Below are 72,089 nucleotides of genomic sequence, written 5' to 3'. Positions count from 1 at the left end.
GGCGCAGGGGCCCAATGGACGTAGTCCACTAAGCCTAAGCAAGCCTATTAATATAACCTTTTCACCATTCCATTAAAAGTTGCTAAGTCACATTTTATAACTTGAATCAAAATAATACTAAACATTGCCATCTCATAGTGGCATACCAATCAAAGAGTACATATATTATCTAAACATAATTTAATAATTTACATCGGTTTGTCTATAAACAACAAAAGAGTACTCGACTTCCAGTAGAGAGACTCGGACGAATGTATAGCTACTAAATGCCGAGACACCTACCAAGGGTCGAATATACAAAGACACTTCGACCTAGTTACCAGCTACCTCGTGATCTGAAACATGAAGTTGAAAACAGTGAGTATAAACCCAGTGAGTGAACAAGAAAGGAACAAGCATACCATAAGGAATGTTTAATGAAATCATGGTGCATTCATTTTTCAAAACAATGCAATTTGTTTTAGTTCTTTTTAAAGCCCCTCATGTAAACCCCACATGAGTAAATCATTTTATGAAAAGGGTCCATGCTCAACAAAGGATTTAGAGAGTGAAAACTTTAATAGCATTCATGTAAATCAAGTAAAATAAACGACGGGTCCTCGCTGCAGCGAAAAGGCATTCTCGCTCATTTTAAACTTAATTCATTTATTTCATAATGTTGGAAGTCCATGCTCAACTATGGTACCAAAGAAATGGAAAATAGGGTAGCAACCGGACCAAATGAGGAGCAAAACAGAAAGTTTTTCGCTACAGCAAGATTCAATCTCACAGCAGCAAAATTTTTGGTCTCAAAACAGAAAGTTTCTCACTGTAGCAAGAAGCTACAGCAACATTCTTGCTGCAGCGAGATTTAGACCAGCACCACCCCTTTAAACCCAAGAGTTTCTCGCTGCAGTGAGAAACAGGGCACCAGCAAAAAAAATTCCATTCCCTTCAAGAAAAAGCCATCCTGCTGTGTTAACAAAACAACATGAAACACATATAAATTCCCAAAATTCAACTAGTCAAATTCTCACATTTTGCAATACAACCATATACCATATATGTATATATATATATATATATATATATATATATATATATATATATATCAATCATCATGCACACCCTCCCATCATCATCAGCTCATATGCATCAGCTTATGTGCACTCCCACTCGCACATAACCGAGTCAACATCAGCTTATAGGCACTCCCACTCGCACATAGTCAGGTCAGCATCAGCTTATGCACACTTCTACTTGCACATAGCCGGGTCAATATCATTACACAACATTATATATATATATATATATATATATATATATATATATATCAACATAATGTAGTAATACAACAATCCATAACAGCCACATGTCACACATAGAGACAATTTATCAAAGGCTTGTTCCCAAGGCACCCGTTTTAAGAAAGATTGACTAAATCATTCACATTCCCAAAACTATTTTTTAAATGCAAGTTCACTCACCGGTATCTTGTTGAACCTTTTGTCTACTCTACTTCTCTAATTGTCCAAATGGGGCGATGGGGCTTCGTTGGAACCTATTATCACATTAGCATCACCATTAATTCAAGCCACACACTTATAAATTCTAAAAGCTTTTTCTTAGCTAGCTTCAATTGCCATTTAAATGGCTATCTATTGTCACTACCCTTATCACTCTAAAATGAATGAACAACCCCAACTACCAATTCACCCCCAAATCTAAACACTAATCATTCTCAACACTAAAATCAACTTTAGTTTACTACTCACCTTAATAGCTTTGTAACCTTGAAATTCTTTCCAACAATTCCCAAGCTATTATAGGGGCTTTCTTTTTTTTTCTCTCTCTAAACACCTAACTAGTGAGAGAAAGTATGAAAGTGCGATTTTTCAAGGGTTTTAAAGTGAGAAAGTGAAAGAGCACAAGGGTTCTAGTCAAAAGGGCACAAAGATATGAAAATTAGAGCTAGAGAGAGAAAGTTATGAAAGTTCATACCAAGCTTCCATGGAAGATGGAAGCAATGTGAGATGGAAGAAGAAAAAGGAGAACAGCTGCTGGAGAATGTAGAAGCTGCTGGAAGGAAGAGATATTTATAGCCTATGCTTATCCACTATACTTAAATTACCAAAATGCCCCTCCACAAATTTGCTTGTTCTCCTCTAACCCTTTATGCAATCTTTTTACTCCTTTGACACTGGGACAAGGTCCATAATGGTCTAGAAATGCTCAGGCTCATGAAAACTTAAAAATTTTAACCCGAGATGAAAAATGACCATTTTGCTGCTACCGTGAAAATCATCAAAATTTTTATTTCCTTGTTATTTTACCCATATTTTCATTATTCATTTATGCCTTAGGCCTACTTAGGCCTTAATATTGTTTAAAACTTACTTTTAGGGACTTACTAAGGAAATGATGAATTTACCCCTAATTAGGGATATCGCATGTACTTCTATCTATGAGTCTATAGAGGTCAAGGTCTCACAAGACAGTGTTCCATTAACTGGTTCAAGCCAATCTCTAAACGATTTAGCCTTCTCTAACTTGCACTATCTAGCAGCTCTGTTCCCTGTGTTAATCGGTTAAAAGAGATTTAACTAATTAAGAACTCTTTGTTTTCTAAGTTCTCTACTCGGTAAACTTTCTTTAATTGGTTAACCCTCCCTTTAACTGATTCAAGCTGATCTCCTTTCATTTTTAATTGGTTAAAATATGCTTTAACCAATAAAAAATTCTTTGAACTGAATTGCTTCATTTTGGCTACCTTTAATGGTCATCTTCAATTTGGTTTTGGATTTTGGCGCTTTAGGGTACTTAAGGTTTTGTGCTTTAACCGATTAACCTAATTCCTTAACCGATTAGCATGCCTCTGTTTTTAGCTTTTAGTACCTTCTTAATTAGTTAAGCCTGGTGCTAACTGATTAAGGTTTTTCTATCTTGCTTTTATATAGCACCCGATTATGCCTTAACTGGTTAAGGCTTCACGTTAATCAGTTAATAATGTTCAGTCTTCACTAATCATTTTCTTTGTTATTTCTTTAACTGATTAACCCATCTTCAAATTTAGTAAGCATTTGTCTTGCCTTTAATTAATAAATTTGTTAAAGAGATTAAACTATATCTTACATACTTAAATAGTGAAGTTAGATATTAATGAATAAAGAATGTTTTGTTATCATAAAAAACATATGGAGTCAACAAGGTCGAGTGGGCTTGTTTGCTAGACCCTTGTACCGATCATGGCCCGAGATACATCATGAACGTAATTCACCAAATGAATGTTAAAATGACATTCTTAAATGGTGAATTAGATGTAGAGGTGTATATGGAACAGCCTGAAAGGCTTGTCTTTCTTGGTCAAGAAAGGAAAGTGTGTAATCTTGTAGAGTCTTTTATATGGATTAAAACAAGTGCCTAAACAATGGCATCAAAATTTGATGAGGTTGTGCTATTTAATAGCTATAAAATCAAGCAATTTGAAAAATGTGTCTGTAGTAAGTTCCATAATGATAAAGGTGTCATTATTTGTCTATATATAGATAACATGTTAGTATTTGGCACCAATTTGGAACAAGTGGAAGACACGAAAAGGTTTTTGTCATAGAATTTTGACATGAAGGATATGGATGTGGCAGATATTATTCTTCGTATAAGAATAATGAAATACAATGATGGCATAACATTGTCTTAATCTCATTACATTCAAAAGATTGTAATGAAGTATATGGTAAGTTAGATTGTACGTCAGTGCCTATGCCTTTTGATTCTAGTCTAAGACTAGTAGCCAACAAAGACAAGCAAAGAGAAAAAATTGAATATGCAAGGGTGATTGGATGCATAATGTATGCCATAGTGTGTACAAGGCTGGACATTGTTTTTTTGGCTGGGATGTGTTGGTGTAAAAGTCTCAATAAACAATATACCAAGAAGGGGTGAATTGGTATTTAAAAAAATTCTTTTAAAAAAACTAAGTATAAAAATCAAAACTTTTGCAACAAAAATTTCTTCTTGTGTCAACAACAAAGTGTATGATTTTCCTAAACAAGTTTTCAGTAATGAATTGAAAAAGACAAGTAACAAATCAAGGTAAAATATTTTTCATAAGTTAAATGCAACCAAAGCATAAATAACGAACTAAGGCAAAATATTTTCCTACGCTAAATGCAAGCAATAAATAACAATGTGGAAAGATTAAAGGCAAGACACATGATTTTTATAGTGGTTTGACTTTCTCTAGTGCCTACATCTACTCCCTTGCAACACCAAGGAATTTCAAATATACTAAGGGAAATGAGCTTTTTATGAGATCAAGCGAAACCCTCATTATAGTTTTTTACGAGATCAAGTGAAACCCTCACAAGATCAAGCGAAACCTTAACAATGCTTTTTATGGGATCAAGTGAAACCTTTACAAGCTTTTTAACAAGATAAATTGAAACCCACCAACAATGGTTTTTACGAGCTCATCCACAAGCCCTCACAAATAACTTTTGAAGGTTAAGCTAGAACATTTGCAATAGAGTACAAAATTTAGCAAGAAAATGCCTCTACAAAGGTTGGGTGCTAGGAATTTAGGCTTAAGTGTGTGAAAAGAAGAAATATCACTTTAAATGAAGCCAATGTATAACTTTTCAAAGCTTGGTGGAAGACTAATGTAACAACCCTGATTTTTTTGATATGGCCTAAATGTGATGTTGGCCAAGTGATTTGATGAGCAAACTTTAAAACCTGATGTATATGCTTGTGGAGCATGCATATGAGCTATTATGGTCTATGGAGAAAGACTTTGAATTTTAGTGTATATTGAGGATTCTAATAATACGATGAAATAGCTAAGCCAATTGATGAGCAAAATTGAACTTTGGTAAATATGACTATAGTTATAGGTGTATGACTATGAATATTGGTATAAGGGAGAGTTTTCAATGGAATTGTGCATATGTTTGGCACTTTGACACCTAAATACAACATTAAGGAAAATATCAATAAAGAATGATGAATTAAACCTATAGCTTGAGGATTTGATTTAATTTTATGTATATTTGAGAATATATGTATGAGGATTTGAATTATATGAGTTATTTGAGGTATGAGATTAACAGGGAATGAATTTGGGGTGTTAACCTGGATTTTTGGAAGTTTTGGAATACTTAAAACTGCCTATAAGGGAAACTGTATCGATACATCCCCTCATGTATCGATACATTCTTGCAGGAAGAACAATATGACTTGTTTTGGGGGAATTCTATTAATACATTTAAGGAGGTATCAATATATTTGGTAAAAGATGAACATGTATCGATACATTGTCCTGATGTATTGATACATTTGAAGTAGAGAGCACTACGACCATTCTGCTTGAAATGTATCGATACATTACCTTACTATGTTGCTACATTTATTCGAAATTATGGCAGATGTATCGATACATTGCCAAATGTATCGATACATCGTAGAGGAAAGGCAAAAATAAAAAGGGGGTTTTGGGCATTCTGCCTATTTTAAAACAAAACCAGTTCTCTTTTTTTCTCTCTATACCCCATAAGAAACCCTAAGCCCCCAAATGACATTTGGAGCCTATTTAAGCTAGATTCGAGCTTTAGAAATGATCCAGAGGTAAGATTACGCGTTTTTACCAAGTGATTTTCAATTTAATCAGTTAATAACCTCAGATCCAAATATTTTCAGATTTGGTCAAACTTTCACCCTTTGAGTTTATTAGAGATTTGGAGCCTAGATTTGGGCAACCCAATTTCTAAGGTAAGGATTTAGCTCATTTGTTGGAAGAATGAGCATGTACATTGAATTTGGGTATTTTTTGAAAGGTTGGATACTTTTTAAAGCTAAGAAATAAACATTTTTGTGATGTTTTGATTTGTTCAAGAGGAGAATGGAGACTATTGATTTGTTTGTAAACTGGAGGACAGTTTAAGGCTAAAACTTGAGCTTGATTGTGGGCATGCCTCTAATTGTCAAGGGGAGTGGGATTTAATTAAATGCATGTGATGCATCTTGCATAATATATGTACTGCCATGATACTTAAAAGTTGTGTGTATGCCTAGATGAGAATGCCTAGGCTAGAGAATTGATACATACATATATATATATATATATATATGTGTGTGTGTGTGTGTGTGTGTGTGTGTGTGTGTGTATACGTTTACCTAGAGGTGTGTGTCATGACCTAGTACTCCCCTCAAGCCTGTGACAACCATCGCGACGTCCCGGTAGACATTCGTTACCCGAAGTGCCAACCGGAACCCCTCAAGGCTTTAGTACCATTTTTTTTTCATCTCCCCTATGAGTAATCATCGCCAAACCTCGTTTTTAAAGAATTTTAAGCTTTTTCCCTTTCAAAACCGTGGAAAAATAATTTTTGCCTCACAAGGGCGTTTTCGCCATTTTTCCTCAAAATTTTTCGAACCTAACTAAAAATGTAGTAGATGAGTAGAAAACACATATTTCATGATTTAAAATAAATTTGGGTGTCTAAAACATTTATTAAAAATGATATTACAACTATTTGAATAAAATAAAAATATTCAATAAAATATTCTAATTTCTTGTAAAACAATATTTATAGAGTCATTGATAAATAATTTTTGTAATGTAAAAGCTAAATAAATTCATATGTACTACAATACAGATAATCGGGATATGAAATTTACTTTACAGTGACTCGTGGGCCCACAAGGAACAAAAGTGCACAAAGGCAGTAAGCCTACAGTTTTTAGAGCAGTAAAGCCGACTATAATCCTTGACGATATCTGCTAACCACAGGCTACCTCGAGCCTGAAATGGTTGAAAAGGAAGGTGGTGAGATTATAAAATCCCAGTGAGTAAATAGATACCATCTAAACCATCTAAAGTCGAGTAAATGGAGACAGATAAAACAATTTAACATACTGGAATTCATCACCTTTCAACTTGTTTCAACCAAATAAAATCAATTCATATAAATCGAGTAATTAACATGGCTTATGAATTTATTAAAACTTTGGCTCGTGCCAAAAATCATTTTTATACCCAGTTATCAAGGATCCCTTGATTGAGGGCTATCCCAACCGAGTCCACCAAGGCTGATAAAAAGTCATGTACTCATAAATCATGTTTTTATTTTGAAAACATAGTCGTTCCTTGGGGTTGGCTGAGTTCCCCTCACGTGGTGGTTGGGCGTGAAGTGAACTCTAAAGTTTGACCTCGGGAGTTACCCTACGCGCCTCTCCAATCGAGGTACATATATATGACCAAGTTCCGTGCCCCTCTAATAGGTTGGTCCACAGAACTAGCCCACTGCAGCAAGCTAAACCCACCATACAATAAAAATTCAACAGCATGATATGGCAATTTTATCATTATCCAGCCTATCAAGGCAAACAACAGTTTATACATTTCAACACAAATACTAATTCAGCCATTCATGCCAATATTGTCATAAGCCAATCAATTAGAACCATAAATTCACACTACATCAAATGGTCTCCAATTACTCTATTTTCAAAGCCTTCATTCAATTTCAGGACCATTTATGAAATCATTTTATTTAAACACATTTTGTTTATAAAACCTAAAAATTTACCATTTAAACTCATTTTTCATAAAATCACAAATCGGATAAAAACCACTCTAGATAATTAAGATGATAGTAAGGTTACTTACAGCACTAGAAGTTCGATATACTCTTATTCCCGATCTTCAGGCACAATCTCTTTACCCTTATTAGAGGGCTCACCACCTATACATCATACGTGACACGAATTTCAATAAATTGTGTCAATTTATCATAAACGATTTCATGCTCTATAAATCTATATGAATGCACGAAATGTGATACAAAATGTCAGAATAACCGTTTAAATACGCTATTCGACCTAATTCGCACTATTCTCTGTGTAATTGGCTAAAATCTCCAATTTAACTTCAAATTGATTTCTTTCACTTTCTACACTCCAATTATACTTAAAATACCTCAATGACTGTGAATACGATTCAATTTATTAGTCCAAACCATAAATCGCACATGTCTATACATTAGGTAAAAATTCAGATTTTCATGTCAAAATTTTCCATTAAATTTCTAGCCTCACCAATTATTAAATACCACCAAAATATCATGAAATATCATCAATTTCAGCCTCAATATCCTCCTTAGAAAATTCGGCCTTTTGTGGGTTTGTGAAGAACAAAGTGATTGCTTGCTAGATTTTCATACTTTCCATTACCAAACAACCAAAAACACTTAATTAGCTTGAAATCTAGCAAAATCAATGCTCAAAACCTCTCCTCTCAAATTCGGACAATGTGGGTTCATCATGCAAACTTGAGTTCTAAGCATGAAAAATGAAAAAGAAAGCATGGGTAGTGTAAATCACAAGATAAAATCACAAAATCTTACCTTTATTAGCTTAATCCATTGAAATCCCACACTTTTTCTACAATTTTCCCACCTTGGGTTTGTGTTCTTTCCTTTCCTCTTCACTTCATGCTTTGGCCAGCCATATGGGTGAGACTAAGAGAGTTTTAAATAGATTTTACAGGGAAATTCTAGAATAATCCAAGCTTGACACATGGCATGTTTCCATTGGTCCATGTGTAATACTTATCCATTAAGCAATATCTCTCCACCACATAAAATGTTTCAATTATCCACTATGTAAAATGTTAATGGCTGAAATCCATGGGCATGACAAGTGTTAGGTGGTGTAAAATTCCAAAATTCTAACTCTGCCCCCGTAAACTTGTAAAATTACTGCTTTGCCTCTAGGACTCCAAAAATGTCAGAATTTAAATTTTTCACCTCTCAAACTCAAATCATACTCCAATGAGTCAAATGTGATCAAAATATTTTCTAAAAATTCCCATTTTATCCTCGAGTGACAAAATTACCATTTTACCCCTAGAACATGAAAATTCCAAATTGACTCCAATTCAGCCTTCGAACTCCAAATCATCATTTTAAGTCATTCTGGGGTTTTTAAATTCTCAATTTCATCTTAAGATCTCTATTTAGACTAGTTCGAGGCTTAATTCAACTTAATAATACCATTTGGTACAATATCGACTTTTGACGATTTTTCGAGACTTTCCAAGTATGCAAGCATATTGTCAATCACCTGAAGGACATGGCAAGTACTTTATAAAGTCAGGCTTGACAGTGTGTGCCTAAACTAGAGAAAAAATATGATTATGTGCCTAGATGAGGATGCCTCGGCTAATTTGTTACCTAAAATAGGAAATTTATGTTTGTGTGATTTGTGGTGAGCCACATGATGGCATTGTGTTGGAACCCATGCTATGTAGAACCTAGAGCAAAAGGCCTACACATGGTGTGATATGAATTTTGTATTAAAGACTGTGCCAAATTATGATGAATAAACTGCCCAATTAGGTATATGGGCATGATATGTATTTGGGTTAATGGCACAATGATCAAAGTGATGTTAAGTATGTGAGGCTGAAGAGCCATGATTACTTATGGATATGATTTGTGCATTAATGCCCACGTATTTGTGGTTGATTTGAGGATATGCATAAGGCTGTTAAGCCATGATTGATATGATCAAATATGATGAATACCACGTGTGGTTAAGGGCATGAAGGCTTATAGATTGATTATGTTTCATTTGATGATGCCTTAGATAATTGAAGGAACTTAGAATTATACTAAGCTTAAAGATGATTGAAGCTTGTTGATTTGAATATGATTTGATGTGGATATGTGGAATGTCATAAGCATGATGGCCTGATTTGTGGATACGTGTTCTGTTCGAGGCATGAATTCTGAACGTCGATTTGATTTGAGGTTGAGTGGAGTCCCACGTCCTATGACTATGTGTATGCTTCCAAGGATGGTCTTAAGTAGGGACGGTGGCACTAATCTCTCCTGTGATTTTCGCCTACAGTGCTTTAATGCCAATCATTGGGAGATTACTCCGATTGATGATATGATTCTCCATCAACTACTCTGGTGCTGTGCGTGATCTGTCCTTCTTTTGTTGCTTTGGCACTTGCGTGATCTGTTCTCCCCTTGTTACTTCAACATGCACATGATATGTTTCTCTACCAAGCACCTTTGCCCTGTGCATGATTTGTTTCTCCGTTGGTTGGCCACTGTACGTGATTTGATGATGTCCAAGGCAAGATCTCATTTGACTATGATGATATGCATCGAGTATGGCTTGCTCTAGTTTGAAATATGAATATCTCGTGGCTAACTGTGAATGATATTTGATGAAAAGCTTGAGATAAGCAACTTATATGTAAATGAGATTCGAGGTTAGGCTCGGCAACTAAGGTGTGCTTATGAACCCTAGTTTGATGATAACAGAGTTAAAGCTAAGCCTTGAATTGATATGATTTGTTGTGAGGACATAAGACTTGGAAATTTATGGATATGACACACCGTTGAGATGTGATCTAGTAGGACTTCACATGATGAGTTGTGCATGTAGGATATTAAGATGATCCTGGCACCTTTGAATTGGAAATGTTTGAATATGAAAGTTTTAAGGCTTGATAGGCTTAAATATATTTTATATGTAAAATATTATGCTATGATAGCATCCTTTTACTAAGTATTAGATGACTCATCCCTCTGTTTTACCATGTGCAAATAAGAGAAGCTATGGGGTTACATGGCAAGTGTCGTCGATTGGATGGACACATAATTGGCATCTCGTAGGTTTCCATCCCAACGTGTCACTCCACTGAGTCTGTGTGGGCCTTCCACTTTCCCAGTTTGGTTAGTTGTTAATATGTCAGGCAGGATCTGCCATTTGAATTGTATAATGGTTGTTATGAACAAACCTGATTTCATGGCCAATGTATGGCCTTTGAATATCTGTATGGATTATGAGCCATAAATATTTGACTATTAATTCCCTTGGCTATGTGTTATGTGATTTGAATTTTAAGGCTTGCTTGGATTTTGTGGGTTTTGTTTGCCTAGCTCGTGCGCTAGTCACGGATCCTTGAGTTTGGCTCGTGACAACTAAAATGAAGGTAGAGCATGAGGATAAGCTTTTAGAGATCTCTCCAGGGTTTGAAACTTTATCTCAAGTTTTCTTTTGCTTCCAACTAGTTCAAAGGCAGCCATTTATAGCTGGTGTGAAGTTCAGAGCTGTTAAACACAAATTTGAATCAAATCTGAGTGTTGCTGGAGCTTAAAGGTCGACTACAATGCTCTTATGGTTGACATGTTCTTCAAATTTCTCAAATTAGGGCTCCTTAATCGACTATAGCCATTTTGTATTTGATCTAGCCCTCGAGAACGTGTTTTTTGCAAGTTTGGGTTATGGTAGTCAACTACCCCTTTGCTATAGTCAACTCTGGCTATGTAAAGTCCTATTTCTCATGCTTTGGACTTGTCAAGGTTGACTATACTCAAGCTAGGGTTGACTATGTTTGTTCAATTCTTCATGTTCTTGAGCGTTTTGGAACAAGGTTGACTATAGGCATTCCAGGGTCAACTATTGCTTTATACTTTTCAATTTTTGCTCTTTTTCTAGCTTTGGATCGACTTGAGCATCTATAGGGTCGACTCTTGACTTGTGTCCTAAGGTTGCCTTAGCTTTTTGGTGCCTCTCTTTAACTATTTATCGCTTTCCTTGTTTCTACAATCAAATAATTATTCAAGGCATGTTTTCACTTTGTTTTCTTAACTGAATATGCATCGTTTGAAAGCTTTTATAATATTTTCTAATGATGCATGGCTTTTCAAACAATTATGTGACCTTAGCAGACTAAAAACATATTTGAGACAATTTCAAATGCTTGACATTAAGTTCAAGATAACATATAATTTTTTTGTCAAATCAAAACATGATGTAACTCAAGGTTAACAATCTCCCACTTTTTGATATGACAACAACATGAGCATATGGCATTTGAAATTTCTTGAAACCTCCCCCTAGCTTAATTAGTCTTTATGCCCTTATTGAAAACATTTAATTGTAAGTGAGAAGGATATGAGAAATGAATATGATCTTTTAAAATTCCCCCCCTCTCAATTTATGCATGAGGTTCAAAAACACTTTCAAGAGAAATTTAGCTAATATAAGAGCATTTTAATGTGCTCATTAACCTTATCCCCCTTTTTATTATAAATAAGGTTATTATGGAAAATCATTGAACATTCAATTAAGATTTGATTGGATAAAGGTTTCTACCGCTTGCTCTGGTCTTGCGGGCTTTACCTGCCAAGCTCATGTGTCGATCACGATTCCTCGAGTTGGGTTGTGACAAAGGTATTATGGAATATATCAATATATCATAAACAAATCAAGATATATCTTCATTTCATATATTTTCAAGTAAGTCAATAAAAAGTTTATCATTAATCAATCAAGAATGCCACACATAAATATACATTTATAAACATGGTGTAGGCATTTTATCATTTAAGTTCAAGTTGGATATGCATAATTAAGTATATAACATTCATAAGTCTTTATATAATGTAAACAAGATTTAGTGATGTGCGTGCAACTTTATATACCAGTATGTTCACATATTCATTTGAACAAATAATCAATTAACACATTAAGTGTACAACCAATTATGCAAATATATTTACAATTATATACACAACCAATTATATCAAGGACTATGGCAATCATTATTCAAGCACAAATGTGAGACATTATTAAGTACAAGTTTAATATGGTGTTTAATAGATATTACCAATAGAGATGAACACCACTTGTTGAGATTTTTCCAAGATCATTGTTGAAGATTTCAAGTGCTCGATCATCATAGGACAATGTCGATGATCAACTCCCCCTTAAGCATCCATTAGATTCCTTTCAAGAAAGAAGAAAGAGTTAAGTGGTTAATCACATCCAAGCATAGTGTTACCTCCCTTAGATGGATCATGAGGTAAATATGGGGACAATTAATAATCATACGATAAAAAAGTATTTAAATAGAATGTTCAACGTGTCAATCTCATACTCATATATTCAAGGAACTAGTAAACCATAAGTATTTAAATAAATATTCAATAAATGCTTCAAATACTCATAATTTCAAGAAGTTTATGCACATTAGCTCAAATGTATGCCCAAGATATCATTTTGCATTAAGCATCTTTTTCAATTTACATCATGCCTTGTCCAAGCACTATCAATCAAACATTTTAAACAAATTCTCATATATATATATATATATATATATATATAAGAATAACAAATTAAAAGAGGATTTTCTCAACAAAGGCATATCATCGAACATTATGAGATTATCATCATTAAGCTCTTTTTGGTGATATCTTTTCCACAAAGTTTTTAAGCAAGCATTTCAATGAGTGTTCTCTTATATATGTATAAGACTCAATTCAAGGAGAAGTTTTCTCATCAAGATAATATCAGTATTAATGAAGCATTGCCAAGACATTTAGTGTAACGACTACTCCTCGATCGTTACCGGCGTTCGAGTCTTGCGGGAGAACCTGTCAAGTCCTGAACAAGCCTGAATCGAAACTTAGTTATTACTACGTATTCATGCTATCCATCTATGAGATTACTTGAACCATATAACTCTTTATAACAAGAATTGAACATAAATTGTAATAAGCCATCCTAATCTTTATTCACCATACTCATAAAAATACATTAAGTCTATAGTACCAACTGCACATTTACATTGACACTAATTACAAATATGTCATGCTATAAATGACTCGACCTCTAGCAGCGGAGTGACTCAGAATGAAGTGCTATGAGATGCCTTTACCTATCCGCAGTAGATGATTTACGCCGATGAACACACGCTAGGCTAATCACTATCTGCAAAAGGGAGATAAGGGGGTGAGTCTCACAAACTTAGTGATCATTGGCTCCGTGAGCAGGGTGTAGATGTGAAACAAGCATAAAGCAGATAAATTTGAATAGTAAAACTAGAATAAAAAATTATAATCTTGTAAAATCGATCATAAATAGGGTATTTGTGCCTTGTGAAAATAATGCCGTAAATCATAATGCTATACTTTTTCTTTTGTAAACAAGGCTAGAGACAAGGCGTAGTAAAACAAATTTCAATCATCGAAATCACCTATTTCGTTCAAAAATACGATAGTTGCATAAAAGCACGCACGCTCCGAAAATGTGTGGCATGTAAAAATCAATGTGTACAACCACATAAATCATCTGAAAATCACTTATAAAACGCTGAAAGCTATTAATCAAATAGAGAAAGAGCTGCGAAAATTATTAACTCTCCACCATGCAAAAGAGTATGAGTCTAAAAACTCTCAAGGCTCTCAAGTAAGTAATCATAACAACCAACACATGGACCTACTTTCATGTAATAACATCCAGGAGCTCCGCTCCACCGGATTTCCACAGCCATGGTATTCTCGACGATGTTGGCCGACATCGGAGAAATCAAGTGGTTGCAACCACATATATCAACTAGTGGCCTAGCCACACATATCAACCGTGGTCTTGTGTGAAACCTCGACCTTCAGAAACGTGTAGCGGAGGTAACCACAATGACATAGGTTAGGGGTAGTTCTGTCATTTCCTTGGTGAGCTCCTAGAAGTGATTTTTTCTAATATTATTAAGGTCTAAGTATACCTAAGGAATAAATGAATGATGCATATAATAATGAAATAAACGAAGAAAATAGAAATAATGATAATTTTTGTGGTAGGGGTAAAATGGTCATTTTGGGTCTCGAGTCTAAATTTTTAAGTTTTCATGAACTTGAGTACCTTTAATCTATTGTGGACCCTTTTCTTAGTGTCAAAAGAGTAAAAAGTTTGAGCCAAAGGGAAGAAAGCAAAGTCAACTATGCAATGGCATTTTTGTAAATAAATGGAACTTTAGTCCACTATAGGGAATGCATACGTGTTTGAATGAATCATTTGAAAATTTTAGTTATTTTTTTGCTTTAAAATGTACCTGGGGAACAAGCCCTTGATAAAATGTTCATATATTGTGAAATGTACAATGTGATTAGTTCATGTGTTCCTACATTATGTTGATGTGTATGTTATGCATTGAATGGTACTATTGTGTGATAATTATAACCGTGCATGTACAGTGTGGGAGTGCACATGACAGTGCTGGTAGTGTGCAGTGTGGGAGTGCACACGCCTATGATTTATGCCATGTGCGGTGTGGGAGAGCACATGATGCTGATGATGATATTGTAATGTGCGGTGTGGGAGTGCACATGAGCTAGGGGAGAGTTTGGGTGATGCCGGTAGTTATATATATGTTTATGGGAAATATATTGTGATTGCATTGAATATTGAATGTTAAAATTTGACAAATGCTTTCCAATTGATTTTCACTACAGCAAAAACGAATTTTCATTGTGATAAGAATTCTTTTAATTTCATTGCCCTGTTTCTCGCTACAGTGAAATTTCATTCTCGCTACAGCGAGAAACTCTCAAGTGCTAGGGGCTTGACTAGGCTAGATTTTTGCTGCAGAGAAAATGCATTCTCGCTGCAGTGAGAAACTCTCAAGTGGTTGGGTAAAATGCTTGCTCGGGTTTTCGCTACAGCGAAATTCATTCTCATTGCACGAGAAACTCTTAGATGGTTAGTTTAAAATTTTGCCTAAATTTTCCTGCAGCGATAATGCCTTTTCCCTGCAGCAAGATTCACTCTGCCATGCTTGCCTTGCTTGGACTCTACCATAGTTTTCACTCTTTAACTTCATTGTTGATCATGGATCTTTCAATACTAAGGCATTAAATAATCAAGGGTTGAATTAAGGGGTTTTTAACAAGAAATTAAGCTAAATTGCATTGTTTTCAACATAAGTGCATCATGTTTTCTAAAACTTTTCGTATTGATGCTTGTTCCCTTCTTATGTTCACTCACTAGGTTTATACTAACTCTTTTCAACTTTATGTTTTTAGATTCGGAGGCAGTTGGGACCTAGGTTAAGGTGTCCACATATATCAGTTCTTTTGGTAGGTACCATGGCATTCAGTAGCTATACCTTCACCCAAGGTCACTCCGTTGGAAGTCAATGAGTCTTTTTGCCTTTATATACATACACGTGATGTAAATCCCTAAAATACATGTCATAAACAATATATGTTTATTTTGGTTTACTTTGCCACTATGAGTTGGCAATGGATGACATTATTTTGGATGATATAAATGTAAGTAGTTGGTTGCCATGTTATATTGTTGAAATAATTATACTTAAAAATTACAAAATATGGCATTTAAAGTGATGGATAGAATTATGAACAAGATCATATAAAAAAAAAAAGGCTTGCTTGGGCTTAGTAAGCTATGCCCATTGGGCCCATGCACCGATCATGGCCCGAAAATTGGGTTGTGACACCTTGCCACGTATATATCATAGACCATAGCCCCAGCCATGTCTAACAGCCCGTCGATGACTCAAAGGTTCTCTAGCTAGAGCTCACTTGTGCACAAGGGTCACACTATCCCGATGTGACATTCGGCCTACTCTTAACGCTCTCGGTTTGTCAAAACCATTTTCAAAACCAAATCAAGTTTTTCAAGACTTTTGCTTAAAATTATTTGTAAACAAGGTTAGATAACCTTTCAAATTGCATTTCACATTAAATGCATGGTGTAAACATTTGTATAAAAAATCAGACTAAAACCAGCTCTCAAAAGTTTGCATTTAAACCATATGATAAGTACATTTAACTATTCATATCACACAAAGATAGAAGGCATGGATTTTTTATGCAAAACAGTGCAAAAAGGCTTGTTTCTCGATTTCTAAAACTCTTTACATATGTGTGTATATATATATATATTCTACACAAACGATTTCTAAATCATTTGCATCCACATTTTTCTATGGTTTCTACTAGCTCATGCTTTCCACAATAGCAATATAAATCATTGTAGATCCATTTTAAAATTGCCTATCAAGGCTAACAGCTCATGCTATCCACAATTGCACTTAAGAAAATCGGCAATGTTTATTGACGTAAATCGATATATGGTATGGAGATTTTGAAATAGACACCCTCTACTCACCTCACAATGGTGGATATTACTTCGCCACTAATCTGGTTACATTTCCTCCCTTAGTTAATCACCACGGTATTCCTTTTCCACTTGCACACTTCCTAGCAATAAACCAAGCTTAATATACTTAGTGTTTATCATTCCCATATTTCTTTCTCATTCAAACATCAATCATCATTTTAATAACTTACATCATGCTAAAACCACCATTCTTTCTCGCTTAACCTTTGCATATTCATATGCATCTTGACACATTTTTACTAAAGGTATTCATATCTTTTATTTGCATAATTCTTCATACTATATGTACCGACAACTTCTTTACGACATTAAGTTCCCATTTCAACCTTTTCAATCAACTTTCATCCAAATTCATCTTATATTTTCACAACATAAACCACATATATGGCAGCAGCAATCATTCTCAATCTCACTCAATTATTTCCAAGTTTACATGCCTAATTGTCTATCTAACTTTCAATGTTTTATTTCTCAATCCTCCATCCACATTATTCCTTTTTCATTTCTTTCAAACAACATAACAAGCAAACTTAACATGTCCATCTAGCTCATGCATTTTAGATTCTTTTAACAACCATTATTCCTCACAATGCACCTTTCAAAATTCCAACCACACAACAATAGCCATTTCTCAAGATTTCTCAACGATACTCTAAGCATTATTTATTTTTACCTCTAAGGTTGCTTGATCTGCACATGCACTCCAATGTTCCTCCAAAACTTTAATCATCAAGCTGCCAACATGATTCACAAGTTATTTTCTCAAAAGTTTTACCAACCGTAGGCCTTAAAACACAATACCAAGCTTACCTTGTCTCTTTCACTTTGAATCCATCATGCATCCACAGTTTTGATAGCTTGCATGTCACTAAATCTTCTCCAATCAAGCCAATCTTTGCTACCACAAGACATTTCTATAGTTACCAACCCATTTTCAAAGATTATTCAAACTAAAACCACAATCCTTACCTTATTTCTCTTGTATCTTGAAACCAAGTTTTACACCTCCATCAACACTCCACGACTTCTCTCTTGAGTATTGAAGACTCCTTGGTTGATAGAATAGCACAAAGCTACAAGATGAGGGAGGAAACCTCACAGTTTCTCTTGATCTTGTGCAAAAGCTGAGCCTTTCCCTACTTTCTCTCTTTTCTTTCTCTTTTTCTTCCTTTTGGGTGGAACCTCTCAAAACTTTTTTTCCTCTCTTTTCTTCTCTAAATGGCCAGCCCTCAAGTCTCACCAAAGCCCTTTTCACATTTCTTTTTCACTCTTGCGAGAATGAACTTTCGTTGCAGCGACGTTGGGATTAAGTTATAGCCGAACGAGGGTTTCTCAATTGGTCGAGGGTTTCTCACTAAACCTCCTCATTTTAAACTTAACTCATTTAGTCCTTAATGTTGGAAGTCCATGCTCAGATATGGTAGCAAAGAAATGAAAAATAAGGCAGCAATTGGACAAGATAGGAGACAAAAACAGAAAGTTTTTCACTACAGCGAAATTGTAACCCAGAAACAGAATGTTTCTCGCTGCAGAGAGATTTCTGCAGCGAAATTTAGCTGATGAAACAGAGAGTTTCTTGCTGGAGCGAGATTTTTTTTCACTGCAGCGAGAAGCTACAGTGACTATCTCGCTGCAGCGAGATTCATTCTCTCTACAACGAGAACCAGTTCTGGTGAAGGCTCTCAAACCTGAGAGTTTCTCGTTGCAGCGAGATATAGGGCACTAATGTAAAATTTCCCTTTCTCTCAAAGAAAACCACCCTACTGAAATGTTCAAAACCAATAAGAAATACATAACAACTTCATAAAGTTTAACATAACGAATTTCACATACATTACATCCATATACATAACTCATAAATTTCTTATAACACACATGTTTACGTATGTATACATATATACGTATACCCATCATCATCATGCACACCATCCCATCATCATCATTACCAGCTCATGTGCACTCCCTACTCGCACATGGTTGGGTCATCACCGGGTTATGCGCACTCCCTACTCGCACATAACCAGGTCATCCTCTGCTTATGCGCATTCCCTACTCACACATAGCCGAGTCAATGTCATTACACAACAATATATTCATATATATATATCAACACAATGTGGTAGTGCATGAATCAACAATAGTCACATGTCACAACATAAACCATTTCTCAAGAGCTTGTTCCCAAGGCACTCATTTTTAAGAAAAGTTGTATAAAATCATTCAAACACTTTATACAATATAGTTACATTCCCAAAATAGTTTTGATAGGTAGTCCACTCACCGATTTATTATTAAGCCTTTAGTTAACTCTATTTCCCTTAATGATCCAATTGGAAGGATGGGACTTCATTAGAACCTAGGTTCACATTAGCATAAGCAATAGGTCAATTCACATACTATGAACCATCAAAGCTATCTCTTAGCTAGCTTTCAATTGCCACATTAAATGGCTATCTATGTTCACTATCTTAATCACTAAAAAGTAATGAACATACTCAACAATAAAATAGCTCATACTCCCAATTACTAGCTATTATTCATAGCTAAAAACCAAGCTTAATTCATCACTTACCCTAGGGTTCCTTTGTAGTTGAATTCTCTTCCAATAGCCTCCACACAAATGGGCTAATTCTCTCTTTCTCTCTCTAGAATGCCCAACTAGTGAGAGAAAGTATGGAAATAAGATTTTTCAAGGGTTTTAAGGAGAGAGAGTAGAAGAATACAAGGGTTCTAGTCAAAAGGGCTCAAAGGTATGAAAACTAGAGCTAGAGAGAGAAAATCATGCAAGCTCTATATCAAGCTTCCATGGAGGTTTTAAAGAAACTTGAGAGGGAAGAAGGAAGAAGAAGACAAGCTACTGGAAAATGGGAGAAGAAGCTGCTGGAAGAAAGATATTTATAGGCCAAACTTATCCATTCCCTTAAAATTACGAAAATGCCCTTGACTAGTTAGCTTGTTCTCATGCAACCCTTTGTGCAATCTTTTTACTCTTTAACACTAAGACCAAGTCCATAATGGTCTAGACATGTTCAGGTTTGTGAAACTTTTAAAAGTTTTTACTCGGGTGCATAATGACCATTTTGCCCCTATTGTGAAAATTTTTATCATTTCTAGTTTTCGCCGTGTTTTCATCATTACAAATCATTTATGCAGTCTTATGCCTATTTAGACCTTAAAATATCATCAAACTTTCTTTTAAGAGCTTATTAGAGAAAATGACGAAACTACCCGTAGCTCGTATTATTACATCTGTGCTTAGTTACAAGCCTATAGAGGTTGGGGTCTCACAAACAATACCGGTGACTGAACTGCATTTCAAAATCATTTTGGGAATGTGACTGTTTTGTACAAAGCATTTGAATGATTTTATACAACTTTTTCTTAAAACAAGTGCCTTGGGAACAAGCTTTTGCTAAATGGTTTTATGTTGTGATATGTGGTTGTTATGGATTCATGCACTATTGCATTATGATGATATATATATATATATATATATATATATATATATATATGTTGTGCATGATAGTTAATATTGTGTATGATGATTATAATCGTGTGTGTGCATGATGTGGGGGGATGCAGATGCCGATGATGATGGTGGTGTCGGAGATGGATGATGATAGTGCCCGTGTGCACGATGTGGGGGGATGTACACGATGGCACTGATTGTGCACGATGTGGGGGGATGCACATGAGTCGGGTGTGATTATGATGATATTGATGTTTATCTATGTATTTATGCATATCTATGCTTATGAAATGAAAGTTCATGAATATGATATATGATGAAATGCATGTGAATTTTGGCATGATGAATCTTGAGAAATTCTCATTCTCTTGCAAATTGATCTTTATTACAGCACCAAATGGGTTTTTAGTGCAAAGGAGGTCCCTTTTTCACTTAGGTGCCCTGCTTCTCACTGCAGCAAGAAACATTCTGTTTTGGCAGTAGAAAACTTGCTGCAGCGAAAATAAATCTTGCTGCAGCGAGAAACTCGAGGGTTCTAATGCAGTGCCTTTAATTTGATGAAGATTTTGACCATATTCCCGTCCGAACTGGGAAAAGTGGTAAACATAAAAGTGGTAGCCCTTCCTCTTAGATTTATAATGGTCTAAAAATCAGGTCAATTGGACTTCTGTAACGGGAGATATACTACAAAAACTGAAACACATGCAAACTGATACTGTTTCTCGCTGCAGCGAGAATGAACTTTGCTGCAGCGAGAAACATTCTGTCCTACATGATACCCCATTCGATTTTTGGCATATTTTTCACCCATTTAACTTCATGGATTGATTATAGGTTTGTAAATCACTATGAGGGTATTAATCAAGGTTTGAAATGAGGGGTTTTTAGTAAGAAATTAAATCAAGTGCATTGTTTTTGAAACAAATGCATTATAATTTCCAATTCTTCCTATTGATTGCTTATTCCCTTCTTATGTTCACTCACTGAGTTTTATACTCACATTTTTAAAATTCATGTTTTCAGATTTAGAGGCAATTGGGATCTAGATTGAGTTGCGCACATATGCTCGCTTTCTTGGTAGGTACTATGGCATTTCAGTAGCCGCATATTCATTGTGGTCACTCCGCTGGAAGTCAAGAGTCATTTTGTTTTATGAGTACGTTCATGTGATGTAAAATACTAAGATACATGTTCTAGACGAAATATGTATATTTTAACTGTTAATGCCATCATGAGTTGAAATGTTAACATCATTTTGGGTTTATATTAATAAAATTCTTGATTGCTATAGCCCATTATTAAAGTGATTATAAGTTGGAATTATGAAAGGTGACTTGAGAATAGTTGATGATGTTAAGCAAGATTACATAATAGGCTTGCTTGGGCTTGGTGGGCTATGCCCATTGGGCCTATGCGTCGTTCATGGCCCGGGAATTTGGGCTATGATAGTATGCTTGTTCCCTTCTTGTTCACTCACTGGGTTTATACTCACCGTTTTCAACTTCATGTTTTCAGATCAAGAGGCAACTGGTAACTAGGTCGAAGTGTCTTCGTATATTCGACTCTTGGTAGGTGTCTCGGCATTCAGTAGCTGTACATTGGTCTGAGTCTCTCCGCTGGAAGTTGAGTATTCTTTTGTTGTGTATAGACAAACCTAATGTAAATTATTAAGATACATGTTGTAGACAATGTATATACACTTGTTTAGTTTGCCAGTATGAGGTGGCAATGTTTAATATTATTTTGATCCTAAGTTATAAAATGTGACTTAGCAGTTTATGATGAAATGATGAACATGTCAGATTAATAAGCTTGCTTGGGCTTAGTGGACTACGTCCGTTGGGCACATGCGCCGGTCATGGCCCAAAATTTGGGTCATGACAATGTCCTCCTCATTTCACTCTTTCTCTCAATGCTTTTCTTTTTTTTTCCTCAACTATAGATTTAAGGGCTATTCTCTTTCATTTGACCTTTTCTTTCTTAGGTTCTTCTCTCTCATTCCTATGTCTAAGAGTCATTTCATAAGTGAAAAGGGAACCTATATGCTCTTCTAACATAATATTATTTAGGTTTCTAGCTTATTCTATAGTTGTGACTTTAGGTTTCCAAGATTTTGGTAAGCTATAAAGAATTTTCTTTACAAGTTGTGCATTTGGGAAATCCTTTCTTAAGGCTTTTAATCCTTCTACAATATTAGTGAACTTTCAAACATGTCATTAATTGACTCACTCTCCTTTACCCTAAAAAGCTCATAATCATGTGTCAGCAATCCAATCATGAATTCCTTGACTTGGTTGGTGCCCTTATAAGTGGTTTACAAAGAGTCCCAAATTTTTTTTATAATTTCACACATAGACACTTTATTAAACTCACTAGCTACCAAGGCATAAAGAAAAGTACTATAAGCCTGGCAATTTATTTTAATTAATTTCTTATCTTTATCATCCTAATCTTTCTTAGACTTAATGACCACTTTGCCACCTACCTCCTTATATAGAACATGTGGACCATTTAAAATAACATTCCAAACATCTAGGTCCATAGATTGTATAAACATTTCCATATGTTTCTTTTAATAAGGATAGTTTGTATAAAAAGTGGTGACCTTTGGATTGATTGCTCTTCACCAAGTACTGTTGCCATCACTTCTATTTTTGTCAATTTGAGCTTCTACAATAAATCTCTCAAAGGTAATTATACCTACAAAATTTAAGCCAAGCTTCTGATACCAATTGTTAATGTAAAAGTCTCAATAAACAATATATTAAGAAAGGGTCAAATAGGAATTTAAAAAAATTCTTTTTTAAAAAAACAAAGTATAAAATTCAAAACTTTTGCAACAAAAATTTTCTTCTTGTGTCAAAAACAAAGTGTATGATTTTCCTAAGCAAATTTTCAATAATGAATTGAAAAGAACAAGTAACAAATTAAGGTAAAATATTTTTCGCAAGTTAAATGCAACCATAGCATAAATAATGAATTAAGGAAAAATATTTTCCTAAGCTAAATGCAAGCAATAAATAACAATGTGAAAAGATTAAAGGTAAGACAAGATTTTTATAGTGGTTCAGTTTTCTCTAATGCCTACATCCACTCCCTTGGAACATCAAGGAATTTCAAATCCACTAAGGGAAATGAGCATTTTACGAGATCAAGTGAAACTCTCACAATAGCTTTGAATGGGATCAAGCGAAACCCTCACAATGCTTTTTACGGGATCTAGCAAAACCTTTACAAGTTTTTTCACGAGATGAAGCGAAACTCGCCAACAATGGTTTTTACGGGCTTAACCACAAACCCTCACAAATAGCTTTTCAAAATTAAGATAAAACCTTTACAATATAGTACAAAGTTTAGCAAGAAAATACCTCTATAAAGGTTAGGTGCTAGGAGTTAAGCTTGAGTGTGTGAAGAGAAGAAATATCAGCTTAAATGATGCAAGTGTATAACGTTTCAAAGCTTGATGAAAGACTAAAATAAAGCTAAAGAGTGAGGATAAGCTTCTAGAGGTCTCTCTAAGGTTTGAAACTTTATCTTAGGTCTTCTTTTACTTCTAAATGACTCAAAGGCTACTATTTATAGCTGATGTAAAGTTTGGAGTAGTTAGACACAAGTTTGAATCAAATCTGACCATTGCTGGAGCTTGAGAGTCGACTACAACGCTCTTAAGGTTGACTATGTTCTTTTAATTTCTCAAATTAGGGCTCAATAGTCGAGTATAACCTTTTTCTATTTGATCCAACTCTTAAGAGTGTGTTTTTTGCAAGTTTGGACTGTGGTAGTTGACTACCCTTTTGCTATAGTTGACTATGACTATGTAAAGTCCTTTTTCTCACATTTTTGACTTGTTAAGGAGCTAGGGTCAACTATGTCTGTTCAATTCTTCATTTTTTTGAGCTTTTTAGAATAGGGCTGACTATTGGCACTCTAAGGTCAACTATGGCTTTATATTCTTCAAGTTTTGCACTTTTTCTACCTTTGGATCAACTTGAGCTTCTCTAAAGTTGACTCTTGACTTGTAGCTTGAGGTTTCTTAAGCTTTTTGGTGCCCCTCTTCACTTATTTCTTCCTTGCCTTGTTCTTACAATCAAATAATAATTCAAGGAATGTTTGCACTTTATTTCTTATCATGATAATATTTTCTAATGATGCATGGCTTTTCAAACAATTATATGACCTTAGGTGACTAAAAATATATTTGAGACAATTTCAAATTCTTGACTTTAAGTTCAAGATAACATATAATTTTTGTCAAATCAAAAAATGATGTAACTCAAGGCTAACAAGATGCTAAGTCGATTTACTCGTAATCCAAGAAAAATGCATAGGTATGATGTTCATGTTGGTCCCGATAATATGTGCTAGAGAGGGGTGAATAGCATAATTTGGCTCTTAACAATATTGGAAACTAATTTCCAGAACTTAAGAAAATAAAAATAGAGTACAAGATGCATAGCAATTTAGAGTGGTTCGGTCCAAGACCTACGTCCACTACCTTGATTATCCAACCAAGGATTTTCCCAACAAATCCACTAAGAACTGGTGAAATTCACAAGCTTTCACCAAGCTTTACAATGGCTTTTCAAGGCTCAGCCAAAACCTTTTACACTAGTTTTTCACGGGCTAAACTAAAACCCAAAGTGGTTTTTCCAATGCTCAACCATAACCTACAACAATCAAGTTATCCCAAGCTTGAACAACCCCTTAGATTGACTTCCTCACTCAAAGAATACAAAAAGAGTAGTAAAAGAAAGTACCTATGATCACTGGTTGATCTTATTGGTACAAGATTGAGTGCAAAAAACAAATGCAAAGAGTAGGCGTTTAAGTACAGACGAGTGCAATGAAGATTTTCTGGTTTTTCAACTCTCTATAGCTCAAATCTCATTCAAGGCTTCTAAAACTAGTTTCTAATTGTTGGAAGACCCTTTTATACTTGGAGATGCAACTCTGATGGTAGTTTGGCAGTTTTAGGTCCATTGGAAATAGTTGGGGATGAGTTCTAGCCGTTAATCTGTCTTGTAGTGCTCTAGTTCAATTTGCAAACAGAAAGCTCTTAGTCGACTGACTTGGTTGACTAAGTTGGTTTTGTTTCAGGTTGCAGATTCTGGCATAGAGTACTTAGTCGACTAAGTTGGTTCTGTTTCTCAAACTCTTCAGCCTGCCATTCCTCCAATTTGAAACTTGGTGAACCAACTTTCTTCCTTGTTTCACCAATAAGCTTCCTCCTTGTTAGACAGTTACATCTTATTATTTTTATCCCTCTTTTTCTTTTGATATACTCTTTGAAAAGTTAAATAATTAATTTCATATATTAATTTTTCTGCACACTCAAGTAAAGATATTATACACAAATAAATGGGAATGTTTTATTATCATCAAAAACTAATAGAGCCAACAGTTCAGAGAGTTATAAAGTACTTCAAAAGTACAATGAACTACGGCATTTGTTATTCAGGTTCTTTTCTAATTTTAGAAAGGTTTATAGATGCTAGTTGGAACTCAAATAGATCAGCCCATACCTTTATGGCTGGTTGGCTTTTTATAATTGGTGGAGCTATTTTTTTTTTTAATTGGGGGAAGAAGGATTCAAACCCTATTTTTTAGGCAGAGGATACAGGAGATTATGCACCAACCAATGAGCCAAATGCTCGGATGCATGGGGCAGTTATTTCTTAGGGTTCCAAGAAACAATCTTGTCAAGCGAACTCCACCATAGCAACTGAATCCATAACCTTAACATCTGCCATTAAAGAAGTAGAATGGTTGAGAGATTTACTTTATTCCGTTGTGGCCTTATCAATCTTAATACTTTGTGACAATGAAGCTACCATGTCAAAGCCACATGATCAAGCATACAATGGAAAGAATCAATATATTTGTCACATTTCATTTGTGGAAGGATCATGACTGGTGCATGGACCTACGTGGGTATGGCCCATTAGGCACAAGCAAGCCTTAAACATCATGCGTGGGCTTGACATCCACCACACTCATACAACATTTACAATATATGAAACAGCAATATATCATTATGGCACTTCTCAACATAATGTGTGGATCAATAAACAATCATTCATCACATACGTACCATCATACAACTATGGAATTTTTCAAGATGGTGTGATTTCTATTTTATTTCATACCAATATTCACTTTGTACATTTCATCTGTAATTCAGCACACATTTTGTGCCTATATTTCCTATGGTCCTTTCATCATAGTATCAACATCTGTCCACACCCATTTTTGAGGCTTAACACGATATTCACAATGATAAACAATTAAGAGTATATCAACATTTATTACATAACCAAGTATCATTCAAGTATCAACATCAAAAGACTCGACTTGACACGCTGTGGCTTATAATGACTTGGAAAGGTAGGAAAGAAGTCATTACCACCCTACCAAACATAACCTAAGCTACCACCCCACAGGGTGCCTGGCCAAGCGAGCTATTGATTCGTAAAACAAAAATAAGGAAAAATAGCGAGTGAGTCACAAAGACTCCGTGAGTAGATATGAAGAAGGGGACAACCAAGGGGAAAAATTTTTGCAATAAATCATACTTTGCAAAAACAACATGATATTCATAAACATTCTTATAATTTCCTCTCAAATGTTCAACAACTTAATTTCAACATTTTCCATAAATGCATTTGAAATCCAAGTTGCATAAAAGTCATTAAACACTTATAGCTTCAAATACAAAACATTTGCAAAGAGAAAACGAGAGAAAGTTCTCAAACCCTCAATTTCTATAACATCCATTCATCACATGAACGTCTCTTTTGATAATCAATCAGCTCATTATTTCTATACAAGAACAATAATCATCAACTCACCATACACAAGTTCCACAATATCCAATGCATAAATGAGGAGTCAGGTCATACAGTTTACAAAAGATAAGGGGAAGATGGGTACTTTTGCTCAATTCAACCTTGTCGTAATCTTACCTTCACATTGTGCTTTAAAAGGGGAAAAGATGGGTACATGTGCCTACTTGACCCTATGGTATTTGTCACGACCCGGTACTCCTATCGAGCCCGTGACAACAGCGACGACGTCCCGGTAGACATTCGTTACCCGGAGTACCAACCGGAACCCCACAAGGCTTTAGTACCATTTTTCTCATCTCCCCTATGAGTAATCATCGCCAAGCCTCATTTTTAAAGAATTTTAAGCTTTTTCCCTTTCAAAACCGTGGAAAAATAATTTTCGCCTCACAGGGGCGTTTTCGTCATTTTTCCTCAAAATTTTCCGAACCCATGTAAAAATGTAGTAGATGAGTGGAAAACACATATTTCATGATTTAAAATAAATTTGAGTGTCTAAAACATTTATTAAAAATGATATTGCAACTATTTGAATAAAATAAAAATATTCAATAAAATATTCTAATCTCTTGTAAAACAATATTTATAGAGTCATCGGTAATTAATTTTTTTGAAATGTAAAAGCTAAATAAATTTATACGTACTATAATACAGATAACCAGGATATGAAATTTACTTTACAGTGACTCATGGGCCCACAAGGAACAAAAGTGCACAAAGGCAGTAAACTTACAGTTTTTGGAGTAGTAAAGCCGACTATAGCCTTCGATGATATCAGCTATCTACACACTATCTTGAGCCTAAAATGGGTGGAAAGGAGGGTGGTGAGATTATATTATCCCAGTGAGTAAACAAATACCATCTAAAATATCTAAAGTCGAGTAAATGGAGACAATTACAATAAATCATATAATTTCATTACCTTTCAACTTATTTCAACCAAATAAACAACTAGGCTTATGATTTCCTGAAAAGCTTGGCTCGTGCCAAAAATCATTCTCATACTCAGTTATCAGGGATACCTTGATCAAGGGTTATCCCAACCGAGTCCGCCAAGGCTGTTAAAAAGTCATGTACGCATAAATTATGTTTTTATTTTGAAAACGTAGCCATTCCTTGGTGTTAGCTGAGTTCACCCTCACGTGGTGGTTTGGCGTGAAATGAACTCTAAAAGTGTTAGCCTCAGGAGTTATCCACCCGCGCCTCTCATACTGAGGTAAGATATAACGGGATTTACCGTGCCCCTCTATTAGGCTGGTCCACGGAAACCCGCCCACTGCAGTAAGCTAATCATTATCCCACCAATCAATAAAATTCAATAACATGATATGGCAATTATTGTAATTCACAGCCTTTCAAGGCTAAATACACAGTTCATATATTTCAACACAAATACCAATTCAGCCATTCATGCAAATATTGTCATAAGCCAGTCAATTTAAACCATGAATTTACAACACCTCAAGTGGTCTCCAGTTACTCTATTTTCAAAGTCATCATTCAATTTCAAGACAATTTATAAAATCATTTTATTTAAACACGTTTTGTTTGTAAAACAAAAAGATTTACCATTTAAACTCATTTTCCATAAAATCCACAAAATCGAATAAAAACCACTATAGATAATTAAGACGATAGTAAGGTTACTCACTATACTAGGAATTCGATATACTCCTATTCCCGATCTTCGGGCACAATCTCTTTACCCTTGTTAAAGGGCTCACCACCTATACATCATATGTGACACGAATTTCAATAAATTGTGTCAATTTATCATATAAACTATTTCAGGCTCTCTAAATCTAAATGAATACATGCGATGGGATGCAAAATGTCCAATTAATCACTTAAATGTGATATTCGACCTAAGTCACACTATACTCGGTCTAATCGGCTAAAATCTCCAATTTAACTCCAAATCAATTCTTCTCACTTTCTACACTCCAATTATACCTAAATTACCTCAGTGACTGTGAATGAAATTCAATTTATCAGTCCTGTCTCAATAATCACACATGTCTATACGTTAAGCAAAAATTCAGATTTTCACACCAAAATTTCCCATTTAATTTCTAGCCTCACCAAACATCAAATATCACCAAAATATCATGAAATATCATCAATTTCAGCCACAATATCCTCCCTAGAAAATTCGGCCAATGATGGGTAATGGGAGAAAATGAATTTTTCTTGTTGGTTTGTTTCAAGACATGATAAACTAACTAAAAACACTAACATAACTTAGAATCAAATCAATCCAACTCCATTCTCTCTCCATACCCAATCCAACCAGCCATGAATTTACCATGAAAACATGAAATCTAACCATGAAAAATGAAAAAGAAAGCATGGGTAGTGTAAATCACAAGTCAAAATCAAGAAATTTTACCTTTATTAGCTTAATCCCTTGAAATCCCACGCTTTTTCTTCAATTTTCCCACCTAGGGTTCTTGTTTTTTTTCCTTTCCTCCTTTTTTCTTCTTTGGCCAGCTATATCAATGAGAAATGGGCTGATTTTGTATTAATTTTAAAGCTAAATATTTAATGGTTATAAATATGTCATGTGTCACCATTTCATTGATCCATTTTTGTTTCTCAACTATTAAGCTTTCTCTCTCCACCATATAAATTTCTTCAATTATCCATGATAAAATTGGATAAAATCCATATGCTGGACAAGTGTTCTGGTGGTGAAAAATTATTGTTTTGCCCCTAAGGTGGTAAAATTACCATTTTACCCCTTTACTCCGAAAAATACTAATATTACAATTTTTCACTTCTCAATCTCAAATTACACTCCAATAAGTCAAATATGATCAAAATCTTTGAAAAAAATTCCCCATTTTGTCCTCGAGTGGCAAAATTACCAATTTGCCTCTAGATAGTGAAATTTTCGATTTGACTCCAAATTGATCCTCGAACTCCAAATCACCATATTAAACCATTCTAGGACTTTAAAATTCTTAATTTCCTTTTAAATTCTCTATTTGATCTAGTTCGAGCTTAAATCAACTTTGTTGTACCTCTAGGTACAGTACCGACTTTTATCAATTTTTCGGGGCTCTCCTAGTATGTAAACATTCAGTCAATCACATGCATGTCATGACAAGTATTTTACAGAGTCAGGCTTGACATCTTCTTCCCCACTTGGATCAACCATATGATCCTTCTTCATGACTGATTTCGACATCCGGCTAAATATTAATAATTTAATATTATTTTATTAATAAAATATTATTTTATTCTAAAAATTTTATCTTATCTCTTTGGTTCCCAAAGTTCCTTATTATGCCTCAATTCGCATTCGACCAACTTTATTTATCACCATATCAAAGTCTGGGGCATTTCAATATTCTTACCCCCACACTGGGCTTTAGAAAGGGAAAAGATGAATACATTCACCCACTTGACTTTGTGGTATTCTTACCTCCACACCGGGCTTTAGAATCAATTCACAACACAATGAGAATTTATACAATATTTCTCCAATACAAAGTATCATACATCACATCATGGCATTTTTTTGTTGGATTTAATAATGGGCATCATTACATCCACATAAATCCTTAAATGGTGGAGACTTACTCATACACTTTCATAATCCATTTTAATGGGCACTATAGCCACCACTTTCACCTTTACACATAAGTGACACTAAAAGTCCACACGAGCACATATACCTTGGTGGTTTCTCTAATATTCAACAATCATATTATTTTAGGTGGTTATCTATTAATCCACCTAGGTCTCCATTTAGCCATGCACGAATTGTGCAACATATACCCAACCGAGGAGTACTTGAGTGAAAACATTTGAAAATACTTTTTCCCCTTATTAAAACTAATATGTAGTAGAGATATTTGATTACATAATAGATTCAAAAACTTTTTCGAAAACATTTGTTCTCAAACATTTAGATTTATTAACATCACAATAGCACTCAAAATATGCAAGTAAACTCAAGTCGATAAATCATGCTTGCTCACTCTCTCTCCTCTCTCTCTCTCAAAAATGTTTGTCCTTAAACATTTAGATTTATCAATATCACAATAGCACTCAAAATATGCAAATAAACCCAAGTCAATAAATCATGCTAGCTTTACCATATAAAATATTTTTGTTTTATAAAATACACAAGTACCCCTTTTTTTCGTTGCTCTATTTCGTTCCTTACCCTAGTCACCCCAAAACTTGCCAACATTAACAAGAAACAAATTGCACAATGTAACCTTATTCAATTAGTAAAAAAGACTAGTAAATTTATTTCAAAATGCAATACCACCTATACCCGTTCCATTCTCCACGACTCCTAACTCTGCGGTTAATTCAAAACAATTAATGGGTCCTGGTCCCGTAATGTTTTGACTAGGGGATTAGCTTCTTTGAAAATTTGTGAAATCTACTATTGCCTTATTTTATTTTTCAAGCATTCGATGTTCACTATCAACATTTTCATCCTTTAAGGAGCGATGTTGATCCTTGATCCATTTCTTTGTATTTGCTGAGTCACATTCGATTTGTAAATTGTGGGAATAGGCTTATCTAGAAGCACCATTTTTTTTGGGTTTTCTCATTGTGTGACATCCCTATGCCCCTTGGTTTTCTTTCCTACCTTTGTTGTTATTAAACATTGATTGGATTAGTAGTGAAAATAAGTTTTCCCAGACAACATGAACATAGACAAGAAATGAAACAAAAAGTCTTCTACTGGGAAAGAAGATAAAACAGAGGACCAAAAACTCACCGTTTCAATAAAAAACCAAGGAAGCTCAAAACGCAGCACTTCATTTAAGTCTCTTTTAAAAGTTAGTTAGCTTGTAATTATCAGTTAGTTAGGAACAAACTTATTTTTTTTCCTTAAATTAATTCAATGTTGTACGTATATATTACCTTGTAATACTCTGACCTAGAGTCAGAAAACCAATGAGAATGTCTAGTGAAATTCTCTCCATGCAAGCGTCGTTTTCCTTCATTCACCATATCTGTCCTTTTTGACATGGTATCAGAGCAGGAAGACGTTTTCTGGGAAATGGCTATAGTTGAGAATGACACCTAATATCTTTCATCTGTTTTTCCATTTCTAGTGAAGTAATTTTTATTTCTCAAATCCTTTTATTTCACATTTTTGAATCCTTTCATCTGTTTTCTTTCATCTGTTATCGTCTCTCCATTTATATCATTACCCTTCAAATCAATCTTGCCATACCTTGAATCATGTTTGAATCAGCAAACTCGAATCAGTCAAGATCCCAGAGATCTCAGACTTCATCCAAGCTATTACCAGTAGGAGACCCACAGTCTTCTTACTACCTACACCACACTGACCATCCAAGTTCAGTTGTCATCAATCCAAAGCTCACCACAAACAACTATGTGGCATGGAGCAGATCATTTCTCTTAGCCCTTTCAATTAGAAACAAGCTAGGCTTCATAAATGGATCCATTCCCAAACCTCAAGTTACAAATGATTTGTATCCTTCATGGATCAGATGCAACAACCTCATAGTAGCATGGCTATTGGACTCCATCAATCCTCCTATAGCTTCAGTTGTTTTTTACATGGACTCTGCCATGGAAATCTGGAGTGCCTTGAAGCAAAGCTATGCTCATCTAGACGACACAAGAGTTTGCAATTTGCAGTACACTCTTGGCATGTTAGTTAGAGGACAAGATGGGTGGATAGCTATTTTATTGAACTCAAGGGAATCTGCGAAGAATTAAGAAACTATAGACCCTTGCCACACTGTCAATGTGTGAAACGTAACACAAAATGTTTTAAAAGGTACACAGACCAATATCAGAAAGATATGGTCTTCAAACTCTTAAATGGACTGAATGACTTCTTTTCTGCAGTGAGGTCCTAGATAATACTCATGGATCGTATACCACCCCTTGACAAGGTCTACAGCTTAGTATTAAGGGAAGAAAGTCAGAGGAATATGCTATTCCAAACTCAACCTGTGCTTGAATCTTCTGCCATGAACACTGTGACAAATATGAAGAAGAATTCTAAGAAAGATTTAGTTTGTAGTCACCATGGTAAAAAGGGGCATAGTAAAGAGAAATGCTATAGGATCATTGGGTTTCTAGAGGACTTCAAATTCACAAAGGGGAGGAACAATGTAAGAAAAGGGAAAACAGTTGTGAACAGTGTGACAACAGCAAATGAGATGTTGACAGAAGAAACACACATGGATCAGGGAGAAAGCCTAAGTGGAACAAGCACCATGTCCCAGATGTTTAACTTGCAAAATCAAGTCAACAAGTTAATGGAAATTTTGAGTGAGAATGGGTTAACAAGCTTTGAAGGTAAAAGCACCTCCACAAACACACAATAGACAAAACATTCCCTAGCCAATTCAGCTTTTATAGGTATAGTTTCTAGCCATCTTTGTTTCAATACAAGAAATAATATGCCACATGAGTTTGAAAATGTTAATTCTCTCATGATTAATCACAATTCCTGGATAATGGATTTTGGTGCAACAGACCATATTTCATATTCTTTAAAGAACTTTACCTATGCTAAACCTGTCACAAACTGCTTTTTACAGCTCCCAAACAATATAAAAGTCATGGTTACTCATGTAGGTACTGTTAAGCTCACCCCATTGTTGACCCTTAAAAATGTGCTTTGTGTGCCAAGTTTCAAATTTAACCTTGTGTCTACTGGTTAACTCACAAGTACAAAGTCAACATCTGTTCTTTTCACTAACATGTATTGTATTGTCTAGGACATTCCCTCATGGACTGTGATTGGGGTTGCTAGAGCCACTACAGGACTATACTTGATGGAAGATAGGAAAGAACAGCAAGACTTGTCTAGATACTATTTTGATAAAGTTTTAAAATTTCCCTTTATTTCATCAGATAGAAGCTGTAATACAGTGCATAAGACTTTTGATTTATGGCATTTCAGACTTGGACATGCTCCAATTGAAAGAATCAATGTAATAAATCGACATTTTTCAACTGTTAAATGTTCAAATGAGCTGTTTTGTGAAATCTGCCCTTTGGCTAAGCAAAGGAGGTGACCATTTCCAACTCATATTCAGAGCACTAAAAGAGCTTTTGAACTGATTCAAATTGACATTTGAGGACCTTATGAACACCCCACATTACAAAATCAGAAATATTTCCTCACAATAGTGGATGACTATTCTCGTTTTACATGGATTTTCCTTATGAAAAACAAAACAGAGGTTTCAAGCATCATACCTTCATTTAATGCCTTTGTTTTAAAGACAATATGATCTTACAATTAAGTGTATAAGAACTGACCAAGGTCAGGAATTCAGACTCATTGATTTTTTTGTAAAAACAGGAATAGTACATTAGTTATCCTGTGTAGAGGATCATCAGCATAATGGAACAGTAGAAAGAAAACATCAGCATATTCTGATGGTGGCTAGAGCCTTAATGTTCCATTCAAAGCTTCCAATCAAGTTCTGGGGGATGCAATCCTAACAGCAGTGCATGTCATAAATAGAATACCGACCAGAGTTCTCAAAAACAAATCCCCATATGAATTACTTCATAAAAAACCACCATCATATACACGTTTTAGAGTGTTTGGATGTTTGTGTTATGTCTCTACCTTAACTCGAAATAGAAAGAAATTGGATGAAAGAGCTAGTAGATGCATATTTCTAGGTTATCCAAGCAACATAAAGGGGTATAAAGTCTATGACATCAATGCACAAAAAATCCTCATTTCAAGGAATGTGATTTTTCATGAAGAGATTTTTCGTTTTCATACTTTACAGCATAATTCAACACATCAAACTTTCCTCAAACACTCGATGGACATGACAGATTTCTTGACTTTTTTTACTCAAACCCAACCAATTTCAATCACCAAGACCTACAATCAGTTGAGATAAGCTCACTTGAACATGTACCATCAAGCCATGAACCTAAAACATCAAATACAAATTATTTGAATCAGCTTACCTCTGACACTGCTAGTGATCCTATAATTGGCAGCACTGATGAAACTAAACCAAACCCTGTCATTGAACCACAGATGCTAATTAGAAAGAGCACCAGGCCAAAACACCTTCCTAAGTACCTAGAAGCATATCACCACATCAAACCAATGCCAGCACTTCACATCCAATTGCCAAATATCTTTCCTATCACCAATTGTCTCCAGCACACAAATCATTTACTATCTCCTTATCATATATTTAAGCCAAACTCTTACCAGCAAGCAATAGCTCATTCTCACTAGAAAGAAGTCGTGGACATTGAATTGAAAGCATTGAAGGATAATGGAACATCGAGCATTATACCACTACTTTCAAACTGTCATGCAGTAGGGTGCAAATGGGTGTACAAGGTGAAACTAAATGCTAATGGCAAAGTGGAAAGATATAAGGCAAGATTGGTTGCAAAAAGGTATAACCAGATTGAAGGGTTTGACTACCAAGAAACATTTAGTCTTGTAGCTAGACAAACAATAGTGAGAATGTTTTTTGCCTTAGCAGCAGTAGAGAATTGGCATTTGTCACAACTGGACATAATAATGCCTTCTTGAATGGTGAATTGACAGAAGAGGTTTACATGGAATTACCACAAGGGTACACAATCAAGGGGGAGTATCTTACTGGTTCAAGGTTAGTCTGCAAGCTACACAAGTCACTTTATGGACTCAAGCATGCTTCACGAGCTTGGAATTCAAAACTCACTGCATCAATTCTAAAGTATGGTTTTAAACAATCGAATTTAGACTATTCACTCTTCACCATGAAAACACACAGTGGAAATTTCATAGCACTTTTAGCATATGTCGATGACATATTAATTGCCAGTACTTCCATTCAAGCAGAAAATGATGTCAAAGGTTACCTGAGTTCAGAGTTCAAGCTTGAAGACCTTGGGAAAGTCAAATACTTCTTAGAACTAGAGATAGCTAGATCACCAGAAGGCATATCAATATGCCAAAGGAAGTATGCTCTAGATCTCTTGGAAGAACACGGGTTACTTGGAACAAAGCTTGCAAGTACACCAATTGACTACAACCACAAATTAGTCAAGAGTAGTGATGAAGATAAGCTTATAGATGCTACCAGCTATATACAATTAATTGGAAAGTTACTATACCTGACATTTAGCAGACCTGATATTACTTATGTTGTACAGGTGCTTTCACAATTTATGGACAGACTAGGACTTAAAACACCTTGCAGCAGCTTACAAAGTCCTAAAGTACATCAAAAAGGCACCAGGTTAGGGAATTCTAATGAAGTCAAAGAATAATTTAAAGATATCTAGATACTCAAATAGTGATTGGGCAAGTTGCCCTGATACCAGAAGGTTAGTTACAGGGTACTGCATCTTTGTTGGTGATTCACTAATAAGTTAGAAATCGAAGAAGCAATCTGTTGTGGCCAAAAGTTCAGCTGAGGCCGAGTATCGATCTATGGTTGCAGCCTATTGTGAAATCATGTTGCTGAAATCCTTGATGGTAGACTTTCACATAGATCATCCTGAAGCAGTGAATCTGTACACGGACAGCCAATTAGCAATATACATCAGTAAAAACCCAGTACTTCATGAAAGAACAAAACATATAGAGATGGACTGTCATTTCATCATGGAAAAGGTAATGGCAGGATTAATTAACCCCCTGTACATCTCAACACAGTCACAACTATCTGACATCTTCACCAAGGCACTCCAACCAAGACAATTCCACTTCTTAATGAGCAAGATGAATGTTCATGATATTCACAATTCATCTTAAGGGGGAGTATTAAACACTGACTGGATTAGCAGTGAAAATAAGCTTTCCCAAACAGCATGAACATAGACAAGAAATGAAGAAGAAGTCTTCTGCTGGGAAAGAAGATAAAACAGAGGACCAAAAACTCACCGTTTCAATAAAAGACCAAGGAAGCTCAAAACGCAGCACTTCATTTAAGTCTCTTTTAAAAGTTAGTTAGCTTGTAATTATCAGTTAGTTAGGAACAAACTTATTCTTTTTTCTTAAATTAATTCAATGTTGTACATATATATTGCCTTGTAATACTCTGACCTAGAGTCAGAAAATCAATGAGAATGTCTAGTGAAATTCTCTCCATGCCAGCACCGTTTTCCTTCATTCACCATATCTGTCCTTTCTGACAGTTGTCTCCAAGAATAGGAAGAAAGACACATGGCTCGATAATCAATTTTTAAAAACTTATGTGGTTTAGCCAATCTAATTTTATTTATGAATTATCAAATTTATCTATAATCAAATTAAAATATCTAGAGATATAATTAAAAAAAATTAAATTCTCATGCAATTCCTTTCTCCAAGTTACTCCTCAAACCATTTCACACACACAATGAGGACAGAAAAAGATTCTGAAGAACAAAATCTTCATAATTCTAAGCACATAAATCCAATGAAAAAGATTTTAAAGAATGAAGACTTTAAAGTTCCAACACAAAATATAAGAGAAAAATCTCTAAAGAACAGACACTTCTTGTCTTATTTTTATATTCAAAATTGTCTGTGTAGTATATCTTACCAATAAAACAGATTTGGTTATAAATATGAGAAGGTGAATGTAATAATTAAGAGAGTGTCATGTGTGACCAATGCATTCACGGAAGGGCATGGGTTACATGGGGGAGGCCCAAGTTCAAAATTGCTAGCAACTACTACCAGAGATACACTAGAATATTGTTTTAGTCTAATTAATTAATTAGGGTTTGTGCACTACTCTAAATGGTTCATTTGTTTTATGGGAGGAAGTATGATGGTTTGGTAATTGTCGATCCAAGCAATATTTACTTATTTTTATTTTATAAGTTGTTATTCTAGTGATTATATTAATTGTTGAGGTGTTATATCTAGTTAGGCTTGTCGTTTATCAATTCTTCTCTTCTCTAAGATTTGTTTTCAGGAAATTAAAATAAAATTAGGAGTTCAATTTTGCTTTAGAAACCTTAAGTAAATAATCTTATTAATAAGTATTATATATTTTAAAGTTAATTCAAAAAAATTTTAAAATATTTAATAGGTTAATTTAAAAATAAATTTTATTATTTTTAAAACAAAATAATATGTAAATGGACGGTATGGATATCCAAATTCATATCCTTACTAATGACGACCAATCAAGAATGATCGTTGGATGATAAAATTTTCCCTAAGAAATTCCTCAATAAAATTTCAAGTCTTTTCTCTTTTCAATTTGTTAGTTAGGACTAAGGAGTTTTGTACATTTTCCACTTGTTGGAGGCAAATTATCCTTTTTAGATTAACCTCTTTAAAACCATTTTTTGAGGACAGTTTTATAAATACCAATTAGAATGCATCATGTGCCTAAAAAAGTCATATCATTTTTTATTTTTTTTTTAATTTTGAATTGAAAAGAATTCCCAAAAACAAAAACAAAAAAAAAATGATGAGAAAACATCCTAAAAAAAAAAGAACCAAGAAAAATTTAAAAAATAAAAAAAAAATCCAAAATTCTCTCAACTTAGCCGAATTCCCTCCATTGACTTCCACCCATGGTTTGGACGTCGGCCGGCCGCCAGATTTGCCACCACAACCACCGAAGGCCCCCTTATCACTCCCAAAGCCGTTGGCAAACACCCATGCTCAACCCGCATCAAAACAACCACAGCCGCCATTTGTTCATGCCTTGCCACAAGGCTAACAAACCATGGCATAGCCCCATTGTCTCCCAGATCCTTCGAAAAATCATTCCTGATGATAGCCATGGGTGAAAAACCCCAATTGATTCCCACCTCTCGTAACCCTTTACGTTACGAAGACCGACCAACAGCCATGTTCTTTGAAGACAAGAATGAAGCCCTCGCGAAGCCATTCCAGCATTCTGTCACTGGAAAGTTTTCCAAAATGCCGAGGATCAACGAAATCCGTCAAGCTTTCATCGTGTTAGAGTTGGCCGGTGCTTATAACCTTCGGTGGCTTGATTATAAACATATCTTGATTAACTTGTCAAACGAGCAAGACTATAATAGAATCTGGAAGAAGCAAACTTGGTTTATCCGAACCAAAAAATGAGGACATTTAAATGGACACTGGATTTTCACTCGGAGAACGAGTCTTCGATCGTACCGGTCTGAATCACCTTTCCGAGATTGAGGACTCATTTGTATGAAAAGTCTACGTTGATGATGATCTCCAAGACGATTGGAAGGCCCCTCTTTATGGATGAGGCAATTGTTAATGGCACCAGACCTAGCGTTGTACGCGTTTGTGCGGAGTATGACTACCTGTAGCCACCAATAGATCAAGGTTGGATCATTTTTAGTGAGCGTGATACCGGGAAATCACAGGAGGTTATTCACTGAAAGTGAAGTTTTTTAAAATGCCTCAATACTGCACCCATTGCTGTCATCTGGGCCATGGGAATTCCAATTGTTTGGTATTGGGAAATAAATCGGAGAAAGTTAGGATTTTTCCAGCAAGCCTATGCAGATTTTGAGTGAAAGAAACGAGGATCTGGACATGTAGAATTGTGGTGGGAATGAAAAGCAAAAAATCCAAGAAGTAGGAAAAGGAAAAGAGACTGTGAGGAGAGAAAATCCAAAATAGAACCGGCAATGGAAGGAAGTAGAAAGAGCAGGAAAGAGTGGCAAAAAAATTCACTAAATGTGGAAATCCGATTTGAAGATGATTCTAAAGTCCCCCAAAATGATGTAGTAAACAAATTTAAAGTGCTTTCAATGGAAACTGTTGAAGCAAAAAAGGAAAACGTAGGACAGAGCAAAACAGAGAGGGTGAACAGTACCCTCATGGAAGCCAAAAATAATTTTCCACATCCCTGGGACCCGGAGAACTTGAAAGATGACAACAATGAGGCAGCATAGTTGGATGGAGATTTTTCCAGGGGAGACAAAGGCAAAGAAACTGTAGCGGAGAAACCAAGCACGGTGACAGCCTGTATTAACCGATTTTCTACTAATGCAATAGTTGGTGATAGCTCAAACGTAGGTGATGAACTCTTATACAGCATTCAAAATAGCAAAATACTGGTGATCATGATTACATTCAATGGACAGTTGAAAATGCTCAAAATGTTACGGTGACAAAACAAAACAAAAAAAAAAACAGAGAAAAGAAAATCATCCTGTGATGTCCACTGGATCATTGGTGCATGGAGGCAGTATACCTTCTTTGCTTAAGGAAACCTAGCAGGAGGTTGCTCAGAAGGCTTTAAAAAATCATGTTGATCCCATAGTAGTTGCAGTTATTGAAAGTAATGATGAAAATGCTCCAGTAATGCAGGCCTAACATGAAAGGTTTATTGTTCTTGCAACAAAACCTACTGCTTCTCCTTTTGCAAAAATCTTTTGATGGCATGCAGTTTGTCTCGGTGAAGCCTAAAGCAAATGGAAAGGAAGTTGGAATCTCAGAAAATAGTGGTGAACACATCCCTTATGAGCAGGCAGACCCAGAAATCAATGTTTCCTCTAATGATGAAGCTGAAGATGAGGTAAAAGATAAAAGTGTAAAAGCTGACTCGATCTCTATAAACTTACCAGCACAAACATATCCATGATCAAGTCATTAATTTGGAATGTTAGCGGAATATCTAGGAAGGTAATCCACAGACATTTGAAAAAACTGCATCTGCTGTACTGGAGCCTATGGTTGATATTGGTAGAATAGAACTTTTTGAAGAAAATTGGGTTTTGAAAGTGCCATTAGTAACTGCTCCCAAAAAATTTGGTGTTTTTCTCTCATGATATTAGTTGTGAACTTATTATTGATCATATACAACGCATGAATGTTCGGCTTTCTATCCCTTGGTTGGCTTTCTTTATTTATGCTATATTTGTGTATGCTAAATGCAACAAATTAGGGAGACAGGAACTATGGGATTGCCTTAGATTTATATCTGCTGACATGAAGGAACCGTGGCTTGTGGGGGGGGCGGGGGTTTGATGCTTTATTAAGCAAGGATGAACGGTTGTATGGTGCAGCTTCTCATGAAGGTTTAATGGAAGATTTTGTTACTGCCCTTTTAGATTGTGGTCTTGTAGACACCGGCTTTGAAGGGAATTCATGTACCCAACTCTTACATGTTTCAAAGGTTAGACAAGGTGGTTTATAACCAAGAGTGGGCTAAATCTTTTAACACAAGAATCTAGCATTTAAACAAGGACGGCTCAGATCACTACCTTATTCTCATTTCTTGTTCAACAGCATCACTGAAAGGTCCTTCATTATTCCGTTTCCTTCATGCATGGACTAAGCATCTGCTTTCTTGAATTTTGTTGACAGCAATTGGAAACAGCCTATACAAGGAATGGGTTTGCAATCTTTTTGGTATAAGCAGCCAACATCTAAAGAAGAGTTTGAAATGGTGGAATAAGTCCGTGTTTGGGGATATTTTTAGTAATATAAGGATAGTAGAAAAACAAGCAGAAGAGAATGAGATTTTATTCCAACTGGTGCAGTCTACAACAAATCGTGAACTTATGCAAAGATTGTTGGTCCCAAATAAATGTGCTAGAGGGGGGGTGAATAGCACTCTTTGGCTCTCACTAAACTTGATTTCTAATTGGGTGCAAATTGAAGGTCAATGATGAGAAATTTGATGCAAGATGAAGGAATGATTTAAGAGAGAATGAAAATGAAAAATAAAATAAGGCAGACAATACCCAAAGATTTAGTGGTTTTGTCAAAACCTACATCTACTACCTTGATTATTCAACCAAGGATTTTTCAAACCAAATCACTATAAACGGTGAAATTCCCAAGCTCCCACTAAGCTTTTACAATGACTTTTCACAGGCTCAACCATAACCTTTAACAATGGTTTTTCCCAAGATCAACCAAAACCCAAAACTAACCTTTCCTAGGCTAAGTTAGAACCTATACACCCAATCAAGCTAACCCAAGCTTGATCAATCCACTTAGAGTGACTCGTTCACTTTAGGTAATCAAGGAGAACAGAAATAAAGGAGTACCTATGATCACTAACCTGATCTGAATGGTACAAGATGAAGTACTTAACTCTATTACAAGGATTCGAGTGAAGTGCAGAAAGTATGCAGAGAGTTTTTTGCTATTTTTTAGCTCTTTTTGATTTTGGAAGCATCTAATCTTTTTCTTAACCGTTGGGAGTGCCTTATATACTGGAAAAACCAACTCTAATGGATGTTTGATAGCTTTTGACAATTGGAAAACAGTTGGAGTCAGTTCTAGCCATTAATCTATCTTCTAGCATTCAAATTCAAATTTCCAAACAGAGAGCTCTTAGTTGACTAACACACTACTTAGTTGTAACAACCCCTCCTCGGTCGCTACAGGCATCCGAGACCTCTGGGAGATCCCGTCAAATCCCGAACAAGCCTTAAAGAAATTTCTCAATAACTCATCGTATATTTCTAGTAAACCGTATTCATGTTTGAACCATAAATATTTAAAACATGAATTCAACAATAACCATAGCCATTAAATTTTGACTTTAAGTCATGAGAGCACAATTAAATACATTGAGTTCAAAAATCTCAAATTTCCCATTTATATCAAAACTAATATTTGTTGACATAGTAAAACCAGAGTACTACAACTCAACCTCTAACAGTGGAGCGACTTGGGATAAAATGTTATGAGATGTCTTTACCTATCTGCGATGGACCCTACGCACCAATGATTACACACTAGGCCGATCCCTATCTGCAAAAAGAGAAATAAGAGGGGTGTGAGTCTCACAGACTCAGTGATCATCGGCTCCGTGAGCAGAGGATAGATGGGAAACAAGCAATAAGGTTGAGATTTTGAATAATAAAACTTGCAAGAGTAGATAAAAATATTTAATTCAAACGGAGATTTGTGCCTTATATGTATAAAAGAAAATATCGAGAATCTCTTGTAAGTCATAATCAACCATAAGTATGTCAAATCAATTAAGTAAACTTTTGTGCAGCGAAAAGGATAACAACCATTTTCAAACTAAATCAGTAAAATATCATTTTAAACCTCGTGTTCGTAAAAAATATCTACAATCGAAATTGTCTCATATAATACTCAAATTAAATCAATAAAGATGGGCAAGCTCCTGTGAAACCAAATAGTAACCAGGTTTATACACAGTTCGCAAATCGCCTCGCACGCGAGGGTAAAATTCATATAACAGTAAAACTAGGGGGAGCTGCAGGAAATCGCATAATTTCGTTTTCACCATGCAAGAAATAAGAGTCTGAAAACCCAAAGAGATTTTTGTCTCGAGTAGGAAATCAAATAAAATCTGTGGTCCCGCTACCACATAATAACCTCTGGGAGCCTCGCTCCACCGGATCCCTCATGCCATGGCAGTCTCACTATGTTGGCCGATATCGGAGAATCAAACAGTCGTAATCGCGTAATCATCTGGTGGCTTAGCCACGCATACATATATCACAGGTCGTGGCCCCAACCACACATAACCGCCCATCGGCGACCCAATGGTTCTCTAGCTAGAGCTCACTCGTGCACAAGGGTCACACTTAACCGAAGTGACAGCCGGCCTACTCTCGAATCTCTCGGTTTATAAAACCATTTTAAAAATCACTTTATGTCCTTGAAATCTCGTTTCAAAATTATTTCCAAAGCATTCAACATAGGGTATGATAAAATCTATGATTTTCTCAAAATATATTTATGCATGAATTTCGGAACAATAATTCGCATGGTGAATAAGCAATATAACCATGAATGCACACTGCACAAATATAAGGCACAGATTTTGAAGCAAAACAATGCGAAGGGCTTGTTTCTCGATTTTTAAAACACTTTACATATAATTTATACATATATATTCAAAACAATTTTTGAACATAATTTGCATTCACAATTCCTTAAAATTTCTACCAACACATGCTATCCACAATATTACATCTAAAATAAAATATATGTACATTTACACTATTATGGGAATTTTAAAATTGACACCTCCTACTCACCTCAGAATAGCGGGACACTACATCGCTATTAATTCGAAAACGTATCTACTTATTCCTTCTTGCCAGTCGCTTGCTATTTCCTCCGACCTGCCACCACAGTGCATCACCTTTACTTACTTTTCTTAAATATTGAAACCCACTTAATTAATATATCTATATATCGTATTTTATTCTAACATTATTATTATATATTTTATTATTTTCTTACCTTTCTTTCCTATCTATTTTTTCTCTCTTCTGCTCGTTTTTCTCTTCCTTTCTTCTCCCTCCTTTCACTCACCAACCGACTACTCTTCCTTACTCTTTCTCTCTCACCGTCGGTAGCACCCTCTCTACTTTCACTCTCACCGTCGATCACGATAACAGCCCAGCTTCCTCTCTTTTTTCCTTCCCAAAAATCCAGTAGCACAAGGTCTCTTTGTCCTTCACAATCTGGCAGCACAAACCTTTGTTTATTCTCTCAGAAACCCAATGGCACTAGCCCTTGTTTTCTCCCTCAAGAATTGGTTGCACCACTCCTTTATTTTTCCCTCACTAGTCGACGATACCAGCTCTTTCTTTCTCCCTCAAAACCAACTTCTTTCTTTCCTTTTTCCTTCTTCAAATATCCGGCTTTGGCTTTTCATTTCTTTCTTTTCTTCTTCTTTTATTCACTTGGCCGGCTCCCCATCATTTCTTTCTCTTTTTTTTTTCTTGTCTTTTCTTTCTTTCATCCTTATCTCATTTTACTTTCCAAGTTGGCCGGCCCCTACCACCATAAAAATACTTATTGACCCTTTAATTGACCACATGGGCGGCTGCCCATGTTGGTCTTTTATATATATAATATATTTATTATTATTGTATTATTTATTTTAATATTTCTTTATTTTATTTCTCCCATTTCATTTTACTACATAATACTCCAACTGTCATATTTTAAAATTTGATCATTCATATGCGTTTAAAAATTTTAATTTCTATTTATCTTTTTTTCCTCTGCACGTGTACCACCAAAATATAGAAATTGCACTTTAACGCAGTATCACCATAATATTTAAATATTTACTTATCTACGTTAACTCGATTAATAAAATCACACGAGCACAATTATCGTCGTTTTTCTTCGAAATTCTTTCTTATTTCTTCTCCCCCACTTAGATTAATCATATAATCCTTTCTCATGACTAATTCCAATAATAGATAAAATATTAATATTTTATTTATTATTTTATTCATAAAATAATATTTTATTTCAAAATATTCTTTTCACTCGTAACTGCTTTTCGACCCTTAATTTACATTAAGTGACTCTTCGTTTTATCGATAAGGTCTTATTGACGATTAAACAAGAGTATGGGGTGTTACATTAGTCGACTAAGTCGTTTTTGTCTTCTGATCCTAGTTTCTGGCAGTAAGCTCTTAGTCAACTAACAATGCTTCTTAGTCGACTAACAATGCTTCTTAGTCGATTAAGTCGTCTCTGTCTCTGAACTCAGTTTCTGGTAGTAAGCTCTTAGTCGACTAACCATGTTTCTTGGTCCACTAAGTCTTCTCTGTTTCTGAACCAACCATCTTCATTTTTGAGTTTTGTTTACTAACTCCCTTAGTTATCGACTAAGAGGCTTCTGTTTTGTGGCTCAATTGTAACTCCTCATTCTTATGAGTTTTAACATTTGCTTCTGAGTGATTAATTTATTAATTGCATACATTTTTATCCTGCACACTTAAGCAATATAGTTAGACACTAATGAATGGGAATATTTTGCTATCATAAAAAACATATAGAGTCAACATTCTCTATCTCTTATTTTTTATGATGACAAAACACTCCTAGATTAAAAGTACAATGTCTACGTTCAATATGAATGCTTCAAATCTTTGTGCATAATGAGTTGCCCCCCCTTAGTCAATGCATCTAGTTTTCTTTACATAATATTCAACAAAATCAAAACTGAGTATCACACACATAAATTAAACACGAAAACCTATTTAACTCTATTTGACTTGGTCTTCCGTCTCTCCTTTTTCTTTTTCATCATTAAACAAGATATTCAAAACTCCCCCTTAATAAGTAAATCTAGATTTTCCTTTAATCTTTAAATTAAACTTTAATGAATAAGAATCATAAGCACTCATACACCTAAGTCATACAAGCTTATAGATATAGTTCAACAACTTCAAGAGTCAAGTTTGTGTCTATGTAGGAACAAATGTATGGGAGTTAAATCATTTTAAGAAATTGTCAAGGATTACTCAAATAATGTTCAAGCTAATTTGATCATTTTGTCATAACCAAAACTATAATAAATTTAAAGCTAACAATCTTCTTTTTTTTTATGTGACAAAACTATGAGCATAATTTGCATTTGAAATGATTTTAAAATCTGCCCTTCAACATATGCATAAAATTAAATTTGCTCATAAACCTTCTCCCCGTTTTTGTTATATCAAAAAGATTAAAAAGAGTGAGCATTAAACGTTTCAACTCAAGCAACAATGTTTAGCAAAATCCATCAAGAATATAAGCATTAAGACCATGAATATGTAACCATTAAGTCACCAAGTCATCATATATATGCACTTAATCACATGAACATATACTATAAGCAAAATGTGTGCATAACAATTATGAAGTCCAACAAAGATAATCATAAAGATGTTCAAGAAGCACATAAGCTATGTTTGAACTCCAATACCAAGTGTTAAAGCTCAATATACCAATTGATAGATATAAGTAAAATCTCCCCCTTTGTAAAAACATAATATCAATTATGAGAGATGGAATCATTTTAAAGCTCATTATATCAATTGGTAAAGCACTAGTAAAGACTTCCCATATCACTAAGCATTTCAAGCATATCAACTTCAAGGCTCAAAACATTTAAGAAAGATATGATCAATTTAAATCTCAAGAGAGTAAAGACAATTATAAAGCTTGATGCTAATTTTAAAGCTAGACACTAATGGAGAAAACTTAAAGCTCGATACCAATTATGCATTTCAACATTCAAGTTTAAGTGAGAAGCAATATAAGGCACAATATCTATTTTGGTGTTTAGAAAGATGTTACCGGTAGCGAAGAGCACCAAATGTTGAATCTCACCAAATCTTGTTGTTGAAGATCTTAATTCCTTATGATATCAAGGACAATGATTGACTCCTCCTTAAGAAATCATATGTTCAACACAAATTGTTAAAGATCCTTAATAGATCAAATATTAGGAGAGAAATCATGAGCCTAGAATAAATGAGCATTCAAATGGATATTCAATTTATTTAACTAATACTCAAGTATTCATGGAGCTAAAAAAAGTATGAGCATTTGAATAGATGTTCAACATATGCATCAAATACTCATATTTTCAAGAAGTATTTGCAAAGTAGTTCCTAGGCATGTCAAAGGTATCATTAGTCTTCAAGCATCATTCTCAATTATCATCAAGCATTCATTATTTATTCTCAATATCAATCAGCCAAGTAGTATCAATAAAGCATTTCCAGGAAATTCTCTAAAAAATAGCAACTCAAGGAGAAATTAAAAAATATCATCATTAAGCATTTTTAGCAAGTATTCTTCCAAATCATTTTCAAGCGATCATTCATCCAAGTCATTATGAAGCAAGCATTGCAAGATGTATTCTCCAGATTATATATGAAATTGTCAATTCAAGGAGAACTTTCACAAAAGGCATATCATTATTCATGAAGCATGGCTAAAGCATTTTGCATTTATTGCAATCATGTATGAGAGTTATGATCAAATAAGCACAAACATGATTACAATAAATGCAAGCACAATAATTCATGTTTGTCCATCAATTGTGATTCCAATTTTGTCTATATGCAATCATGCATATTTTTTTATTCATGATTCCATTTTTGATGGAATTTTGTCCATCAAAATGCAAGCATGAGTTCAATATAGACATATACCCATTCAAAAAATATGCAACCATTGAAGTTCAAGGTATTTGCAATTTCTCAATAATTCATGATTCATGAGTGATATCAATTGTTATAGAATATTGGAAGTAAAGTACTCAACTCATGAATATATTCAAAGTGAACATTCAATCGTTAATGAATACCAATTATCAAGATTCAAGAAAGAGATATTTAATCAAAGCACATTAGGCATTCATTGCTAAAAAAAGCTATAAGCCATATTTTATTTGACATGTCAAGTTGTTTATGGTGATCTATAAGCTAAAGTTGATTGCACACAAAATCCTTAGACGTAAACGTTAAGGCTCAATGAAGACATAGTTAACATTTAAATGCATATTCAAAATAAATTTCAACTATGCCAACTCACAATATATGCCATGATCAAACTTGACAATTACATTCATGTTCAAATGCATAGCTCAAGTCAAGTTTTAGACTTCAAACCTTAAGGTCAAGCATAAAGAAAAATCATATAAGCATGTGTCTTGACCAATACAGTAGATGAACCAAGAATATTTTCATTAAGTTAAATGAGTACATCCTAATCGAATAAGTATGCATAATCAAGAAATCAATTTTGAAACAATCATTTGAGCACAAACGTAAAATATATTTCAAGAATTGTTTGTAGATTAGCATTTGAACATTTCAATTTTCATGAGAAGATATTTTCTATATATGCACATGAAAATCTAATCGGATTAACAAATTCAAGAATTGATGAACAATTTCTCATATTTCTATTTTGTCATTGTAAATACAAGAAAATCTATGGAATCAATATGAGTGTTATGCTTGGGAATAGATAGATTTATGTCATCAAAAAAGATTTCCCATTTTTCAGCAAGTTTTACAATTTCAAGAGCATGTACTTGCACCAAATGATCATGAGAGTATTCACAATGCAAGTTTTTAAGAGTCAAGAATCATCTTTGACAAGGAAATTCAAGGAAGAAAATATTGTAATGGACAAGAAGTAAAGTAAAAAGACATTTTGAAATTCAAAACCTGTCCATTTTGGCTTTAGAGCACTCAAGAGTCGACTGCATATCCCTTGGGTCCAGTTTTTATCATTCCAGCAGCATTGTTTGCATTTTGTTCTCCAATAGTTGACTAGCTATGCTAAATAGTCAATTATGCTTGATTCTTGCATATTGAAAAGCCAAAAAAAGGTGCAAAACATGCAATGTTCCAAGGTATAATGATATCAAAACATGGATTTATGTGAGAACAATTTAGAATTTCATTTCAACCATGTTTAGAACATCATTTTGGACATGTATGATCAAAAATTCTTCAAGAAAAACATGTGAACTCAAATTTTGGCTTTTATTGCTCATTGTTCACAAGTGTTAAAAAGTTGAAATGCTCATTTGAAGAATCATGTTTCTAATATGCTCGAACATGTTTAATTTTCGTCATGATGCATGAATATGACTTATAAAATGTACAACAAGCATTTAAACAATGTTTAAGCATAATAAGCATTAAATTTCACATTTTCAACATTTTTCCAGCATATAGACAAAAATTCCCTCGAGGTCATTCAAGCATTGATTTGCATCAAGAACAAGCTATAATAGCATTTTCAACATAAGGCACACTTGTTCAAGTTATATATCATTGAAATCATTGTAATCTCAAGGATGTCAAACATTGAAAATAGATCTGTTCTTTTGCTTGAAAAATGCCATCAATGTCAATTATCACACTAAAGATCATGCTTAAAAAATCCATTTCAATCAATTTCACCAATCATAAGAGAAATACCAAGCAACATCGAATTTGTGCAATTTATATAAATATATCAAATCAAGTTTGCTCAACCATGCTATATCATTAAAAATAAATCATTTGTAATCAAGGACGATAAAAAGATTTTGCAAGAAAATCAATTGGTAAAGATTAAATATTTCTTTGCAAACTTTTCAACTCCAAACATTCAAGATTAGACATGCTTTCTGAAAAATCACGAGCTCAATATCACTCAATTTTGTTCAATTATGCTTTAAATGATTTATGGAATGTGTAATGAGCATAATGAATTATGTTTATGCATGTCAAGGGTCATTTGCAAATATCTCACAATCATGTGCCAAAAATTCCCTTATGACCATTCAAGCTTACAAGCAAGCATGCACATCCAATAAGAACAAGTCAATAACTATTTTCGTTATGAAACAAACTTGTCCAATTGATAAATCATTATAAACTTAAGGATGGCAACATTTTTCTCATATAAGCTCATTTTGCTTTAAAAGTACCAATTAAAGTAGTCAAAACTTTCAAGCTCATTATCAACCATCTTGAACTATTCAAACAAGTTCTAGAATGTAAATCAAGATTGTTCAAATGATCGACTTACATTAGGCACAAGGAAATTAAGGATAATTTTTTTTTAACTCAATTTTCCTTGTTTTAGGCTACTTGAATAAATGTGAGTGTAAGTCATCAAGTATGCTCATATTTCTATCACATTATCCTACCTTTTATGTTTCAAGATTATGCTCAAAAGTCATTTTTCCTTAAAAAATAGCATGGAAACAATTTCACAAAATATGAGAAAATTTTATAGAAACAATTTTCTAAAATCAAGCAATCTTAATAAAACATTTTTCTCAAAATAAGAATGATGATGTATTCAAGATCAAAATATAAGTACATACACAATCTTTAGATTCTTACATCTTTGAAACTTGTAGCATGTATCATATCAAATCGAGTTGCATAGCCAAGATTTATCAATAAAGCTCAAGGAATTATGTACTTAATATTCAAGCAAAAATAGGCAACTAGAGTTTTCAATTAAGTAAAGCAAACAATTTTAGAAATCAAGCTAAATCAATGAAACATTCAATAAATAAGCAATCAAAAATCTCATTTAAACAAACAAAAGGCTTTTAGAATAAAGATCACCCATTTTCCTTTATGTGTGACTAAAGAGCATTCATTCTTCAAGACTTATTCATCTTTGCTCTAGCACACCTACAAGAGACATTTTTCATTTGATCTTTGGTATCCAAATTGCTTTGGATCCTTGAAAATTAGTCTCATCACACAAAATTCCTTTTGGAACCCACACTTGTCTAAATTTATAAGGTAAACATTTTCTAATTGGACAAGTGTATGGATAATAACTAAAATATGTGCAATGACTGCATTTGGTCATTTTGGGAGATGAGGAATTCATGAAAGCCTTTGTTTCTCATTTAATAAATCTTCAAATTTTATTTTCACATCAAAATTTTGTTTTTCCAAAATATCAATTTTCTTTTGGTAAGCTTTAAAATCCTTTTCCAAATTGTCATTTTCTTTTTCTAAGTCAATTTTTGTTTTCATCAAAAATTCATTTTCAACATCAAGTATGGAAATAATTTTCTTGTTCTTCATATTCATTTTCTCAAACTCAAATGCTAAATCCTCAAAAGCATCATGCAATTCATCAAAAGCATATGAATTAAGCTCATAAGATGAAAAAGTTACCTTTATCTCTTCAAGAGCTATAAAGCATAATTTAATTTGATTTGAGTATTCATCTTCACTTGATTCCTTGTCTATATTTGCCATGTTGCTTGTTGAGCATTGATTCTACAAGACTTGTCTTCCAATTCCTTTTCCTTCATTGTTTCTCCATATAACTCTTCTAATTTTTCTCAAATTTCGTTGGCACTTTTGCACATGCACACTCTATTATATTCTCTATAATCAAGTGCACAAATGAGAGTGTGCATGGCCTTGGAGTTCATTTGTACTGTCCTCATTTCAGCTTCAGTCCACTTATTTCTATGTTTGGGAGTTTTCTCACCATTTACCGAATTTGTAATCATAGGAATGAAAGGACCATCGGTAATGACATCCCACATCTCATAGTCATAAGCCCTAACATAAATGGACATTCTAGTACCCCAATAAAGATAGTTTGATCCATCAAATAGAGGAGGCATATTTATGCATTGACCCTCAGCATCAACAAATTTTTCTAGAGCCATTTGGATTTCCCCTAAGGATGTTAAGTCTTAAAAATGAGGGTTATGCTCTAATACCACTTGTTGGTCCCAAATAAATGTGCTAAATGGGGGTGAAGAACACTTTTTGGCTCTCACTAAACTTGATTTCTAAGTGGGGGCAAATTGAAAGTCAACGATGAGAAATTTGATGCAAGATGAATGAATGATTTAAGAGAGAATGAAAATAAAAAATAAAACAAAGCAAACAATACATAAAGATTTATAGCGGTTCGATCAAAGACCTACATCCACTACCTTGATTGCTCAATCATGGATTTTCCAAACCAAATCACGGTGGAATTCCCAAGCTCCCACCCAACTTTTACAATGGCTTTTCACAGGCTCAGCCACAACCTTTAATAATGGTTTTTTCGAAAATCAACCAAAACCCAAAACTAACTTTCCTTAGGCTGAGTTAAAACCTATACACCCAATCAAGCTAACCCAAGCTTGATCAATCCACTTAGAGTGACTCGCACTGTCACGACCCGGAACCTCCCTCAGGCCCATGACAATCACCGCGACGTCCTGATTGACACTCATTATCCGGAATGCCAACTGGAACCCCGCAAGGCTTACATATCAGTTTCTTTCCTTTCTTGTGAGCAATCATTGTTAGATATCGAGTCTTTAGAGAATATATACTATTTTAGATCAAAAACAATCAAAATAAAATTTTCGCCACATAGGGGTATTTTAGTCATTTTTTTCTCAAAAATTTCAAAACTGGCTAAAACGTAATATACAAGTACAAAATACATAATTCATATTCAAAATGAGTTTAAAAGTCTAAAATCTTCATTTAAAACGAAATTACGATTATTTGAATAAAATAAGAAAATAAAAGAAATATTAAGGGAAATATTCTATTTTCTTATAAAACAATATTTATAAAGTTATACGTGAATAAATTTTATAGCGTAAAAGCTAAATAAATTTATACATACTGAAATACAGTAAGCCAAAATATTTAATTTCATTTACAATAACCAGAGGGCCCCCGAATAAACAAAAGCAAAGAGGACTGTGAACCTACGGTTTAGAAAATGCAGATCCAATAGTAGTCCTCGATGAGATCAGCTATCTACAGTCTATACTGAACCTGAAATGGGTGGAAAGGAGTTGGGTGAGATTTTGCAATCCCAATGAGTAAACAGACATTATCATAAATATCTAAAGGCGAGTAAAATGGAGGCAAGTTTAAACAATAAATTTCAACTCATTTCATAATGTTTTCAATTTATTTCTTAAACCACAAAGTATTTGTAATTTACCAAAACAATTGTTAAGCCTTATGGCTTTTATTAAAACAAGGCTCAAGCCAAAACTAATCCTCGGGGATACCTTGGCCGAGGTATCTAACCGAGTCCGCCAAGGGTGTTAAAATATTCACACGTGAAACACATTTTTATTTTTAAAAACAAGCCGTCCCTTGGCGTTGGCCGAGTTACACATTCACGTGGGGGTTCGACGTGAAGTGAGCTCTAATACTACCCCAGGAGTTACCCTCCTCGCCTCTACAACCGGAGTAACTATATAACTGGATTTACCGTGCCCCTCTAATAGGCAGTCCACGGAAACCCGTCACTGCAGTGACTAACCCACCAATTTTAATAAAATTTCGACAGTATAACGTGGCTTTTATTTATTTATCCAGCCTGCATAGTAAAACAACTTACATAAATTTCCCAATGCATTCACAAAATATAGCCACATATACTCATTTCGCATAAGCCATTCCTAGGAAAATATATATTTTTCAAGTCAATTTGTAGCCTCCAATTACTCAATTTCATAATCAATACAATATATTTTTATTTGTCACATTTATTCCTAAAACATCAAAAATCCCGTTTTAATCTCGTTCTCATTTCATAAAATACATAAAGGGCATTTAAAATAAACTCTAGATAATTTACAATAATAATAAGTTTACTCACCGTTTGTACAAAATAAAAGCTTTCTAAGCGCCCCGATCACTACTCGTCGGGTACGACTTCTTTGCCTTTTTCGGAAGGCTCTCCTCCTAGACACATTACAAAAATTTACACAATTCATCACATTGATGCTAAATCACTATATAATTAACTTAAATCCTATACTAATGCATGGTATGAAATGCAATAGCCTAAAACGGCTTAAATGCGGTATTAACCTATTTTTGGCACTTTGCCCGATAAATTGCTAACGCGCTCCATTTTAGCTCTAAATCATCCCATTCTCTCTCCAACATTTCTAACCATCAAATATCAGCCAATAACCTTCTAAAAACAACAAAAATCAGCTCACTCCCTTCCTTGGAAAATTCGGCCAAAAATGGGACATTAACTCGGTAAATTTTCTACTTTGTTTTTCTATCACGTTTAATCGTTTTTCATCATTTTCTCTTCATTTCCCTTAGAATAAAATCAATTCATCATCATTGTACAGCATTGAGCATCCAGCCAAGAGTGGGTATTGTGAAAATTTACTGATTTCTTGCCCAATTTAATTTCTAAACACATTTAACTAACTAAAACTATCAATTTAACTAAAAATCAAAACCTAAAAATTTCAATTTCTCTCTCCTAGAATTTCGTCCAGCCCTTGATATCACTTTTTGATCTCTCTCCTCAAGCATGCTAAATGGAAATAAAGGCATAGGAAAGGTAGGAATCAAGCTAAAATCGAAAAATCTTACCGTTAGACGCGTAAACGGTCGAAAACCGCGAATTTCTCTTTGAATTTTCTTGTTTCTCTTTGGTTTTTCTTTTCTTCTTCCTTTCCTCTCTATTTCCTCTGTTTTTCTTCCTTATGGCCGGCCAGCACTCAAAATTTGGGTTTAAATGGCTGACTTTTCATTAAAATAATATTATTTCATTAAAAAAATGCCATGTGTCACTTTCCCATTGGCCCATTTTTAAAATTTCATCCATTTGTTTCCAAATTTTCACCATACACTTGTCTCATATATTCATAGCTTAGATAAAATTCTCAGACTCATCCAAAGTCTCGGTGGAGTAATTTTTGTAATTTACACTTTTGCCCCCGTAAAAGTCAAAAATTACATTTTTGCCCCAAAAAATGAAAAATTGCCCATAGACATATTTTTCATCCCTTATACTCATACCATTCTCCTATTTGTCAAATTTGATCAAAATTCTCTCAAAATCTCAAATTTTGTCCATGGGTGGCAAAATTACGATTTTGCCCCTACACTCCAAAAATCACCAGAATTAAACTTTTTCACTTCCTATCATTAAATTATACTCCAAATAGTTAATCTTGGTCAAAAATTTCACTCCATGATCAAATTATTATCTTAGGTGGCAAAATGACGATTTTGCCCTTGAATATCAAAATTTCTAATTTTACCCCAAATGAACCCTCGAACTTCGAACAATCATTTTTAGTCATTCCTGAACTATAAAATATTAAATTTCATCCTACAATTCCTATTTGAACTAGTTCGAGGTTAAATCAACTCAAGTGTACCGTTAGGTACGATATCGGGTTTCGTCTTTTCTTATGTGCTTTCCTAGCATAATAACATGCTACTCAGTGCATGTATGTCATGACATGTATTTATAGGGTTGGGTTTTACAATTCTACCCCCCTAAAAATAAAATTTTGACCTCAAAATTTCACTTACCAGATTCAACAAATAGATGCGGGTATTGGTTCCTCATCTGATGCTCTACTTCCCATGTCATTTCCTTCATTCGAGCATTTTTCCACAATACTTTGACCATTGAAATACTCTTGTTTCTCAGTACTCGATCCTTTCGATCCAAGATACTCACAGGTTGTACCTCGAACTTCAAATCGTCATGCAACTCGATCGAAGGTGCTTCGAGGACGTGAGAGGGATCTGGTACATATTTCTTAAGCATGGAGACATGGAAAACGTTGTGGATCCGATCTAACTCCGGAGGTAATTCTAACCGATAAGCCACTGGTCCAATCCTTTCAATGATTCGGAATGGTCCAATATATCTCGGGTTGAGCTTTCCCCTCTTCGCAAATCGAATCACACCTTTCATTATCCAATAAAACACCATAATTTATCATGATAGTATAATCAATAAGATTTAATACTTCAAAGTATTCAAATTATTACCTTTCCAAGGAGAAACCTTAAGAAAAACTTTATCATCGATCTCAAACTCCAAGTCTTTTCTCCGTTTATCTGCATAGCTCTTCTGCCTATCCTGGGCTACCTTTAGCCTCTCTCGTATAACCTTGATCTTGTCATTAGTTAGCTCGATCAATTCCACACTCACTAACCTTCTTTCACCCACTTCATCCCAACAAAGTGGAGTACGACATTTCCTTCCATATAAAGCTTCGTATGGTGCCATACCAATGCTAGACTGAAAGCTATTGTTGTAAGCAAATTCCACCAATGGCAAATGTCTGTCCCAACTCCCAATAAAGTCAATGACACAAGCCCGTAACATATCCTCCAAGGTCTGGATAGTCCTTTCTGACTGACCATCCGTCTGTGGGTGAAAAGCAGTGCTAAATTTCAATTTGGTTCCAAGAGCTTCTTGAAATTTCGGCCAGAATCGAGAAGTGAATCGAGGATCTCGATCTGACACTATAGAAACGGGAACTCCATGTAGCCTCACAATCTCATCTATATAGAGCTGAGCCAGCTTCTCAATAGAGTATGTACTATGGACAGCTAAAAAGTGAGCGGACTTAGTCAACCGATCTACGATCACCCAAATCGCATCATTTCCCCTCTGTGTCCGCGGCAATCCCAAAACAAAATCCATAGTTACATGCTCCCATTTCCACTCGGGAACAGGTAAAGACTGAAGTGTACCTGATGGCCTCTGATGCTCCGCCTTAACTTGCTGACATACGAGACACTTTGCTACGAATTCTGCTACGTCTCGCTTCATACCCGGCCACCAATAATTCTCCCTGATAGTCTTATACATCTTGGTGCTTCCGGGATGTAATGCATAAGCAGATGAATGAGCTTCTTCCATGATCGCCTGTCTCAACTGGTTTCCCTCAGGAACACAAACTCGATCTTTAAACATCAAGACGTTATCCTCTCCAAATCTGAACTCACTAACTCCTCCATCGGTCAGTTTTTGAATTTCTTTTCTTAACTCATCATCAGTCCTCTGAATGTCCTTGATCTGATTAAGTAACGAAGGTCGCACAATGAAGTTTGCCAATAAGGATCCATCCTCACCATTTCTCAACTGGACCCCAAGAGATTTCATCTCTATTAATGCTGGAAAATAACAACTCTGAAGTGCTGCTAAAGACGATGAAGACTTACGACTTAAGGCATCAGCTACAACGTTCGCCTTCCCCGGATGATAGTCTATCACCAAGTCATAATCTTTTATCAACTCCAACCATCGCCTTTGCCTCAAATTAAGCTCCTTTTGGGTGAGCAAAAATTTTAAACTCTTATGATCCGTAAATATCCGACAATGCTCACCATACAAGTAATGCCTCCAGATTTTTAAAGCAAACACCACTGCTGCTAACTCTAAATCATGGGTAGGGTAATTTGCTTCATGCCTCTTTAGCTGTCTAGAAGCATAAGCCACAACTTTTTCATCCTGCATCAATACGCACCCTAACCCCAACTTTGAGGCATCACTATATACTACAAATCCCTTACCATTAACAGGAAGTGTTAAAACGGGAGCGGAGGTTAACCGGTTCTTTAGCTCCTGAAATCGATTCTCACAAACATCATCCCACACAAACTTAACTCCCTTACGAGTTAGACGGGTCAAAGGAGTTGCTATTAAGGAAAACCCCTGAACAAACCTCCGATAATAACCGGCTAATCCGAGGAAACTACGAATCTCCGTCACTGTCTTAGGTTGCTCCCATTGTAAAATTGCCTCTACTTTCTTAGGATCAACATATATTCCAGTTCTCGATACTACGTGTCCCAGGAATACCACTTCCTGTAACCAAAACTCACACTTCGAAAACTTTGCATACAACTGTCTTTCCCTCAAAGTTTGTAATACTATACGCAAGTGGGCAGCGTGCTCATCATTATCTCTCGAGTAAACCAGTATGTCATCAATGAACACAATAACAAACTTGTCCAGGTAAGGGTGGAACACCCTATTCATGAGATCCATAAAAGCTGCCGGTGCGTTAGTTAACCCGAAAGGCATGACCAAGAACTCATAATGACCGTACCGAGTCCTGAATGCTGTCTTGGGTACATCCTGTTCTTTAATCCTCAACTGATGATACCCAGACCTTAGATCAACCTTGGAAAACACTGTAGCTCCCTGTAATTGATCGAAAAGATCATCAATCCTCGGTAACGGATACTTGTTCTTAATGGTCATTCTGTTAAGCTGTCGGTAATCGATACATAACCGAAGTGTACCGTCTTTCTTTTTCACAAATAAAACCGGTGCTCCCCACGGAGATATACTAGGGCGTATAAAACCCTTGTCCACCAACTCTTGCAATTGTACTATCAACTCCTTCAACTCTGCCGGAGCCATTCTATATGGAGGGATAGAAATAGGTGCGGTACCCGAAAGTAAATCAATAGGGAACTCAAGCTCTCGATCAGGAGGCAGTCCCGGTAAATCATCAGGAAATACATCAGGAAACTCACTTACTATCGGGACATCCTCTAACTTAGGTTCCCCCTTTGAAGTATCAATCACGTATGCCAAATAAGTTGAATACCCTTTCTGCACTAATTTCGAAGCTTTGATGGCCGAGATTACACAGGACGGTAATACTCGGCGTTTCCCTACAAACACAATCTCTGCTCCCTCCGAATTTCGGAGAATAACTTCCTTTCGGAAACAATCCACGTTCGCCCGATGTGCAGTTAACCAGTCCATACCCAATATTAGATCAAAATCCAAGATCTCTAGAGGAATTAAGTCACCCCTAAATTCTTCCTCGCCTACCCTTACCCCACAGTCTTTATAACAACTATTTCTAACTAGCTTTTCTCCTAAAGGGGTGTGAATTACAATTTCTTCCTCTAATGGTGACAAGTTTCTATCAGCAATTGATGCAAATGTGGTGCTCACATAAGACCTATCTGAGCCAGAATCTATCAAAACATAAGCATCTTTATCAAATAAAGACATAATACCTGTCACTGCTCCAGGTCGAACTTGTGCCTCATCTTCCGTCACAGCGAAAACTCTTGTCGAGGTACGAGTCTGTGGTCTCGAAGCTGGATGTGCCGGGGTATTACTCTCCACACCGGACCGTATGGCCACTCCCTGTCTCGGTGGCAACCCAGAAGAATCTCTCCTCTGTATATCAGTGCGAGCTGGTGAAGATGATGCAACTACCGTGGCTCGTCCTAACCGTGGGCAATTACTCCTAATATGACCCGTTTGTCCACATTGGAAACATCTTGTTGGCTCTCTACATAGCCCACTATGATAATTCCCACAATTTCTGCATCTGTCAGAACCTCCGAAACTCTTCCCAGAACCAGTCATAGCAGATCTGCTAAACCTCGAAGGTCTCTGTTGTGATGGTGGAAATGGAGGTCGAGGAGATGTCACGGAAACAGAAGTAGTACTCCCTAAAATCGCTGAGTCCTTGCCTCTTTTTACTGGCTGACTAGAAGACATACCAGGATTCCTCCTTTTTGCAAACTCAATCCGAATCCTCCTATTCTCAGTCGCGAGCTTCTCAGCTCGTAAAGCCATCTGTACCACCTCCTTATGCGGCTCCCTACCAGTCACTGTCATCCGCTCTCTAATCTCATTACGGAGCCCTTCCTCGAAATAACTGGCCTGATCCTGCTCAGATTTTCACCAAATCTGGTACATATAACATTAACTCGTTAAAACGAGTCTCGTACTCCTCTACAGTTAGATTTCCCTGTTTCAAACTCAGAAATTCTCTCTTCTTTTCTTTCTGATGGAAATAAGTGAAATACTGACCATCGAATTCCCTGAGAAAATCAGACCACGTCTGAGGAGTAGCGGAACGGGACTTCACCGAATTCCACCAAGTACGAGCCCTCTTCTCTAATAATCTCGTAGCCACCATCAGCTTCATGTCGTAGTCTAATCTCATATCAGAGAGAGTCTCTGAAACCTGATTAATCCAGTCCTTTGCCACCGTGGCATCCAACTCACCCGTGAAAGATACACAACCCAATTGCCTAGCCTCCTTCAGCTTCTTGGAAATGGATACATCCTGTACTGGTGGTGGAACTAAAGGAGTAGTTGGAGGCACTACAGGTGGAACTTGACCAGTCTGAGCTTGACCAGCCATTGCTGCAAAGAAAGCTGCCAATGCTTGTGCTGCCTCAGTAGGCATGGCGGGAATACCCGTAGGTGGCTGAGGAGATGGAGGATGTGGAGGACTATCGGCCTGCTCAGCAGCAGGTGCTGCCCGAATGGTAGATGCAGCTGATTCCTCCTCTACTGTATTTGGCTGATGACGTTGGGAACGACCTTTTCCCCTCCCAACCGATCTAGTGAGAGGTGGACGTCCGCGTCTAGGAGGCATTGTAATCTATAAAAAATACGAGCAAGTTTAGGTAACCTTAGGCTCTATATGCAGATGCATGCATTCTATTCAACCTAACCTAACTTAACTTAATCCGGGGCCACACTGATATTGTAAATTTTTAAAACAACTTTAAAACTAAAAACTTTGATCTTTAAAACCAAAAGCTCTGATACCAATAGAATTGTCACGACCCGGAACCTCCCTCAGGCCCATGACAATCGCCGCGACGTCCCGATTGACACTTATTATCCGGAATGCCAACTGGAACCCCGCAAGGCTTACATATCAGTTTCTTTCCTTTCTTGTGAGCAATCATTGTTAGATATCGAGTCTTTAGAGAATATATACTATTTTAGATCAAAAACAATCAAAATAAAATTTTCGCCACATAGGGGTATTTTGGTCATTTTTTTCTCAAAAATTTCAAAACTGGCTAAAACGTAATATACAAGTACAAAATACATAATTCATATTCAAAATGAGTTTAAAAGTCTAAAATCTTCATTTAAAACGAAATTACGATTATTTGAATAAAATAAGAAAATAAAAGAAATATTAAGGGAAATATTCTATTTTCTTATAAAACAATATTTATAAAGTTATACGTGAATAATTTTTATAGCGTAAAAGCTAAATAAATTTATACATACTGAAATACAGTAAGCCAAAATATTTAATTTCATTTACAATAACCAGAGGGCCCCCGAATAAACAAAAGCAAAGAGGACTGTGAACCTACGGTTTGGAAAATGCAGATCCAATAGTAGTCCTCGATGAGATCAGCTATCTACAGTCTATACTGAACCTGAAATGGGTGGAAAGGAGTTGGGTGAGATTTTGCAATCCCAATGAGTAAACAGACATTATCATAAATATCTAAAGGCGAGTAAAATGGAGGCAAGTTTAAACAACAAATTTCAACTCATTTCATAATGTTTTCAATTTATTTCTTAAACCACAAAGTATTTGTAATTTACCAAAATAATTGTTAAGGCTTATGGCTTTTATTAAAACAAGGCTCAAGCCAAAACTAATCCTCGGGGATACCTTGGCCGAGGTATCTAACCGAGTCCGCCAAGGGTGTTAAAATATTCACACGTGAAACACATTTTTATTTTTAAAAACAAGCCGTCCCTTGGCGTTGGCCGAGTTACACATTCACGTGGGGGTTCGACGTGAAGTGAGCTCTAATACTACCCCAGGAGTTACCCTCCTTGCCTCTACAACCGGAGTAACTATATAACTGGATTTACCGTGCCCCTCTAATAGGCAGTCCACGGAAACCCGTCACTGCAGTGACTAACCCACCAATTTTAATAAAATTTCGACAGTATAACGTGGCTTTTATTTATTTATCCAGCCTGCATAGTAAAACAACTTACATAAATTTCCCAATGCATTCACAAAATATAGCCACATATACTCATTTCGCATAAGCCATTCCTAGGAAAATATATATTTTTCAAGTCAATTTGTAGCCTCCAATTACTCAATTTCATAATCAATACAATATATTTTTATTTGTCACATTTATTCCTAAAACATCAAAAATCCCGTTTTAATCTCGTTCTCATTTCATAAAATACATAAAGGGCATTTAAAATAAACTCTAGATAATTTACAATAATAATAAGTTTACTCACCGTTTGTACAAAATAAAAGCTTTCTAAGCGCCCCGATCACTACTCGTCGGGTACGACTTCTTTGCCTTTTCCGGAAGGCTCTCCTTCTAGACACATTACAAAAATTTACACAATTCATCACATTGATGCTAAATCACTATATAATTAACTTAAATCCTATACTAATGCATGGTATGAAATGCAATAGCCTAAAACGGCTTAAATGCGGTATTAACCTATTTTTGGCACTTTGCCCGATAAATTGCTAACGCGCTCCATTTTAGCTCTAAATCATCCCATTCTCTCTCCAACATTTCTAACCATCAAATATCAGCCAATAACCTTCTAAAAACAACAAAAATCAGCTCACTCCCTTCCTTGGAAAATTCGGCCAAAAATGGGACATTAACTCGGTAAATTTTCTACTTTGTTTTTCTATCACGTTTAATCGTTTTTCATCATTTTCTCTTCATTTCCCTTAGAATAAAATCAATTCATCATCATTGTACAGCATTGAGCATCCAGCCAAGAGTGGGTATTGTGAAAATTTACTGATTTCTTGCCCAATTTAATTTCTAAACACATTTAACTAACTAAAACTATCAATTTAACTAAAAATCAAAACCTAAAAATTTCAATTTCTCTCTCCTAGAATTTCGTCCAGCCCTTGATATCACTTTTTGATCTCTCTCCTCAAGCATGCTAAATGGAAATAAAGGCATAGGAAAGGTAGGAATCAAGCTAAAATCGAAAAATCTTACCGTTAGACGCGTAAACGGTCGAAAATCGTGAATTTCTCTTTGAATTTTCTTGTTTCTCTTTGGTTTTTCTTTTCTTCTTCCTTTCCTCTCTATTTCCTCTGTTTTTCTTCCTTATGGCCGGCCAGCACTCAAAATTTGGGTTTAAATGGCTGACTTTTCATTAAAATAATATTATTTCATTAAAAAATGCCATGTGTCACTTTCCCATTGGCCCATTTTTAAAATTTCATCCATTTGTTTCCAAATTTTCACCATACACTTGTCTCATATATTCATAGCTTAGATAAAATTCTCAGACTCATCCAAAGTCTCGGCGGAGTAATTTTTGCAATTTACACTTTTGCCCCCGTAAAAGTCAAAAATTACATTTTTGCCCCAAAAATTGAAAAATTGCCCATAGACATATTTTTCATCCCTTATACTCATACCATTCTCCAATTTGTCAAATTTGATCAAAATTCTCTCAAAATCTCAAATTTTGTCCATGGGTGGCAAAATTACGATTTTGCCCCTACACTCCAAAAATCACCAGAATTAAACTTTTTCACTTCCTATCATTAAATTATACTCCAAATAGTTAATCTTGGTCAAAAATTTCACTCCATGATCAAATTATTATCTTAGGTGGCAAAATGACGATTTTGCCCTTGAATATCAAAATTTCTAATTTTACCCCAAATGAACCCTCGAACTTCGAACAATCATTTTTAGTCATTCCTGAACTATAAAATATTAAATTTCATCTTACAATTCCTATTTGAACTAGTTCGAGGTTAAATCAACTCAAGTGTACCGTTAGGTACGATATCGGGTTTCGTCTTTTCTTATGTGCTTTCTTAGCATAATAACATGCTACTCAGTGCATGTATGTCATGACATGTATTTATAGGGTTGGGTTTTACACGCACACTCTAAGTAATAAAGGAGAACAGAAATAAAAGAGTACCTATGATCACTAACCTGATCTGAATGATACAAGATGAAGTGTTTAACTCTATTACAAGGATTAGAGTGAAGTGCAGAAAGTATGCAGAGAGTTTTTTGCTATTTTTGAGCTCTTTTTGATCTTGGAAGCATCTAATCTTGTTCTTAGCCATTGGGAGTGCCTTATATTCTTGAAAAACCAACTCTGATGGATGTTTGATAGTTTTTTACTATTGGGAAACAGTTTAGAGTCAGTTCTAGCCATTAATCTATCTTCTAGCATTCAAATTCAAATTTTCAGATAGAGAGCTCTTAGTTGACTAACATACTTCTTAGTCGATTAAGTCGTTTCTATCTTTTGATCCCCGTTTCTGGCAGTAAGCTCTTAGTCTACTAACAATGCTTCGTAGTCGATTAAGTCATCTCTGTCTCTAAACTCAGTTTCTGGCAGTAAGCTCTTAGTCGACTAACCATGCTTCTTAGTCGACTAAGTCTTCTTTGTTTTTGAACAAGCCATCTTCATTTTTGAGTTTTAGTTGACTAACTCCCTTAGTTATCCAACTAAAAGGCTTCTGTTTTGTGGCTCAATTGTAGCGCCTCATTCTTATGAGTTTTAACATTTGCTTCTGAGTGATTAATTTATTAATTGCATACATTTTTGTCTTGCACACTTAAACAATATAGTTAGACACCAATGAATGGGAATATTTTGCTATCATCAAAAACATATAGAGTTAACATTCTCTATCTCTTATTTTTTATGTTGACAAAACTGTCACGACCCAATTTTTTGGCCATGATATGCCCATGGGCCCAATGTATGTAGCCCACTAAGCCCAAGCAAGCCTATTTATATAATCGTACTCATTATGCCGTCAATTATTCTTACATTTACATCTCATAATCTCAACACTTTAAGTACTTTAATAGTAAATTATAACAATCAAAACTACATTTATATTATCCCAAAATAACATTATCTATTGCCACTCATGGTAGCTTTACCAATCAAAATGTACATATATGGTCTAAGGTATACATCTTAGTACTTTACATCACAGGTACATATTTACAACAAAAATGACTTTGGGCTTCCAACGGAGTGACCAAGGTGAAGGTGCGGCTACAAAATGCCAAGATACCTACCAAAGATACAAATCTACGAGAACACCTCGACCTAGTTACCGGCTGCCTCTTGATCTGAAAACATGAATTTGAAAAAGGTGAGTATAAACTCAGTGAGTGAACATAAAAAGGGAACAAGCAATCGATAGGAAGAATTTGGAAATCATGATGCACTTGTTTCAAAAACAACGCAATTGATTAAATTTCTTACTAAAAACCCCTCCTTTCAAACTTTGATTAATAACCTCATAGTGTTGCAAAAACCCATGATCAATCCATGAAGTTAAATGGGTGAAATATATGTCAAAATCAAGCAAGGTAGCAAGAATGGCAGCAAGTTTCTCGCTGCAGCGAGAAACAGTGTTAGTTTGCATGTGTTTCCGTTTTTCTATCATATCTCCGACTACCGAAGTTCAATTGAGCTAATATTTAAACATTAGAAAGATAAGAGGCAAGGCCAAAACTTTTATGTTTACCACTTTTCCCAGTTCAGACTGAAAGGTGGTCAAAATCTTTATCAAAGTAAAAGAACTGCACCAGAACCCGAGAGCTTCTCACTGCACGAGAATCAGGCCAGTGTGACCCCCAAAACCTGAGAGTTTCTTGCTGCAGCAATAATGAATCTTGCTATAGTGAGAAACAGAGCATTTTAAGTGAAATGGGTCTTGTTACATCAAAAGCCATTTTTTTGTTAAAATGAAAAGCAATTTGGGAGCAATTCACAATACCAACACACAACACAATCACAATTATTTTCATAAACTTTCTATAACATGTATATTTGTATATACATACATCATCATGCATACCATCCCACCACACTCAACTTAATGCAATATCATCATCATGTGTGCACTCGCTACTCGCACACTTCAACATCATCATGTGTGCACTCCCTACTCGCACACTTCAACATCATCATGTGTGCACTCCCTACTCGCACACTCTATCATTATCACCTGTGCACTCCCTACTCGCACTCCCTACTCGCACACTTCAACATCATCACACAACATTATTCATCAATACAAAACATATATTCATATATATACCTACCAACATAATATAGAAGCACATGGATTCATCCTTTTACACATTTTACATTTTTCACAGCATCAAAACATTTTATCAAGGGCTTGTTCCCTGGCACACATTTTTAAAGAAAATTTTGATAAAATCATTCAAATGTTCATTCAAATACATTACATTTACCAAAGAAATTTTGAAATGCAAGTTCACTCACCAGTCTTTATTGATGTTTTGGTGGGCTCTAGCTTCGACTAATGTTCCGAATGGAGGTGTAGGGTTTCGTTGGAACCTATCACACACAACAACATCACCATCAACCCAACTTGGCATTATTACTATTCTAAAGTTATTTTTTAAATTGGGTTCTACTAGTCATTCCTAACTAGTTTCCAACTACTATTAAATGGCTATTATTTGCACCATCCTAATCACTTTAAAATGAATAAACAACCTCAACTACAAAACATTCCCAAGTCTCATCACTAGCTATTCTCAACACTTAAATATCAAATTCTAATTCCCTACTCACCTTGGTAGCTTCCTAATTGAATCTTTTTCTAAAAATTTCAAGCTATTATAGAAGCTCCCTCTTTCTTTCTCTAAACACCTAGCTTGTAAAACCCGACCCTATAAATACATGTCATAACATACATGCACTGAGTAGCATGTTATTATGCTAGGAAAGTCCCTAAGAATAGACGAAACCTGGTATTGTACCTAACGGTACACTTGAATTGATTTAACCTCGAACTAGTTCAAATAGGAATCGTAGGATGAAATTTAACATTTTATAGTCAAGGAATAACTAAAAATGATTGTTCGAAGTTCGAGGGTTCATTTGGGAAAAAATTGAAAATTTTGATGTTCAGGGGCAAAATCGTAATTTTTCCACCCATGGACAAAATTTGAGATTTTGAGAGAATTTAGATCACATTTGACAAATTGGAGAATGGTATGAGTATAAGGGATGAAAAATATGTCTACGGACAATTTTTCAGTTTTTGGGGCAAAAATGTAATTTTTGACTTTTACGGGGGTAAAAGTGTAAATTTCAAAAATTACTCCATCGAGACTTTGGATAAGTCTGAGAATTTTATCTAAGTTATGGATATGTGGGACAAGTGTATGGTGAAAATTTGGAAACAAATGGATGAAATTTTAAAAATGGGCCAATGGGAAAGTGACACGTGATATTTTTTAATGATATAATATAATTTTAATGAAAAGTCAGCCCATTTAAACCCCATTTTAAGTGCTGGCTGGCCATAAGGGAGAACAAGAGAGAAAATAGAGAGGAAAGGAAGAAAAAAAGAAAAACCAAAGAGAAACAAGAAAATTCAAAGGGGAATTCGCGTTTTTCACCCGTTTACGCGTCTAACGGTAAGATTTTTCGACTTTAGCTTGATTTCTACCTTTCCTATGCCTTTGTTTCCATTTAACATGCTTGAGGAGAGAGATCTAAAAGTGACATCAAGGGCTGGACGAAATTCTAGGGGAGAGATTTTGGAATTTTTAGGTTTTGATTTTTAGTTAAATTGGTAGTTTTAGTTAGTTAAATGTGTTTAGAAATTAAATTGGGCAAGAAAGCATTAAATTTTCACAATACCCACCCTCGGCCGAATCTGCAATGAGGTACAATGATGATAATCTGATTTTTATTCTAAGAGAAATGAAGAGAAAATGATGAAAAATGGTTAAATGTGATAGAAAAACAAAGTGGAAAATTAACCGAGTTAATGTCCCGTTTTTGGCCAAATTTTCCAAGGAAGAGAGTGAGCTGATTTTGGTGATTTTAGAGGAATATTGGATGATAATTAATTGTTAGAAATGTTGGAGAGAGAATGGGACAATTTAGAGCTAAAATGGAGCGCGTTAGCAATTTATCGGGTAAAATGCGAAAAATAGGTTAATACTGCATTTAAGCCATTTTTGGCTATTGCATTTCATACCATGCATTAGTATAGGTTTTAAGTCAAATATATAGTGATTTAGCATTAATGTGATGAATTGAGTAAATTTTTGCAATGTGTCTAGGAAGAGAGCCTTCCGGTAAAGGTAAGGAAATCGTACCCGACGAGTAGTTATCGGGGCACCTAAAAAGCAATTAGTTTGTACAAACGGTGAGTAAACCTATTATTATTGTGAATTATCTAGAGTTATTTTAAAAATACTCTTTATGTATTTTATGAAACAAAAATGAGATTAAAACAGAATTTTTGATGTTTTAGAAATAAATGTGACAAAAAAATATATTGTGTTGATTATGAAATTGAGTAATTTGAGGCTGTTAACTGTCTTGAAAATTATATATTTTCCTATGAATGGCTTATGAGATATAAGTATATGTGGCTATATTTTGTAAGTGCATTGGAAAATTTATGTAAGCTATTTTTACTATGCAGGCTGGATAAATAAATAAAAGCCACGTTATACTGTCGAAATTTTATTAAAATTGGTGGGTTAGTCACTATAGTGACGGGTTTCCGTGAACTGCCTATTAGAGGGGCACGGTAAACCCGGTTTCATAGTTACTCCGGTTGTAGAGGCGAGGAGAGTAACTCCCGGGGTAGTATTAGAACTCACTTCACGTCGAACCCCCACGTGAATGTGTAACTCGGCCAACGCCAAGGAATGGCTTGTTTTAAAAAAAAAATGTGTTTCACATGTAAATGTTATAACAACCTTGGCGGACTCGGTTGATGCCTCGGCCAAGGTATCCCCAAGGATTAGTTTTGGCTTGAGCCTTGTTTTCTTTTATAAAAGACATAAGCCTTAACAACTGTTTTGGTAAATTACAAATATTTTATGATTTAAGAAATAAATTGAAAACCTTATGAAATGGTTTATAAATTGTTGTTTAAACTTGCCTCCATTTTACTCATCTTTAGATATTTATGATAATATCTGTTTACTCATTGGGATTGCAAAATCTCACCCACCTCCTTTCCAAACATTTCAGGCTTGTGGTAGCTTGTAGATACCCTATTTTGTCGAGGATTCCAGTTGACATCTCTACCACACAGACAGTAGATTTCTAACACCAACACTGGGTGTATTTTGGGCCACTTGTCATTGTAACCATTATTGTACATTATAACTTAGTAAATTTTTGTATGTATGAATTTATTTTACTTACACATTACAAAAGATTTCTTACACGTGTTTCTATAAATATTCTTTTGTATAAAAATGCTATATTTTAATCAATATTTTGAATAGTGATATTTGTCTGTAAATCCTTTTAAAAAAATATTTCTTTGGATTTATTTGAGCCAGAAACGACCGGTAATTGTTTTAAATGGAATGTTTAACAACGATTGCTCACAGAAAAGGAAAGAAACTGATATGTAAGCCTCGCGGGGTTCCGGTTGGCATTTCGGGTAATGAGTGTCAATCCGGATGTCGCGACGGTTGTCATGGGCCCGAGGGAGGTTCCAGGTCGTGACATAGCTAGTGAGAGAAAGTATGGAAGTAAGATTTTTTTTTCAAGGGTTTTAAAGTGAGAGAGTGAAAGAGCACAAATGTTCTATGAAAAGGTGCACAAAAGCATGAAAAGTGGAGCTAGCTTGAGAGAGTTATGGAAGCTTGAAGAGAACTCCCATGGAGGATGAAGAAACGTGAGAGGGAAGAAGGAAGAAGAAGAAGAAGAAGCTACTGGCAAATGTGAGAAAAAGTTGCTGGAAGATGATATTTATGGCTCAAGCTTATCCAACTACACTTAAATTACGAAAATGCCCTTAGCAAGTTAACTTATTCTTCTCCAATCCTTTGTGCAATCTTTTTACTCTTTTGACACTGAGGCCAAGTCCACAATGGTCTAAAAATACTCGAGTTTACAAAAAAATTAAAATTTTGACTCGAGATGAAAAATAACCATTTTGCCCCTACTTTGGAAATCATCATTATTTTTATTTTCTTCGTCATTTTATCCTTATTTTCATCATTCATTTATGCTTTAGGCCTACTTAGGCCTTACAAATGTTTGAAAGCATAATTTTAGGGGCTCACTAAAGAAATGACAAAATTACCCCTGGCTTGGGTTATCGTGTTTACACTTAGTTATGAGGCTATAGAGGTCGAGGTCTCACAAAAACACTCATGGATTAAGAGTGTAATGTCTATGTTCAATATCAATGCTTCAAATCTTTGTGTGTAATGAGTTGCTCCCTCTTAGTCAATGCATCTAGTTTTCTTTACATAATATTCAACAAAACCAAAATTGAGCATCACAAACATAAATTAAACATGAAGACCTATTTAACTCTATTTGACTTAGTCTTCCTTCTTTCCTTTTTCTTTTTCATCATTAAACAAGATATTCAAAACTCCCCCCTAATGAATGCATCTAGATTTTCCTTTAATCTTTAAATTAGACTTTAATGAATGAGAATCATAAGCACTCATACACCTAAGTCATACAAGCTTATAGATATAGTTCAACAACTTCAAAAGTCAGGCTTGTGACTATATAGGAATAAATGTATAGGAGTTAAATCATTTCAAGAAATTGTCAAGGATTACTCAAATAATGTTCAAGCAAATTTGATCATTTTGTCATATTCAAAACTATAATAATTTTAAAGCTAACAAAGATCCTATGCAAAACTTAATCACTTATTGAGCATTAAAGAAACTTTTTAACAGCAAAAATCTAGTGTAAAATGGTTAGTGAAAGGTAAGAGGAACATAAAGTTTTTCCACATGAGGATAAGAAAAAAGAGAATGAACAACCATATCTTTTAGATCCAAAACAATGCTGGAGAGTTGGTTGAAGACTCGATTCTAATTTAAGATTCAGCAGTTGATTTTTTTGCCAAGCTTATGAAAGCTAAAACATGTGATATGTCCAAGTTCAACACTTCATTAATTCCTTGTATTATTTCTGCTAATGATAATACTTTCCCTTGTTCAGTCCCTACCTTACAAGAAATTAAAGAAGTTGTCTTTGCCATTGATAAAGATAGTGTGGCCGAACCTAGTGGATTCTCATATCTATTTTATCAACATTGCTGGACAATTATTACCGATAACCTTCTTAAGGCAATAAAAGATTTCTTTAATGGGTCAGCTTTCCTAAAATGAGTAACTTCAACAACATTATTCTTAATACCAAAAACATCAAATGCTTCTCAGTGGAGTGAATTCCAATCAATTAGTTTATGTATTGTCTTAAACAAGATAGTTACTAAACTTTTGGACGACCATTTGACTAAAATTTTATCCTTAGTTATTTCTGAAAATCAAAGTGGTTTTGTTATTGACAGGCTCATCAGTGACAATATCTTTCTGGCCCAAGAATTAATTGGAAAGCTTGACTACAAAGCTTGAGGAGCTAATGTAGTTTTAAAGCTAGATATGATGAAAGCACATGATCTTTGAATTGAGACTTCTTATATTTGATGCTAAAAAAATTTGACTTTAATGATCAATGGATTGATATGATAAGAAGATGTATATCTAATTATTGGTTTTCATTATCGATTAATGGGCAATTTGTGGATTACTTTAAATTGGAATGGGGACTGAGGCAAGGTGATTCTATATCCCCTTTATTATTTATCTTGGTAGCATAATATTTATTAAGAGGTCTTAATTCTCTTTATGCTCGATATGGATCTTTGCATTTTCAATCTGGTCGTAATATGACCATAAGTCACCTTACATTTGTTGATGATGTGATGATTTTTACTAACGGGAGTAAATCCAATTTGCAAAAAATTTTGGTTTTTTTACCAGAATATGAGCAAATTTCAAGCCAACGAGTGAACCAACATAAGAGTTGTTTTATCACAGAAAATAATATTGCAAGCTTAAGACGATAGATTATATCTCAAGCCACAATATTCATACACAAAGCTTTTTCTATTATTTACTTGGGTGCACCACTTTATAAAGGTCTTAAAAAGGTACTTTTATTTGATTCCCTTGTTACTAAAATTCGTGATCATATTTCAAGATTAAAGAAAAACATTTTGTCTTTAAAGGGTCGTACTACC

General features: G+C 35.0%; 1 protein-coding gene and 1 long non-coding RNA gene across 3 annotated transcripts; both read right to left on the bottom strand.

Annotated features, from left to right (window-relative positions):
• Positions 1-53,147: 53,147 nt before the first annotated feature.
• Positions 53,148-59,320, bottom strand: LOC148760853 (uncharacterized). 2 transcript variants are annotated; one of them, XR_016028170.1, is made up of 3 exons: positions 59,248-59,320; positions 54,089-54,174; positions 53,148-53,250 (listed from the first exon to the last, which is right to left on the bottom strand). It is a non-coding gene; the product is annotated as an uncharacterized LOC148760853 (long non-coding RNA). The 2 variants fall into 2 exon arrangements; XR_016028169.1 differs by lacking the exon at positions 59,248-59,320 and adding an exon at positions 54,829-54,926.
• A 603-nt stretch (positions 59,321-59,923) lies between these two features.
• Positions 59,924-61,414, bottom strand: LOC148760852 (uncharacterized). Its single transcript, XM_088809695.1, has 3 exons — positions 61,372-61,414; positions 60,162-60,635; positions 59,924-59,932 (listed from the first exon to the last, which is right to left on the bottom strand). The coding sequence occupies exons 2-3, from the start codon at positions 60,627-60,629 to the stop codon at positions 59,924-59,926; spliced, it is 477 nt and encodes a 158-aa protein (XP_088665821.1). The 5' UTR covers positions 60,630-60,635; positions 61,372-61,414.
• Positions 61,415-72,089: the final 10,675 nt, after the last annotated feature.

This window comes from Theobroma cacao, chromosome 9 (assembly GCF_053813885.1).
Source record: "Theobroma cacao isolate CCN51 chromosome 9, ASM5381388v1, whole genome shotgun sequence".
NCBI lineage: Eukaryota > Viridiplantae > Streptophyta > Magnoliopsida > Malvales > Malvaceae > Theobroma > Theobroma cacao.
Note: the sequence above shows the minus strand (reverse complement) of the source record. Positions and strands in the feature narration are given on the sequence as shown.

What these genes read in the sequence shown, in the direction of transcription:
- LOC148760852 (XM_088809695.1), bottom strand. Translation starts at nt 60,629, where the DNA reads ATGCCTCCTAGACGCGGACGTCCACCTCTCACTAGATCGGTTGGGAGG.